Source organism: Silurus aristotelis, assembly GCF_946808225.1.
Source record: "Silurus aristotelis genome assembly, chromosome: 3".
Lineage (NCBI taxonomy): Eukaryota > Metazoa > Chordata > Actinopteri > Siluriformes > Siluridae > Silurus > Silurus aristotelis.
In genome coordinates, this window is record NC_139576.1 from 12700339 (window position 1) to 12766863 (window position 66525).

At 39.9% G+C, this 66525-nt stretch overlaps 2 protein-coding genes and 1 long non-coding RNA gene across 3 annotated transcripts; 1 reads left to right on the forward strand and 2 right to left on the reverse strand.

The window, feature by feature from the left end:
• Positions 1-786: 786 nt before the first annotated feature.
• LOC310723735 (NXPE family member 3-like) lies at positions 787-9543 on the reverse strand. Its single transcript, XM_083537156.1, has 5 exons — positions 9243-9543; positions 8356-8562; positions 4137-4303; positions 1096-1862; positions 787-902 (listed from the first exon to the last, which is right to left on the reverse strand). Exons 3-5 carry the CDS (start codon positions 4227-4229, stop codon positions 821-823), a joined length of 942 nt encoding a protein of 313 aa, XP_083393282.1. The 5' UTR covers positions 4230-4303; positions 8356-8562; positions 9243-9543; the 3' UTR covers positions 787-820.
• Positions 9544-27055: 17512 nt separating this feature from the next.
• On the forward strand, positions 27056-27309 carry LOC310723822. Its single transcript, XR_014532801.1, has 2 exons — positions 27056-27189; positions 27222-27309. It is a non-coding gene; the product is annotated as an uncharacterized lncRNA (long non-coding RNA).
• Positions 27310-33209: 5900 nt separating this feature from the next.
• On the reverse strand, positions 33210-49666 carry LOC310724150 (NXPE family member 3-like; the record flags this gene model as incomplete). Its single annotated transcript, XM_083537889.1, has 6 exons — positions 49311-49666; positions 46699-47468; positions 46435-46505; positions 35359-35556; positions 34663-35257; positions 33210-33351 (listed from the first exon to the last, which is right to left on the reverse strand). Exons 1-6 carry the CDS (start codon positions 49401-49403, stop codon positions 33210-33212), a joined length of 1869 nt encoding a protein of 622 aa, XP_083394015.1. The 5' UTR covers positions 49404-49666.
• Positions 49667-66525: the final 16859 nt, after the last annotated feature.

Here is a 66525-nt window from a genome sequence, read left to right on the forward strand (position 1 = left end):
GTCTTGATGAAGGCACGTGTTCTCCACCGAGTGCTTTTCACTTGCCCGATCACAACCTGAACTCAAACTGATCTCTCGAAGGGTCCAATTCAAGGTATTAAATAGCGCAACGCCACTGTAATACGCAAAATGCAGTATATCAGCCCCGTAACGTTACGTAGACGCCCTCCGTATCAACACAACGGGCGGTTTCTACTCAAAGGCAAAAAGTCTCACCAACAGTTGATAAGACGAAAACCAGTCCGTTAACACATATCCTGGGTTAACATTTATGCATAAACAAACAAACAAACAAAACACTTTTACAAAGAAAACCAAACCAATATAACACGCGTTTAGCGGTTATTTTACTTTTTCCCAGCACGAGCGATTCTGCTTCAGAACTCTCTCGAACGTGACTCGTCTCTCTTTCTCACATTTGATTGACTCATTAACCACCAATCACATTACACTCTTATATGCATGGGTGGGTATAAAATAATTAACCTCCAATCACAAATAAAGATAAAACTAGGTAGTAACCAGCACATTTAAACCAAACTTTAGTGAATACAAGGGGTTTCCCTTGTTAAAATGTTAATCTTTTTAAACACAAATTATCTGAATAGTGCAGTTATTTAAAATGAGCTTTTAAATAATTATGACTATAGCTTTTATATATACATATGTTTAATAAAAGAAACCTAACTAGTAAGAGGTTTACATACCTATGATAAAAATTAGATAGATAGATAGATAGATAGATAGATAGATAGATAGATAGATAGATAGATAGATAGATAGATAGATAGCATTACATTGGGCCAAAAAAATAAATAAATCACAACTTACCTTCATCTGCAGGTATTACTGTTACATTGCCCATCCCCGATGAATGTATAGGAACTTTGAGATTTATCCCACTAAAACACATTTTTAAGTGTTATTTTTATATGAGGATAGCAAAACTGTCTCATTAGTCATTAAAAGAAAATAGTTGTATTTTCTTTTATAATTGTACTCTCATTTGAACAAAACAAATTTCTCAAGTATTGACTATTCTTTTTTCTTTAAATTAACTTATTTTATTTTCCATTTACAAAAATGCCGTCTTACCTCTGAAAAAACTGTGCATCATAATTTGTTATAAGGTTTCCCTTCATGTCAGCTCTAAAATGTGTAACTCGTGCATCACAGCCTAGTGTTTTTGGCTTATAGCAGTACCAGGGTTCTCCAGTTAAAATGTCAGTGTAGCAAAGTGGATCCTGGTTGAGCGGTAAGCACAAGTTGCACACAGTGGTCTCTAAGGCAGCACCAGAGCAGAACATACTCTTAAAAACCCCCCTATCAGGTTTCTCTTCTTGCAGCCGCTTAAGCACAACCACTGCTTCACTTGAGTGCACCATGGTGATTTGTACCCACACTACACCAACCCACAGCAGTGGGAAAATCACTGTATAGTTACCATCTTTGTGGTCATGCACCTTCCCTGCAACTCCAGCACCCAGCTCTGGTGAATGGAGTCGAGCTATCAGAAAATCTCCACCATGCTTCTTAGGCAGGCCCAGAAAGTTCTGCATATGGACATTGACCACAAGCTGGCCACCTATGTGTTGCCTTGGTGGGCCATGGATCATAAAGTAGCTCTTGCAAGGGTCGCTGCTAACCTCCAAAGGCAGGCCTTGCACCACTGGACCTGGCCATGCAATGGAACTGAGCAGATCTATCTCTTCTTTGGCCTCTTCTGCTGTGGGTTCCTGGCCAAATTGTGCACAGTAGGTGTGGTTTACTTTCAGTGGCAATAGGATTTTAGGACGCTTAAAGGCTGAGTGAATGCTGCTCTGTATTTTGTAGACGGTGGATGTTATTTGATCATTAAAATCCTGCAAGCATAAAAAATAGTTTCTTAAATACACAAGAATAATCCAATACACATTTAAGCGGTTCCCTGGTGATCTAGTGGTTAGGATGCGGTGCTCTCACCGCTGCGGCCTGGGTTCGATCCCCAGTCAGGGAACCGACCCCAGCCATTAGGGTTGCACAAGCCAGTGCACTCTTAGCGCTGGTCACAAGCCCGGATAAATGAGTAGGGTTGGGTTAGGAAGGGCATGCAGCGTAAAAACATTTGCCCAATCGAACATGTGGATCACGAACACGGATGATCCGCTGTGGCGACCCCTAATGGGAGAAGCCGAAAGAAAGTTTAAACCGATACACAATTAAAGCAGTGGGCATTAATCTTGAAGACACACCAGCAGTAATAACTAGCAATGGACTTTGTCCTCAGTACATTTTAGTGATGTGACTAGTGTGGTTGCAGGCACACGAGTTGAGGTTGGAGCCAGAGAAAGCAGACCTGGGGCTGATGTGAGTAATCAGAGTGCTCGGTTTCAGTGTCTGGTGACGTGGATAAAAAGGAGAGAGACAAAAGCCTCAGGGGAGAGACACATCAAGCAGAGCTGTCTGTGTATGCATTGGTGTAGAGATGTGTATTTCAAACTAGGTACTTTACTAAAAAGTACGGCTGAACCATGGGAGTGTGTGTGCCTGGCATGAATACTGAAAAGGAAAGTGACGAGGCAAACATTTATGTGGAAAAAAAAAACTTTCTGCTTGGTGAAACATCAGCTGTCACCTCTTTCCACATTTACATGTACACTTTTTTGTCCTTCTGATTGAAAGATTTGGTGGACTGTTTCCATGAGATGTTCTCTAATCCGATATGATGTTTACATGTGCTGGCGCTTTCAATTGGAATGACTTTGTGATATGCTTACATTAGCCTATGTCCTGTCAACATAAGGTTCCATTTTTTCTTATGCACATTATTTGTATCTAAAGTGTTGCTCTTAATCAAGCAACAGCGTGAATTTGTAGACATACTACTGCTGGAAGATAGAAGGAAAAGACGGACGCAGGAAGCTGAGCTTTTTCATGGCTGTGCATCTCTAAGGTTCATTTCAACATTACCCCTCCCTCCTCCAAAAAGCATGTGGATGAAGGTCCGTAGTAAGGACTGGTGGGAGTGGTTCTTCCTTTGGCCGATACAAAACCTGACATGGATGCCAGGAGAAGAGATTTAAGAAAGTGTATTTTGTCCCTCAAGTAATGGGTCTTATTAACTGCAGTAATCACTTTAACACGTTTAAATGGCAGAATCTTTATTCTGTTCAGTTTATAGAAAGGTTTATACTACCCCTCTCAAACAGATTTTCAACAGACTTTCGGTTTTGGCATTTTTATTCCGACTAAGGTGTATATATTGAGCATTTTCATTCGAATTGGACTCTTTAACCAATTACAATGCTCCATGTACAGTTTGTGTTTGTCTATTACAAAATCCCAATTAAATACATTTAAGTTTGTGGTTATAATGTGACAAAATGCAGAAATATTAAAGGGATATGAATATTTTTGCAATGCTCTGTAAATTGAGCAGTGAATGGGTTGAAGGAAAGGTTTGTGGATGTCCATTTTCGACATTTCTGGCTCTAACCGAATAGATAAAGAAAAGAGGATGTTAAGGCTGGCTCACACACACTGGTGATCTTTTTAGTTGGGATATTAATTTTTAGCCTGCAATCAAGTTAAACCCAGAGCAATTCGATACAATTTAGTTCTGGGCAGTCCTCAAAAACAATAAATGTCTAGATACTGTAAGTTACATGAAGTTATTAGCTTCTAAAGCAAAATTCTGAAGTTAAAAAATTAATGCAATTTCTAATTGTGTATAGAACATGCAGACTGCCTTTAAGTGCATCCCATGTATGTTGTTCATACATTTATTTATTAAAATAAGCAATAGATGAGCAATGTCACAATAAAGATGTATCCTTTCTTGTACTCTTGAAAAAACTAGGGGATGAGTAATTAATAAGGTCATCGTTGTATGTATTTATAAAACCCAAAAATCATAGCATGACAAATTGTGGTTAGATCAAATGGTTGTATAACAACAGCCAGGTCTTTGCTTGGGTTGCGCTTTGCTTATGCTGATATCACTCAAAAATTTGCTCAATAGCCATATGTCTGTTTTAAATAGTCCATGTTTATTCTATGAAGATCTTACAACTGTATGCAGTTAAAGTAATTAACTTATAACAAACAAATCAGCTGCCTCTATAGACATATCGGGCTCTGAATGAAGTTGTACTCACCTCCAAAGATTCAATGTTTCCAATGAGCACTATAAATCCTGATAGTGCCAATAGAGTAAACACAAGTAGGTATCTGGGTATCTGGCCTTCCATGAATGGGTGCCCTGATCACACCGTACAATACCAGTAAGTTATCAGCAAATCTCACTGTGAACAACTTTACCAACCTGACAAAGAGAAACTTATATGAAACACACTGAAATATGCTGAATTGTAAACCTAGTCTTATTAGATATATGGTGAATAATGCATTACTCATTTTATTTATTAACTATATTTTATACAATAAAAAATAATAATGCTTCTGAATGATGTTAATGAGGGGGAGTATGAGTAAGTTATAACTTTATCATACTCATTAACTCACGGCCTTAATAAGGAGAAATTAAGTAACATTATATAGTCAAAATGTAAAAATAAATAAAGAGTGGCATGTGTATTTTTAAAAAAAAATCTTTTTATTGAAAAATCAACAATCACAGATACAGAAATGTAAACAGAAATTCTCCATTTTTTCTTTTCAAACAACAAAGAGCAAACACCCCCACCCCCCGAAATCACAAACAAACCCCCAGACAAAGACCCCCCCGAACACACACACACACACACACACACACACACACACACACACACACACACACACACACACACACACAGACACACACATCCCCCTGTTTAAACAACTGAAGAAACAAAAGAAAGGTTATGCATACAGTCCAATTTTGACCGATTTTGATCTTTATTCAGGTAACACAGGTTGCCACTTGCAAAAAAAAGTGTCAGGTGAACCCCTCAGTGTATATTTTATTTTCTCCAACTTAAGAAAAAACACAAAGAGATGGAAGGACATCCTATTGCTTTCCAGTTCAGAAAGTATGCAACATCTGGCCAACAAAGATGAGATAGCTAAAACATCTTTGTGTACAGAACTCAGTGATACTGACTCATTGGTAACCCCAAATATATCAGTGGGCATGGCGTCAATTGCACTCCAAATATGGAGGACATAATGCCGAAAAAACCTGTCCAGAATGCATGTAATTTCGGGCACAGTAAAAACATATGACCTAAATGACAGGGGGTATCATGACATCTGTCACATCTGTCCTCAAACCCAGATTAGATTTTTGCTTGTTTCAATTTGGAAAGATTAATTCTGTATAAAACCTTAAACTGAATTAGACTGAGGCAGGCACAGGAAGTGGTGGGCCGTATCCTCTCTACGGCCTTCTCCCACCGTTCGTCGCCAAACTGCAGCCCCAACTCCTCCTCTCATGCGGTCCTGGTTTTATCTGTATTACAGCTATTGAGAGATAAAATGAAACTGTATATCTGGGAAATCAAACTACGCTGGTGTGGAGTAAACATGACTAAACTCTCCCAAGGTTGCTTGGGGGGTACAGAGGGAAAATTGGGAAGGCATTTAGATACAAAGCTGCGGACTTGGAGATATCGAAAAAAATGAGCTGTAGGCAGCCCATACTTCAAGGATAGGCTGGCGAAACTTCTAAAGACGCCATCTTTGTACAAATGATACAGTTGCTTGATGCCTTTTTCGTGCCATAGCGAGAAAGCTGAATCCAAAAGTGACGGGGGAAACAAATGATTTCTATTCAAGGGACTCAGTGCTGATAAAGCCCTAAATTTAAAGTGACGCCTAAACTGAAACCAAATCTTAAGTGTGTTCAGTACGACTGGATTGTCAGTATATCGAGATGGTTTGATCGGAAAAGGTGAGCAAAGCAGAGCAGATACAGAGGATGATCTACAAGACAGTAGCTCTAGATTGCACCAAGTAGATTCTGTTGAATTGGTCCGGAAGTTCAGTTTTTGGATATGTGCAGCCCAGTAGTATATTTGAAAATTGGGCAAAGCAAGGCCACCACTGAGCCTACATCTCTGCAATAAGGTCTTACAGATTCTGGGTGGTTTTCCACCCCAAAGAAAAGAATTAATGATTCTATCTAAAGAATAAAAAAAATACTTAGGTAAAAATAGTGGAAGCGATTGAAAAAAATAAAGAAACTTGGGCAGAACGTTCATTTTAACTGCATTGATTTTTCCTGTTAAAGACAGAGGCAGATTGCTCCACCTCTGAAAATCCGACTTCATGTCTGCCATAAGCGGAGCAAGATTGGCATTAAAAAGTTTGGGTAAGGAACGGGTCACCGTGATACCAAGGTATTTAAAGCCTGAACAGTTGAATTTTAATTGGCAGATTCAGACGCTGAAGTTGTTAAGCGGTATTGTTTACCGGATAACACTCACTCTTATGGAAATTCAGTTTGTATCCCGAGATAGAGCCAAAATCATCCAAGATAGATAAAATGACAAGAACAGAGGCTGCAGGATCCGTCACATGTAACAAAAAATCATCAGCATGTAAGGACACCTTATATTCTGCCCCCTTACGAGTTATACCCTTAAAGGATAATGAGGATTTAAGTTTAATGGATAATGGCTCAATGGCAAGGGCAAATAGCAGTGGTGACAGTGGGCACCCCTGCCGGGTTCCACGCCCGAGACTGAAATAATCAGAGCTAATATTATTCATACGAACACTGGCTTGCGGAGATTTATAAAGGAGGCGGATAAAGGAGACAAATGTATCACCAAACCCAAATTTCTTTAATATTGCAAACAGGTATTCCCACTCGACTCTATCAAACGCTTTCTCAGCATCCAATGAGACTACCACCTCAGGCAAAGGAGATGACTGCTTAAAGAGTAAATTATATTGAAAAGTGTACGAGTGTTAAAAAATGAATGTCGCCCTTTTATGAATCCAGTCTGCTCCATAGATATGACGTGGTAGTACATTTTCTAACCGGGATGCAATCACTTTTGCCAGCACTTTCACGTCGCCATTCAGCAGCGACAGAGGTCTGTACGACCCGCACAGGTTGGGATGCTTGCCCTACTTTAAGAGAAGGGCTTTTGAGGCCTGACTGAAAGTGGGTGGTAGCACGCCCCGATCCAGAGATTCATTGAACACCAAGGAGCAGCGGCGCCAATTTATCGATAAACTTCTTTTAAAAACTTAACTGGAAAACCATCTGGGCCTGGGGCTTTTTTAGACTGCATTGCCTTTATTGCATTGCTGTCAAGAGATAGTAGAGAGTCCACGTCCCTTAGAGAGACCCTTTGAAGGAGATCACCCAGTCTCTTATTATCAGTAAGGCATTCAGATTTATAAAGAGCAGAGTAATATGACTTAAATACTGCATTGATCCCTATGGGATCGGTAATAGTAACATTTGAGTCATTATTAATCTGCGGTATTAGGCGTGATGCAGCCTGCCGTCTTAGCTGATGAGCTAACAATCTGCTTGGTTTGTCACCGTATTCATAATACAATCCACGAGTTTGCAGTAACATGCATTCAGTTTCCTTAGTGGAAAAGAAAACGCTTCTGCTTGCAACTCAACACGTTCTTTGTATAGCTCTGGAGAAGGGTTGGACGCGTAGCTCTGATCGAGTTGGCTGATAGCCGATTAAATTTCCCTGAGTTTAGCTCTGTGCTCCTGATATTTGAAAGCAGAGTACGAAACGATTTGCCCCCTGAGATCGGCTTTCAGAGTCTCCCATAATAATGAGCATGGAGTAGAGTCAAGACGATTAAACAACAAAAATTCATCAATAGCTTTAGAAATAGTCGCACAGAAATCCTTGTCTGCTAGGAGATGCGAATTAAACCGCCAAGGATATTGTGTAGGTCTATGGGTTAATCTATCTATCGCAAACACAATGACTCTGCAGTTTTAATTTAAAACACCGAAAGAGTGATAAAACTATGAGCGCTGTCTCACAGAGTGCAGGACAAATTTAAGATTTTGATTTAACTTTGTATAACACTGGTGTTTTATAAATATCATATTTATATCAGATCTAATTCTCACATCCAAAATTATCAGTAAGAAGTAAGCTCTTGTCTGTGTTATAATACCTTATAAAAGATGTTTTTACATTACATTTACAGGGTTAGGAATATGCTAATACAGAAAGAATTATGACAGTGAATGTATTAAAAGGAATTTGGAAAATCCTATCTTTATCGCTGTAATTTAAAGTTATTAAAAATAGTCTGGTGGCAGGTCTTGATCAACACATTGTTGCATTCAGCTAAGATTATTCTGTAAGACATATTTACTTAAACTTAACTAACAATTTTCTGATTGTATAAGTACATTTCAGTTAAAAATCAGAATCAATGACTTACGTTTTAATATAGTTTTGTTCCTAAATATGTATTCAATATTCCCAGTAGTTCATTTCACAATGTTTCTCTCAAATGTGCTGCATCATGGAGCAGTGCATTGAAGTGTAATTTTCGGTTTATTTTTCTATCCAATCAAATCACGTCTTGCCGCTGTCAAAGGGAATTGCGTTAAGGCGGAGGTCGGCAACCCGCAGCTCTTTAGCCCCTCTAAAACAGAAATACAGAAATGACACTAGTGCTGCCTAGTGGTGCATCTAGGCAACTACCTTACATTTGCAAAAAACACCAAATTGTGTTTTAATAATTTAAAGGTCAAATGTGTTTTGCAGATACAGGCAAATTTTATTTGGTGGGAGAGGGGCCAAAATGGCTCTTTTTAGTTGTAAAGGTGTCCTGCAGGCGTCCTGTTGATTCTAATCTATGTTGCTTAAAGCTGATGCTTTAAACAATCAGATTGCATGTTTTTTAAATTACGTGAAAGAAATTAGAGAGGAGGATTTCTATCTGAGTAAAGAAAAGCTGTCATGAATGTGTGTTGCCTTGAAGGTTTTAATTTCAACTCTTTATATTTATTTATTTGTATTTGTAATAAAAATGGTCAAACAGAAATTTGCACCGCATTATTAACGCAGTCATTAACGCGTTCATTTTGACAACACTAAGCTAAACAATATGAAACAGTAACATGTTTAAGGTCTAACATGGATATAAAGTCCAATTGGAGCTTAAGCTGCAGCACTAATTTGTACATGTTTCATATGTTTTATGTTCATGGTTTAAGTATTTTCAGAGCATAATCTAGACACCTTCACAATTCTCAGTACAAGCTGCAATTGATATAATTGAAGCCTGTAAGGTGGCCAGAAGAAATTTTGCAGCAGACCCACCTGTAAAAGCAGCTGCTGTTTCCAGTTCTTCTTTTTCTGTTTACTGTCTGATGATGTCTGTCTCCCCAGAAATCAATTCATTTGTTGATTTTAATTCCCCATACCTCCATGCCAAGAATGCATTGTTGGGTTAAAATCTGATGCCAAGTTTACTGATTCTGTATGGATTGATCCTGATGTTAAACCATGTTTGCAACGAGTACGCTTGCACTGTTATTCTAAATTCGTGCATGCAAGCAATCACATAGGCAAAAGGGAAATATTTGTTGCTATTAATACTCCACGAAACACATGCAGGTTTTCAATGTTTTCACAAGATATTTAGTAAGAGACATATAGTTTGTGCAGCTAACACTTTTTGAAATGTCACCTTCCGGTTATTCACCACCTGACAAACCCTATAATAATTTAATGGTGGATTTCATAGAACTAACACAAAGTGAGGGAAATTACTGTCTTGTTGACATGTTAGCCATTTCCCATTTGACACCGTAATTGGGAAAAAGTTTAAAATTTCTCCAAACAGGATGCTTGAGCTGTGGCGAAAGCACTTAAATTATTACTAGGTGGGGATTTCCAGCAGTCAGCAGTGACAATGGACCAGGATTTGTATGCTTCTAATGGAGGGCACATTACAGGTACTGTTAACCACTGCAACAGCTGTAAAGATTGAGGGAAAAGCCCCCTGGGTTCATGCCAGCCATTGCAAGAAGGTTCCAGAGATCTGCACTAAAATAACATAAGGAAAGGGGTAAAACAGCTCTGTTTTCCAACAGTAACATGCCAAGCTCCAAAAAGTAATGTGCAGAGTGAAATAAGGTGGTGCTAAATGGACACAAAAATACTATCACAATTTTTTTTACACACTTTACATTAATAAATGCTTTTGCATGTTTTTGAATTTGAATCATATTTTACAAAGAAACTAAATAGAGCTTTATCAAAAAGCTGTAACATGTTTTTAGAACAGACAAAGCAAAATAATAAGTAAACCTGACACATGAATGAGATTAATAAAACCATTAAAACAATTAAAAAAAAATACCCAGACTGAAAAGCCTTTTAAAAAACAGAATTTCCTTTTAGGAATTCGAGCTGCGTCGAAACGCTTTGGGAATGTCTCGCATTGTCCACTCTCTGAATCACGTGTGAAATCCGGTCAATAAGCAATTCATGACGTCATCGGCGGGCAACGTCACGCAAACCAGGAAGCTACAAAATGGGTGAGGGATGGTAGCGACATTAGCTTATGTTTATTCAGGTAAGCGTTTTGTGTGTGAATCTGTGCCAGGAATGGCTTAAAGCAAAAAAAATTTCTACATGTGTGTCCCTTCTTGCCCCCATTTCATTGCGGTTCATGAGTTATGCGTTGTTTGCTTGGGAGCGGAGCATGCTCAATCGGCTCTCGAGGGAGACGATTGTTCACGCTGTATGCGCACACTCTGCTACCGGAAAGTGCTCTTTGAGGAGAGTGCTCTTCATTGCGGCTCAGGCGCCAAAAGTAATGGGGCTCGCAGGCCAACCTAGCAGAAGGCATGGAGACAGATGAGTCCCCTCCAGCCTCCCTTGCTGGGCCGAGCACCTGTTCCCCTTCTTCTCCTGGCGCATGTGACACACAGCTCCATATTTCTTCCTCCTGTGCTGTACGAGGAGCTCCTGGAGTTAATGATGCAGGCTGTATCCAAGCTAGAGATAGCTTGCACGTCACAGCCTCCGTGCCGGGGCTTCCGTTTTTTTCCAACCGGCACACCGAGGTGTCCAGGTCCTGGGAGACCCCATAGAGCCTTTTTTCTGTAACCTCACTGTACGCGAAAGTAGTTGGGTTTAAGGTGTGCGGCTATAAGGAGATGCCCAGGGTCGAAGAGACGCTAGCTGGCTTCTCTCCCCAGATGTTGCATTGCTGAAGGCTCTGGTATTGCCTACTAGGCCGTTGAAAGCCACTTCAGCCTTAGTAGGCAAGGCGCCGCAGTAGGTCAGGCCGCAGGTTGCCTCCACACAATGAGTGTGTTGCAGGCATACCAGGCCAACCTGCTCCAAGGGTGGCTCCGTCAATTCTGAAGGTTGATGTGTCCGCTATTGCAGCTTATTGTACCCCGCCTGCGGGGCAGTCGCTGGGGAAACACCCCTGTGTGGGATTTGGCCATTGTGAGAGCCCCCTTCGAGCCTTTGGCCGAGGTGGCCCTTAGGTACCTCACGGTAAAGACCCTTTCTGACAGTATCCTCCCTTAAGAGGGTTGGAGACCTACAGGCTCTTTCCATGGGCCCTTCTCTACTGAGGTTTACCCTTGGCATGGCCAGTGCTTTTCTCTACTCTCTACTCTAGTTCTTACTCTCCAGTGTTTTGAATTGTTGAAAGATTTATGTTCAAACTCTTGATGTCACCGAAATGAGGATGGGTTCCCCTTTTGAGTCTCGGTTCTCTCAAGGTTTCTTCCTTATAACATCTAAGGGAGTTTTTCCTTGCCACAGTCGCCATGGCTTGCTCATCAGGGATAAATGCACACCATTCACCTTGACTGTGGATTTCTGTAAAGCTGCTTTGAGACAATGTCTGTTGTGAAAAGCGCTATAGAAATAAACTTAACATGACTTGACTAAGCCTGGATATGTGCTTAAGGTGCCTACGGCTCCCTTACAACCTGTTGTACTGCAGGCATTCTGCCCCCCTCCTTTCCTAGCCCCCGACTAAAAGTAGCAAAAAAAAAAAATGTGCGAGCACTGGACACATTTCCACAGGACGAGTTTATGGAGAAAGTCGGAGCAGCTGTTTGTCTGCTATGGCCCTCATAGTAAAGGTTTTCCTGCCAATAAGCAAACTCTCAGCAGATGGATAGTAGGGGCCATTTCCTCTGGTTATGAGTCCTCTGGTCTTCCCACTCCTTTTGAAGTCATGGCTTATACCATCCGGAGTATGGCGGCCTCTACGGCCTGGTCCGCTGGAGTTTCTCTCTAGGACATATGCAACGCTGCGGGCTGGTCCACCCCTTTCACCTTTGTCAGGTTCTATGACCTTGACATCAGAGCCACTCTCGGCTCCTCTGTTCTGCAGGTTGGTGCTCAGACACTCTAGGCAGGGACTGGTCAGTATGTCGTGATTGGACACTCGTTCCCAAAGCATTTTGATGCAGCTCGAGTTCCTAAAAAGGGAATATCTCTAGGTTACCTATGTAACCCTTATTCCCTGAGGGAACGAGACGCTGCGTCAACCCTCCATACTCACTGCATCCCTGCAGCGCTTCCCTTCCTTTTTTTTCAGAAGCTAATGTTGCTATCATCTCTCACCCATTTTGTAGCTTCCTGGTTTGTGTTATGTAACCCGCCGATGACATCATGACTTACCTATTGGCCTTAAAGGTAAGTCATGAATAAATGTGCTTTATTTCTTAAACAGGGTCAAGCACCTGCTCTTAGACCTGTGATTTCAATCCCACCCCTTTTCCCTCTTCCTCCAGTTCCCTTTCCTCTTAACCCACCCACCCCTCTCCATCTCCTGAACCTTCACCAAACCCAAGAGATCAACATAGTGCCAATATGACTGTACAACTTTGTCTGTCCACAGAATGTCATATACACAGACACAGAGTTGGAGCAATAAAAAAAGCACCTTTTTTTCCAGCATATTGAAGAAGAAGGAGACTATGTCCTTTCCAAAGATCTTCACTGTGGTAAAACAGACATACAGTAACAAGCATGATTTTGATTAAGAGAGAAGCAGGGGATGGCTTCCAGTATCCAGCAGATTTGTTTTACACATGCATGAAAACGTTAAAAAAAACTATTGCGTCATCAAGTGACTAGCTGCTACTGCTATGTTTGATGTTCAGCTTCAAGAGTTTCTTTTAAAAGGAACTATATATATATATATATATATATATATATATATATATATATATACATATATATATATATATATATATATATATATATATATATGTAACCGAGCGTTCGTGTAGGGTTCGCCTAAACACTTTATATTAAGTAAAAACAATAAACGAGATTATGCAAACTCTTTAACACTTTATTAAACAGCATAACCTTCGGCCCGAGGTAACCGACCCTTTTTAGCACCCCCAAGTGCGCATGTCCCTTACCTATCAATGCAAGCCCCGAGGGAAAAAATGGATTACACACAATGAGCACCAGTCGATCCAGAATTATTACAGCATAACAAAATTCAATAAAGTCTGTTACATACGTCCCCCCCCCCTCAAAAAATAAACGTCCCCATTTATATGCAAAAAACATCAGGGGGAATACGTAAAAAACAAAACAAAAATCACAGACCATAAACAGCAATGTATGATGAACATAAAACAAAGCACAGAACCATATGAAAACATCACACTTAAACTGAGGAAAACAGTCATATTAATACAGAACAAAATCCTGCAAATGGCCAGGAGGTCTACAAACTCTCCCAGTCCTACTAAAGTTAGGCTCTAGCCTCCCAACTCATATAAATTTATGCTAACATACAGACATAGCAAACACTATTGTTACTGAAAACTTAAAAATGGCTCATGACAAGAAAGATAACAATAAAACGTTAGATTACCTGTATGTGCTTTCTCAAATTTGATGGTGAATTCTTGAAAGCCAGCACTTCGTGTTTTTTGGGTCGACACAATTCGCAACGCATTCGCCAGGAATCCTTTTTGATGCCGATTATTTCAAACATCTCCCTCATATATGGCCATGGGTGTTCAGGAATGTCCTCGTTGTTGGTTATATTAACATTGGTTAACATTAGCCATTCCTTTTGTAGACGTGCTGCTCATTGTTAGCTCCGCTATCCGTAGTCTATGTCTAGTTATGGTTGTTTCTGCCAGGGGGCGCATCTGACAAGTGACATGACTCACTGATGAGAGCTGTTGAAGCATAATTTCTTAGGTATTATAGAGAAAAAATTGTCAGCACCCATTTTTTTTTTTTTATACACTTTGCATGTTAGGTAATTAGATTACAATAGATAGATAGATAGATAGATAGATAGATAGATAGATAGATAGATAGATAGATAGATAGATAGATGGATGGATGGATGGATGGATGGATGGATGGATGGATGGATGGATGGACGGACGGACGGACTGTCGGACGGACGGACGGACGGTCGGTCAGTCGGTGCGTCGGTCAGTCAGTTAGTTAGTTACAATGAGTTAAAAAATAAAACAGAAGAGTAAAAATAAAGATAGGCAGTTTGATGTAGAAATATCTGTCAGTCTAGTTAAGTTTGAGTAAATTGTATTGAGGTGTGTTTGTGCATCATAGACATCTGGTGTATGAGTTAATGAGACTGATGGCAACACATATAAAACACATTTAGATCCATGGATTAATCAGTCTGAAGTTAAAGGTGCTCTACATACCAATTCTATGCAGTCTTTCAGTGTATCTTTCTATAGATTTAAAGACCTGTAGTCTCATTTATAAAACTGTGTGTAGGATCCTTACTTAAAGTGTATGTGTGCCTGAAAGCCAAATATTAGATGGGCCAAAAGATATTCAGACTTTTAAAACCGTGCATACACACACCTGTAAGTAATGTTCCCTTTATAAATCACAGATCACCTGCAAGTGTGCGTACACTGTTGTCTTCAGCAAACTGTTTGCAAGCTTTCTTGTGAGCCAGCTCCAGAAGAGGCTTTCTTCTGGGATGATGGCCATGCAAACCGACTGGTTGCAGTAAGTGCATATGGTCTGCGCACTGGCAAGCAGACCTTCCACTTCTGCAACCTCTAAAGCAATGCTGGCAGCACTCGTGTGTTTTTTAAGCCAGCTTCTCCACCTGAGGCACAGCACGAGGACTCAACTTCTTTGATCAACCCTTGCCGAGTAAAGCCCGTCTTAGAAAACCTCTGTCTAAACCCTGGCCACTGTACTGTAACTCAGTTTCAGAGTGTTAATGATCTTATAGCCCTGACCATTTTCTTGGAGAGCAACAATTCTAATTTTCAAATCCTCAGAGAGTTCTTTGCCATGAGGTGCCATGTTAAAAATCCAGCAGTCAGTATGAGAGAATTGTATTCAAAGCATTACATTTTGATACACACGTTTGTATGGTCCTGTCAATCAGACCAAAACATGAACATAATTAATAGGATATTTGGTTTGGCATGGTTACACAATGTACAGCTGTTATCACTTAAGGTGTACTCACTTTTATGCAATCTACTTTGACATTAATGGCTGTATTTTGTGATTTTTAGAGGACAGTAAATCTTTAATTCTATACAAGCTGCACATTGACTACTTTAAAATATATATCTTTTTTTCTTTTATCATAAGTTTTATTTCTGTAGTATTGTTTATTTAGAAGATACACTAACATGTTTGCTGAAATGTGAGGGGTGTACTCACTTTTTTTTTAAATAAAATGCAACTTTTTGCATGGTACTTGTTCAGAGCAAATTAAATGTAGTTAGCATCTTACCAGAAGTGCAAAGTGGCCAATTTACAATAGATAACAGTAGATATCATAAAAGGTACAAGGTCCATATTAGATTAGATTAGATTAAACTTTATTGTCATTACACATGTACAAGTACAAGGCAACAAAATGCAGTTTGGGTCTAACCAGAGTGCAATAACAGCAAGTGCAGGATATATAGTTTTTACATGATTAAAATAGTTAAATAAAATGAAATATAGACTATAAACAGTAATTTAAAGATGTATATGTACTATAAATGTAGTTTACAGATGAATATATATATATATATATATATATATATATATATATATATATATATATATATATGTGTGTGTGTGTGTATATATATATATATATATATATATATATATATATATATATATATATATATATATATATATATATATATATATATATGTACTAAGAACATAATATACAGATTAATATATATATGTACTTTGAAGGGGATAAATGTCATCAGTGCCTATGCTTCACAAGTCGGCTGTGAGATGGAGGAGAATTAAAAATTCTGGAGTAAATTAGATGAAGTGGTAGATAGTGTACCTAGAAATGAACGATTGGTGATTGGGGCAGACTTTAATGGGCATGTAGGTGAAGGGAACAGAGGTGATGACGAGATTATTGGTAGGTATGGCCTAAAGGAGAGGAATGTGGAAGGGCAGATGGTGGTAGATTTTGCTAAAAGGATGGAAATAGCATTGGTGAATACTTATTTTAGGAAAAAGGAGGATCATAGGGTGACGTATAAGAGTGGAGGAAGGTGCAAAAAGGTGGATTATGTTCTATGTAGGAAATGCAACTTTGAATCAGATTGGAAACTATGAAGTGTTGGCAGGGGACAGTGTAGCTAGACAGCATAGGATGGTGGTCTGTAGGATGGTTTTGGAGGCGAAGAAGAAGAGGAGGAGAGTGACGACTGAAAGAAGAATAAGATGGTGGAAGCTGAAGGAGGAAGAGTGTAGTGTGAGATTCAGGGAAGAGGTCAGACAGAGGCTCGGTGGTGGTGTAGAATGAACTCAATTTCACTCATGGCTGCTTTCAGGTTGTTCTTTATTTCCTGTGTTGCCTTTTGAACTTTGTTTTTTACAGTACCTCGAGACATTACTGCAACACTTGGTTGTAAGAGATGCGCAAGGGATTTAAAACCCTCCTGTTCAACAACACTTAGTGGATGTAGACCCTGAATGACAAAGTTTACAATAGCTTCATCTACGCTGTGCTGTGAGACCCTCTTGGTTTCCCACAACTTCATTTGCTTTGATGAGGGTGCCCTAATCTGACGGTCTACTTTTTAGAGCAGTTGAAGTGAGCTGGGTATATCTCTCCAAGTGATTGGTGTGCTTTCTCTAGAAGTGACAAGTAGATTTAAGGAACAGACAGACACATAGGACATAGAAAAGCAATTTAACTAACAGAATTACAGTTTCTTAAAAGTAAACATTATGCACCCAGGGGTGATATAATAATGGTGAATTAAGTTCATTAATATTCCAATAAACATAACAGCTAAGTTCATTAATATTCCAATAAACATAACAGCTAGCTAGCATTACAAATGTATAGTTAGCAAAGTTAACTAACATTCACTAATCAAGCAAACACATGCCCGAAATGTGCACTCATAAATTTATGCTAACATACAGACATAGCAAACAATATTGTTACTGAAAACATTAAAATGGCTCATGACAAGAAAGATAACAATAAAACGTTAGATTACCTGTATGTGCTTTCTCAAATTTGATGGCGAATTCTTGAAAGCCAGCACTTCGTGTTTTTTGGGTCGACACAATTCGCAACGCATTCGCCAGGAATCCTTTTTGATGCCGATTATTTCAAACATCTCCCTCATATATGGCCATGGGTGTTCAGGAATGTCCTCGTTGTTGGTTATATTAACATCGGTTAACATTAGCCATTCCTTTTGTAGACGTGCTGCTCATTGTAAGCTCCGCTATCCTTAGTCTATGTCTAGTTATGGTTGTTTCCGCCAGGGGGCGCATCTGACAAGTGACATGACTTACTGATGAGAGCTGTTGAAGCATAATTTCTTAGGTATTATAGAGAAAAAATTTAGTCAGCACCCATTATTATTTTTTTTTAGACACTTTGCATGTTAGGTAATTAGATTACGATCGATAGATCGATAGATCGATAGATCGATAGATAGATAGATAGATAGACAGACGGACGGACGGACGGACGGACGGACGGACGGACGGACGGACGGTCGGTCAGTTAGTTAGTTACAATGAGTTAAAAAATAAAACCGAAGAGTAAAAATAAAGATAGGCAGTTTGATGTAGAAATATCTGTCAGTCTAGTTAAGTTTGAGTAAATTGTATTGAGGTGTGTTTGTGCATCATAGACATCTAGTGTATGAGTTAATGAGACTGATGGCAACACATATAAAACACATTTAGATCCATGGATTAATCAGTCTGAAGTTAAAGGTGCTCTACATACCAATTCTATGCAGTCTTTCAGTGTATCTTTCTATAGATTTAAAGACCTGTAGTCTCATTTATAAAACTGTGTGTAGGATCCTTACTTAAAGTGTATGTGTGCCTGAAAGCCAAAACAGAGATAGGCCAAAAAATATTCAGACTTTTAAAACCGTGCATACACACACCTGTAAGTAATGTTCCCTTTATAAATAACAGATCACCTGCAAGTGTGCGTACACTGTTGTCTTCAGCAAACTGTTTGCAAGCTTTCTTGTGAGCCAGCTCCAGATGAGACTTTCTTCTGGGATGATGGCCATGCAAACCGACTGGTTGCAGTATGTGCGTATGGTCTGCGCACTGACAAGCAGACCTTCCACTTCTGCAACCTCTAAAGCAATGCTGGCAGCACTCGTGTGTTTTTTAAGCCAGCTTCTCCACCTGAGGCACAGCACGAGGACTCAACTTCTTTGATCAACCCTTGCCGAGTAAAGCCCGTCTTAGAAAACCTCTGTCTAAACCCTGGCCACTGTACTGTAACTCAGTCTCAGAGTGTTAATGATCTTACAGCCCTGACCATCTTCTTGAAGAGCAACAAATCTTATTTTTCAAATCCTCAGAGAGTTTTTTGCCATGAGGTGCCATGTTAAAAATCCAGCAGTCAGTATGAGAAAATTGTATTCAAAGCATTACATTTTGATACACACGTTTGTATGGTCCTGTCAATCAGACATAAACATAATTAATAGGATATTTGGTTTGGCATGGTTACACAATGTACAGCTGTTATCACTTAAGGTGTACTCACTTTTATGCAATCTACTTTGACATTAATGACTGTATTTTGTGATTTTTAGAAGACAGTAAATCTTTAATTCTATACAAGCTGCACATTGACTACTCTAAAATATCTATCTTTTTTTCTTTGTGCTATATGCACTATAAATGTAGTATACAGATGAATATATATGTACTAAGAACATAATATACAGATTAATATATATATGTACTATGAATATAATTACAGATGAATATGAATATATATGTACTATGAACAATAATATACAGATGAATATATATATGTATTGTGAACATGATATACAGATGCCTATTACTATACACAGAGATTTACAGAAGGATGTGAATGGTGAACATAATAAATTGCTATAACTATAAACAGAGAACGGGTATATATACAATGGTAATAGTTTAATGATGAGCAGCAATACAAAGAAGAGCAGTGTGCAAATGAGCAAAGGTTTGTGTAAACATCCATGCAATAACAAAGTGCAGAAGAGTAAGCAGTCTATGGGCGGGATGGGAGGAGTCCTTAAGAATGCTGCGAGCTCGACGCAGACAGCGTTTCTTTTGGATGTCCTCCACGGCTGGGAGTGGAGTCCCTGTGATGCGCTGGGCAGTTTTCACCACCCACTGCAGTGCCTTACGGTTTGCAACAGAGAATTAATAGGGGTAAGAGGTATCTTTGATAATGCTCCTCGCCCTTTTGAAGACAGCGATTATTGCAAATGTTCTCCAAGGTGGGAAGCTGAGTAATGATGATTCGTTGGGCAGTTTTTTACCACCCTTTAAAGGGCTTTTAAGGTCCAAAGCAGTACAGTGGTAAAGTTCTCTAGTAGTTCTCTATCCTGTAGCACAGACGGGACTTTTTAAGTCTCCTCAGAAAAAACAGGTGCTGTTTTACCTTCGTGATCATGATAGAGAGAGTTTAGAGACCAGGTGAGATCCTCAGAGATGTGGACTCCAGGGAACTTAAAGCTGGGTATATGCTCAACAGCAGCACAGTTGATGTGAATGGGAATGCCAGTGTGATTGCCGGCTCGTCTATAATCCACAATGATCTCTTTCGTCCTCTTGTTGTTGAGTTCCAGGTTATTGTCCTTACAACATGCTAATAGGTGCTGGATCTCCTCTCTGTAAGCCATCTCATCTTTACCTCTGATCAGACCTACCACCGTGGTGTCATCTGCAAACTTAACAATGCTGTTTAAGGCATAGGCAGGTATGCAGTTGTAGCACTTGTCCTACAGTCTAAGCATAAACTACTTTCTAATATCTTGGACCAGATCAGAAGACTATGTCTGCCCTTGAAACCAGTTTAGCAGCAAGGCAGAGGAAACAATTACAAACCTATATTATAATTGAAAGATAAGTGTGGCAGCGGGGGCGTGGCCGAGCGTCAGGTTTGTGAATGGGGGGTGGGGCAGGACGCAGGTAAGCGGGGATTTGCCTCACCTGCAACTAATAAAACCTGATGTCTGTGCTTTCGTTTCAGTGATCAGGATGCGCATAAAAGCCGAGGGAGCGGAGGTGTGTGTGTGTGTGTGTGCCAGTAGTGCTGTGCGAGCACTGAGCGACCAGACACCAGTGTGATAAAACAAAAATAACATTGAATAAAGAACGGTGGTGACGCCGGTGAACCGACCTGTTGTGGCAGTCCTTTTTCCTCCCTTCCACTCGCTCTCCCACAGTGGTGCCGAAACCCGTGAAAAAGGAACGCGGGTCGGGCAGAGATGGAACCGTCACCGCTGGCGGAACTAGTAAAGGCGATTGCGGAGCTCCAGCAGACTCAGCATCAGGCGCTCCTCCAGGTGCGTGCGGAGCAGGAGCAACGGTTCGAAGCGGTGGTCCGAGCCCAGATGGAGGACCGTGCGGCGTTCCGTGAGGCTCTGGGGGCGAGAGAGGCCCCGGCAAGCACCCCCTCCCTTCCTTCAGCATGCATACTGCTAACCAAGATGGGGGCACAGGATAATGTGGAGGCCTTCCTGGAGCTTTTCGAGTGAGTGGCAGCCGGAGAGTGGACCGGAATGGAGAGGGCTCTCCGCCTGCTGCCGCTGCTTTCCGGGGAAGCCCAGCTCGAGGCCCAGCAGCTACCGGCGGACCGTATGCTGGAGCGATCTGAAGCGGGCCATCCTCCAACGTTTCCGCGCGCTGACGCTCCGCGAGGTCGGCCGGCCGGCTGTTCGCGTTCGCTCACCAGCTTCGGGACGTGTGCCGGAGGTGGCTGCTGGACAAGGAATGGAACGCGGACGAGGTCATAAGTCTCGTCGTCTTGGAGCAGTTCGTCGCACGTCTTCCGCCACGGACGGCGGAGTGGGTTCAGTGCCAGTGACCGGAAACCGTGAAAAAGGCGGTGCAGCTGGCCGAGGACCACCTAGCCGCGTATGCGGCGATGGGCACCACTTCCGGATCTGCCGCTGATCCCTTTCCATCACTACTGCCTGGCTCCTCCCCCTTTCCCCTTATTTCCCTACCCCGGAGACGGGGGCCGTTTCCCTCTAAGCCGGTGGCGCGGCCACGAGCCCCTCCCTCTTCTGTTTCCGCCTTCCACTACCTCTGCTTTCTCTCACAGATCTGTGCCTCTATCTTCACAGGTGTTTGAGGCAACTCGCGCTGGGGCGGAGCGGAAGCCGGGGCCGGTCTGTTGGCGCTGCGGGGAGCCGGGACACTTCCTGAGCAGTGTCCTGTCATGGGTGTCGGTTAGGGTCCCCGAGGCGCCACCGGCTGCCCCCGATCAAGCGGGAACGTACCGCATACTGGTGATTATCCAAGGGGGTACACACCAGGCGTTGCTGGACTCGGGCTGTGAACAGACCGCCCTCCACCAAAGCCTGGTGCTGTGCGAGGTATTGGACGCGGTACGTTGGGTGAAGGTGAGGTGTACGGGGATGTTCACGATGTTCACGAGTATCCGGTGGTGGTCATTTCGGTTCGCTTCGCGGTTCGCCTCCCCCATCCGCTGATCTTGGGCACGAACTGGTCCGCGTTTTCGCGCTTACTTCAGGAAGTATGCGCGGATGGGACATGCGCTTCGGGGAAGCCGAGCGAGACGCGCGCTGTGTTGGCTGGGGAGGCGGAATCGGAAAAAACGCCTGTCCCGCCCCCGGCGGATTCTGCCCTATGGGAGATCTCCCCCGGGGATTTCCCCCTCGAGCAGTCGCGGGATGACACGCTCCGACACGCCTTCGACTAGGTAAGAGCAATCGATGGTCAGCGTATCCAGCCTGATAGGGCGCTTTCGTATCCCTACTTCACCGTCATTCGCGATAAACTGTACCGAGTGACGCGGGACGTGCGAACCGGTGAAATTTCGACCCAGTTGCTGGTCCCAAAAAGCCGCTGGGAGCTTTTGTTTCATGCGGCTCACTACAATCCGATGGCAGGCCACCTGGGCTGCGCGAAAACGCTAGATCGCTTAACGGAGCGGTTCTACTGGCCAGGCATTTACGGCGATGTACGACGGTGGTGTGCGGCATGCCGGGAATGCCAGCTGGTAAACCCGCCGGCCATCCCTAAAGCGCCTTTACGACCCCTGCCCCTGATCGAAGTCCAATTCGAGAGAATTGGTATGGACCTTATCGGTCCGTTAGAGCGAACCGAGCGTGGGCATCGCTTCGCATTGGTCCTAGTTGACTATGCGACGCGATACCCGGAAGCCGTGCCTCTCCGTAGCATCTCCGCGCGTAGCGTTGCCGAATCGCTTTTTCGCGTCATCTCCCGTGTCGGGATCCCAAAAGAGATCCTAACCGACCAGGGCACGGCGTTTATGTCACGGACGCTCCACGAATTGTACGAGCTGTTGGGGATTAAAGCGATTCGCACCAGCGTTTATCAGCCGCAAACCGACGGCCTGGTGGAACGCTTTAATAGGACCCTAAAGAGCATGATCCGAAAGTTCGTACAGGGGGACGCACGGAATTGGGATAAGTGGCTCGAGCCCTTGTTGTTTGCAGTACGAGAAGTCCCACAAGCCTCCACGGGGGGACCTTCGAACGCAAAGAACAAGATCCAATACGTCCTGGACCTGAGAGCAAAACTCCATTTGCTACAGGCACAGGAACGGCAAGCCCGGCTGTATGACAAGTCGCCCGTACCGCGTGCCCGAACACAAAAAAAACATGGTACGGGAGGAACTTCAGGTATGGGGGTGGTCGAGGAGTCCCACAGCGACTGGAGCAGCCCGGTGGTCCTGGTTTCCAAGCCCGACGGGTCGGTCCGGTTCTGTGTGGACTATCGTAAGGTCAACGCGGTGTCTAAATTCGACCCGTATCCAATGCCTCGCATCGACGAGCTGCTTGATCGGTTAGGTGCGGCTCACTTTTCAACACTGGATTTAACCAAGGGATATTGGCAGATCCCCTTGACGCCAATATCCCGGGAAAAAAACGGCTTTCTCCACTCCGTTCGGTTTACACCAGTTCATAACACTTCCGTTTGGTTTGTTCGGAGCCCGGCGATTCAACGTCTGATGGACTGGATTCACCGCCCGCACAATGGTTACGCCGCTGCATATCTAGATGACATTGTCATTTACAGCAATGACTGGCAGCGGCATCTGCAACATCTCAGGGCGGTTCTGCGGACCTTGAGACGGGCAGGGCTCACAGCGAACCCAAAGAAGTGCGCGATTGGGCGGGTGGAGGTACGGTATCTGGGTTTCCACTTGGGTCATGGGCAGGTGCGTCCCCAGATTGACAAGACAGCAGTGATTGCGGCCTGTCCGAGACCTAAGACCAAAAAGGAGGTGAGACGGTTCCTGGGGCTGGCGAACTATTATAGGAGATTAGTCCCTATGTTTTCGGACATCAACAGCTCGCTGACCGATCTCACTAAAAAGGGAGCTCCAGTGGTCGGAGCCGTGCCAACAGGCTTTTACATGTGTTAAAGCCGCGCTCTGCGGGGGTTCGCTTTTGCATGCACCTGATTTGAGAATGCACCTTATCAGGGAGATCAGGTGCATTCTCAAATCAGGTGCATTCTTAAATTTGCACAGTGTTATAATGATCATACACGCACCTTAAAACAGACCACTCGAAAATTAGAACGTAAATGGCGTCAAACAAAATTAACAGTATTTCAAATAGCATGGAAGGAGAGCCTCCTAATTTATAGAAAATCTCTAAGTGCTGCTAGATCAGCATATTTCTCCACCCTCATAGAAAATAACAAGCATAATCCTAGATTTCTATTCAGCACGGTAGCAAAATTAACAGGGAATAAAAGCACTGCACTCACATGCACACCATCAATAGGTAGTAATGATTTCATGAACTTTTTTAATAATAAAATTGAAAACATCAGGCAAAAAATCCAGACGGTTAATATAAATTCAAATTATTTTACAAGTAACCCTGTAGACAGCAGTGTAATTATAACAGACAATCAATTACAAAGTTTTACTCCTATTCACGAGAATTTCATTAATTTCCTCATCAAAATCATCAACCTGCATTCTCGATCCCTTGCCTACAAGTTTCTTTAAACAGATAATTCCAGAGGTAATTGAACCTGTTTTAAAAATAATAAACTCTTCCATTAGCACTGGTTTTGTACCAAAATCCTTCAAACTGGCAGTTATCCACCCCCTAATTAAGAAACCTGACCTTGACCCATGTCAGCTGTCCAACTACAGACCAATATCAAATCTCCCCTTCATATCCAAAATTTTAGAAAAGGTTGTAGCACAGCAGTTATGCTCACACCTACTTATGAATAACATTTTTGAAATGTATCAATCAGGATTTCGGCCTCATCATAGCACAGAGACGGCGCTAGTTAAGGTGGTAAATGACCTGTTATTGGCCTCTGATCAAGGTTTTGTCTCCTTACTTGTTTTGCTCGACCTTAGTGCAGCTTTTGACACCATTGATCACACTATACTACTGAGAACGTTGTTGGAATAAAAGGAACAGCTCTCTCTTGGCACAGGTCTTATTTGACTGATCGCTATCAGTTTGTTGATGTAAATGGTGAGTTCTCCACACTCTCTGGGGTAAAGTTTGGTGTTCCTCAAGGATCTGTCTTAGGCCCTCTGCTTTTCTCTTTATATATGCTGCCTCTTGGAGAAATTATTCATAAACATGGTATTAGATTCCATTGCTATGCTGATGATACACAGCTGTATATTTCAGCAAAGCCAGATGAGAGAGATCAGCTTAACAATGTTGAAAAATGTGTAAAGGACATTAGACAGTGGATGCTCGATAACTTTCTTCTGCTAAACTCAGATAAGACGGAAGTACTTTTACTAGGACCACATGCAGCTAGAAGCAAACTTTCTGATTACGTAGCATCTCTGGATGGTGTTTCTGTTTCAGCGTGTACGACTGTCAAAGACCTTGGTGTGATTATTGACCCGAGTCTTTCCTTTGAGGCTCACGTGAATAATATTACCAGGATCGCCTTCTTTCACCTTAGAAATATTGCTAAAATTAGAAATATGATGTCATTACAGGATGCAGAAAAACCAGTTCATGCTTTTGTTACTTCTAGATTAGACTACTGTAACGCTTTACTGTCTGGGTGTGCGAGTAAGTGCATAAATAAGCTTCAGTTAGTTCAGAATGCAGCAGCAAGAGTCCTCACTAGATCTAGGGAATATGACCACATCACCCCTGTATTAATCAGTCTACACTGGCTCCCAATCAAATCTCGCATTGATTATAAAATACTACTACTGACGTATAAAGCACTTAACGGTCTCGCACCGCAGTATCTGAGTGAACTTCTGTACCAGTATGATCCTCCACGCCTACTTAGATCAAAAGGTGCTGGCTATCTGTTGGTTCCTCCAATAATGAAGATTACAGCAGGGGGCAGATCTTTCTCTTAAAAAGCCCTGCAGTTATGGAACAGCCTTCCTATCAGTGTTCAGGACTCAGACACAGTCTCAGTGTTTAAGTCGAGGTTGAAAACATATTTATTTAGTCAAGCCTTTAATCAGTAGATTTTTTCTCAGGTAAAGGCTCAGATCTGGAGGGAACATTTATATAGAGTGTTTGGTGAACTGGGATATTTGTATGCTGTCGTCCCCTCACATTCACACGTTCACTCAGGTTTGTTGATGGTGGTGTGGTGGGTCATCTCTTATCCCAGAGATCCCTCATGTCTGTGTTGCCTTCTGGTTCTCCCTTTTAGTTATGCTGCCATAGCGAGTCTTGCCAGAGTCCAAACTGCACAGTGACTTTAACTCTCATGCAACAATAGGTACACTTAATAATCCATATTCTTCTCTTCCTGTCACCCTCTTCTCTCTCTCTCTCTCTCTCTCTCTCTCTCTCTCTCTCTCTCTCTCTCTCTCTCTCTCGGTCGAGTTAAACATGCTCCTGAGGCTCCAGTGACCACTGTTCCTGCCCCTCTTCCCTCCATTGATCTTCCCACTTCGTCCGGGCCTGCCTCTGGATAGTGTTCTCTTTGACTGGAGGCCACTCTGTGCAGCTGGGGAAGGTTTGTCATCAACGCCTTGGGTGGTTTCATGAAATTCCGGAGTAAGAACGGGAGCTTTGAGGATGGTTTGGACTGTAGTTGATGTCAACAGTCTCCTACACTGACTCAGGAATACAGTTCGCTTTTGATCATCATCACTGTACCCCGCAACATTGTATACCTGCCACAAATGGACATTCTGTGTAACCCAGATGAGGATGGGTTCCCTCTTGAGTCTGGTTCCTCTCAAGGTTTCTTCCTTATGCCATCTCGGGGAGTTTTTCCTTGCCACAGTCGCCACCGGCTTGCTCATCAGGGACAAACTTACTCATAAATAACATAAATTTTTAATCACCGCATTATCTGTGTAAAGCTGCTTTGAGACAATGTTCTTTGTTAAAAGCGCTAAACAAATAAAAATGAATTGAATTGAATTGATTTCTTTCTCCCCTTTGTTTTGCAGACCGATGTGTCGGACGGAGGGCTGGGGGCTGTGTTGTCCCAGATGGTGGAGGGGGAGGAATGCCCAGTGCTGTTCATAAGCCGTGAGCTGTTGGTGCGGGAAAGACGGTACAGCACTATCGAAAGGGAGTGCCTGGCCATCAAATGGGCAGTCCTCACCCTCCGTTACTATCTGCTGGGACGGGCCTTCACCCTCTGTTCGGACCAGCGTCGGTTTGTGAATGGGGGGCAGAACAGGACGCAGGTAAGCGGGGATTTGCCTCACCTGCAACTAATAAAACCTGATGTCTGTGCTTTCGTTTCAGTGATCAGGAGGCGCATAAAAGCCGAGGGAGCGGAGGCGTGTGTGTGTGTGTATGTGTGTGTGTGTGTGTGTGTGTGTGTGTGTGCCAGTAGTGCCGTGCGAGCACTGAGCGACCAGACACCAGTGTGATAAAACAAAAATAACATTGAATAAAGAACGGCGGTGACGCCGGTGAACCGACCTGTTGTGGCAGTCCTTTTTCCTCCCTCCCACTCGCTCTCCCACAATAAGTATTTTCTCTATCTCTCTATCTCTATGTTAACTTGTATTTCCTGTTTATTTATTTTAGCTAGCCATTATTAATTCATTATCTTGCAATTTTATGTACATCACCCCCAGTTAACATTCAAAGGACAGGATTTTAATTATTCAACTCATTCTTTACAGAACAATTTTAACAAGGTGCAAAAAATCTAAATCAATCAGTATGGTGACAATAAACATCAGGTAAGCTACCCAAGGACACACTAAATAAAAATGTCTTCCAATTAATTGTCCTTGGATAGAAATAACTCAGGTAAATATGTGGTAAAATCCAGGAAGAGAGAGGAAAAAAAAGGAAAATGGTACACGTATGGTCCTAACACACAGATGAAGCACGAAAAATTATCCAGGTTTACGGGAAAAACAAGGGTGGCTCGCCAGTTTCCACCAATGTTGAGCATTCCTAGCTGATTGTAGAAAGTATTCTAATTCCAGAGCTCCAAGAATTCCTCATCCAGCATCAAAGAGAGATGTCAACCAAATTGGGAAGGGGGAACACGGAAAATCTTTTGATAAAAACCTTGCGAAGACAAGGCAGGAAAATAATTTATTGCAGTAAATTCTCATTTACCCACAGTAGTATTTCAAATAATAATTTTCAATGTAATAAATGTTCAAAAGGCATCAACACATTTACTGACACTCATTTCTTTTTTTCACATTTTCCTAATTGAACATAACTATAACAATAATTACTTCTCTAATTTATCTGCGGACACTCAACTTGCTGATAGCTCATAACAGAGCATGAGACTGCATGGTTAGCAGAACAGAATGTTACACACACGACACTAATACAATTGGCAATGTACATGAAGACTTAAGCAGTAAATCAACTGTTAATTTATCACTTCACTTAGATTTTTAAACATATTTTAGAGTAATCATTCACTACAGTAGTATTTTAAAATGCCTGACTTCACAAAAGACTGAAAAACCAAGAAAGAGAAATGGTATGAAATAATCCCAGATGAACTAAGGAAAATCCGTTTCACAAAGATATCAGATAAATCAGCTTGGGTTCTCATTTAGTTCTTTTTTCTTTTTAGTACTGCTAAAAGCATGCATCTGTGCATCTGTGCTCCTTTTTTCCTGTTTAAGATTGCCCATCTGATCAGCACCAGTGATGATGCAGAGCAGTGATTAAGGGCCGAGCTACTCTTAATTATTAAATTTCATAAAATTTTCTGGTTTGTAATATTTACTAATTTCTTTTTCCAATATTTGATTCCCAAAACCTTAAAACAATACATTTAAAATATTACTTTAAATTATTGTGCATTTGAATATTTTTTTCTTTTTTTAGGTTTTGGCGCAGCTCTTAGCTCACACAGTCATAGGTGAAAAGAGAATATAGAAGAGGAGACAATACACATCTATGAGGAACCCCAGTGCTGAGGGTGAGACTGGAGGAGGTGACAGAGTGCAGATAGACAGACTGTGTTCTGTTCATATGGAAGTCCAGGGTCCAGTTGCAGAGATGTGTGCTGATATCAAGCTGTTTCAGCTTCAAGATTAGCTTGAAGGGGCTAAAGGTGTAAAAAGCTGAGCTTTAATAATATAACACCCATATAATATGGGTGGTGCTGAAGACATGGATGTGTGTTTGAGTTCAGATTGTAACAGTTCAGTATCACACAGTTGAGTGAGTGTGTATGATTTTACAGTCAGTTCTTTGTGTTGAGGAGCTTGAGGGAGAAAACTGTTGCACAGTCTGGATGTGATGGCCCAAATGCTTCGAAACCTCTTACCTGATGGTAGAAGAGTGAAGAGTGTGTGTGAGGGGTGTGTGGGGTCATTCACAAAGCTGTTTGGCTTTGCGGATGCAGCGTGTGGTGTAAATGTCCATTATAGAGGGGAGAGACTCCAATGATTTTCTTGGCTGTCCCTACAATTCTCTGTAGGGTCTTGTGATCTAAAACGGTGCAGTTCCCAAACCAGGCAGTGATGCAGCTGCTCAACATGGTCTCAATGGTCCCTCTGTAGAACATGGTTAGGAAGGAAGGGAGGGAGGGCGAGGGAGATGGGCTTTCCTCAAACTTCTCAGGAAGTGCTGCTGGGCTTTCTTGGTGATGGTGCTGGTGTTGAGTGACCAGGTAAAGTTCTCTGCCAGATAAACACCAAGGAATTTGGTGCTCTTGACGATCTCCATCTTGGAGATGTAGCAGCTATCATATGGTTTAGCTTAATGACTGTATATGTCAGTGTTAAGATGGTTCTCTAAACACATTCCTATGTTATCTGTTCAGTGTCTATAGGATCTTTACAAAGTGAGTATGTAATATATACAGGAAGTCTTTGTCTAATGACATTTCCTCTTTGACTGCCCCTCCTGCTAATTAATTTAGTTACGGTAAGTCTTGCTTCCATTAACAGATATGGGGCATTAACTATTATTATTATTATTATTATTATTATTATTATTATTATTATTATTATTATATTTTAACATCTGAGGATTCAATTATTATTATAATTATTATTATTATTATTATAATTATTATTATTATTATATTTTAACATCTGATAATTTTATCATCATTATTATTATTATATTTTCACATTGACTAATAATATGTTACACATTCTGACTGTCCACTGTCCACTTGATAAAAGAAGACTATACCTTCCTTTTCCGGTTTGTCTGAATTGTTGCAGGAAAACACGAACAAATCCGCAAACACAACAACAATTTAGACAAACCAGAAAAGGAAGGTATAGTTTGAGAATGGAACACTTACCGATCAATTGACAAGACACCTGTCATTCAAGATATACAGATAGTACAACAGTCTTTTTTTTTCCTCGATATTTTTATTAAGCAATATTTAGCCATATACAATCAATGTGGCAATAACAAGTACAATTTACATTAAAATACACTGAACAGGTGCATGAAAATACAAATATTTTCAAGTCAAGTCAAGTCAAGTTCTATAGTACTTTTTACAACAGACATTGTCTCAAAGCAGATTTACAGAAATCAAGGTTAAGGTGAATGGTGTGCATTTATCCCTGATGAGCAAGCCTGTGGCAAGAAAAAACTCCCTTAGATGTTATGAGGAAGAAACCTTGAGAGGAACCAGACTCAAAAGGGGAAACCATCCTCATTTGGATGACATCAAGAGTTTGATCATCAATCTTTCAACAATACAGAACACTAGAGAGTGAGAACTAATATGAGTACTGGAGTATAGGATTATAAGTAATGTTCTTTCTACAGTCTTCTACAGTCTTTATGGTTATAAAACTAAGAGCTACTGAGCTCAACATTTGCGATCATCACAGATCCAGCACCAGCTTCTCCATGCCAGAGAGTTTTAACACTCCAGGAGGTCCAATGTCAAAACTCCACACATGTAGTGGGATCCAATTGGCACTGGTACGTCCCTAGATGGTACGCGATGTTTGGGAGTTCGGCATCTACTTCTGCAAAGGTCCATAATCTTCATGAGGTGGGACGTGACTGGAGCTGGCCAAACCTCAGGATGCCTCGGGATGGGGAGAAAAAGAGAAGATAATATTGTCATGATATTAACAGCACAAGTGGATAATGTGCATGTGAATCAGATATTCTGGAGCACAAGGTTATGATGTGAGACGTATGTTATTTGTAGGCTTTGCTAAAAAGCTAAGTTTTTAATCTACACTTAAACTGGGAGAGTTTGTCTGAGCCACGAACACTGTCAGGAAGACTATTCCAAAGTTTAGGAGCTAAATGTGAGAATGATCTACCGCCTTTAGTGGACTTTGCTATTCTAGGAACTAGTAAAAGTCCAGAGTTTGAGATCAGGGAGCGTGACGGATTGTAGCGTGTTAAAAGACTGGATAGATACATGGGGGCCAAACCATTTAGGGCTTTATAAGTAATATATTCACATATATTTAGGGTAAAGAGGGGAAAAAATATTTATAAATAAATAAAATTTATAATAATAATAATAATATTATTATTATTAATAATAATAATAATAATAATAATAATAATAAAATTAAATAAAAAAAGATACAAATAAACAGGGCTATGGTTTATTCTGTAAATCATATTTTTCTATGAAGCACAAAAGATTCAATGCATTTTTCTTTTTAATCACTTTAAGGGCTTTTGTGAAAGAAATAAACTCATTATAAAATGCAAAAAACTTTGGTTTTACTTTCAAGTATTTTGATTTGTGTATATAAAATTTTCCCATCAGAAGTAGATTATTAACAAGAAAGTTGTCTTTGTTATTGTTCATTACAAGACCAAAGATAATGTCCTTCACAGTCAAAGTTCTTAGATGGGGAACCTTTAGGTAAAGCCAGTTATGGATATCAGACCATAAAGCATCAGTCTGCGGCTGGAGAAAGTGGGAATGTATGTGTAAAAGTGTACAAACTAATCTTTATGTCATGATATACTGCAGCATCTTCAACATTACTGCATATGAATGTCCTTTCTCAAAGTAGCTTTGAATTAATTACATTTTCTTTTTGCTTGCCAATGTTTACTTCTTTTATTTTCTTATGTTTAAAAGTGCACTAATCGAAATAAAAAAAAAAAATAGTTTAAAGTAATCTGAGAACTTTACACATGTACAAGAAACAAAGTTATAAGATTTCATACTTCCTGTGTTTTCACATTTGTTGTTTTGTTTTCGGATTTGTTAGTGTTTTCTAATTGGTTAATTTGTTTTCTGATTTGTTAATATGTTTTGAACAGCTTGGCCACCGTAGCTTTTATATTTAATTATGTGATAATCATTCTCTATGACCATTATTCTGAACTTTTAAGAACTATTACTAAACCCTCCCCCACCCAGCATTTGAGAAGGCAGATTAAACCTCGGCTGTTCTCCTGCCTAAAAACAAATATAAGATATAAACAGGATAATCTGGTTTGTCAAGTCAAGTTTATTTCCATAGCACTTATCACAACAGACATTGTCTTAAAGCAGCTTTACAGAATTTAACAGTTAAGGTGAACGATGTGCATTTGTCCCTGATGAGCAAGCCATGGTGTCTATGGCAAGAAAAAACTCCCTTAGATGTTATGAGGAAGAAACCTTGAGAGGAACCCGACTCAAAAGAAATGAGGAATCCATCCTCATTCGGGTGACATCAAGAGTGTGATTATAATCTTTAAACAATACAGAACACTGTTGAGTGAGAACTAACATGAGCACTGGAATGTAAGATTATAAGTAAAGTCCTTTCTACAGTCTTATACAGTCATTTAAGAGTATGGAACCAGGAGCTAAATAGCAACTTATAAAATAGCTCAACATTTGCGATCATCATGGTTCGCTGGTGGTCTAGTGGTTAGGATGCGGCGCTCTCAACGCTGCGGCCCAGGTTCAATCCCCGGTCAGGGAACAACCCAGGCCACTCTTAGTGCCGGTCCCAAGCGCAGATAAATGGGGAGGGTTGCGTTAGGAAGGGCATGCAGCGTAAAAACGTGCCAAATCAAACATGCAGACGGTCCACTGTGGCGACCCCTGATGGGAGAAGCCAAAAGGAGTTTTTTATAGATCCAACACCAGCTTCTCTATGCCAGAGCCTTTAAACACTCAAAGAGGTCCAATCTTCAACTTCCACATGAAGTGGGATCCAAATGGCGCTGGTACATCTACAGATTTCAGGAAGTTTGCAGGGTCGGCATCTATTTCTTTAAAGGTCAACAATCTTTGATTAACTGTCGGGTATTAATATTTGATGTCAAAAGATGCTAATTTTGTGCTTATTTCTCTGTAATTATGAAGTGTGGAACTGAGAGACGTTGTAGTGGGCTTTTTTTACCAGGGCTGTTTTACCAGGTCTCTCTTACCAGGGCTGGCTTACCTGGGTGTCTTCGTACCGGGCTGCTGTCTTATCGAGCTGTCTACTTGCTGGCCTACCTTTGGGTTGCTTGGCTGCTTTGCTTGGCTGTCTAGCTTTTTGGTTGCTTTGCTGCCTGGCTGCCATGTGGTCTGCGGGTCACTAAAGCGCGGAAGGAGCGACATATTGCATGGATTACTGGATTAGCCACGGAGCTAAGTGCTAGCGCTTTTGCGAACTGTGTGCTAGTGTTAGTGTGTCTGTTTCAGTGCTCCACACTGTGACAGTCTGCTGAGAGGTGACCTGAGAAACTGCTGCTATACATATCTGTTTATCTGAGGAGTTTGAAGACCTGGATGGTACCCAAAAGTTAGTGGAATGCTAAGAGGTCATGTGCTTATTTGATGAGTTTATTGAATGGATTTGACTGTTTTTTACTTTTCCTTTTTTATGATCTCCTATCCTGTGGATAGGAGATCATTAGAGTTAGGTCCTCAGCCCTGGGGTCCAAGCATTCTTGTGTGGTATAATGTGTGGTGTTTGATGTATTTTTAAGAGTTCTTAATAAACTGTGTGTGTTATACCGCTGTAGACGAACCTGAGTGTCTTGTGCATTTCTTTATAAAGGGTTATCCCTGGTAACTGAGCCCCCGGGGTGGCGTAGTCTGTTTTTACTAGTAATTCTTAAATCTAGTTCTTACATTTTATTGTTAAAATCTTTTTTGTCCTAAATTTCTTGATTTTCGGGAACAAATTGGACGTGCCACATTATGACCGGGGAAAAGGGGACCCCTTTATAATAGTACATATTCACTCGAATATGCTCATGTATTCAGACTTAATAACCATCAGTTACATTACTTTGAGTGCGTTCAAATGCATTTCTCTACATTGATTATTTATTTTTTGCTGTGTGAAAACAATTCAAAAAAATCGCCTTGCTGTAAATGTAAAATGTTATGTAAAATATTTATTATGTATGAATCGTTGTTGATTGGTTATTGCAAGACCTGGATCCAGGATTAGAATATTGGTTTGTTTAAAGTGTAAAAACTTGAAAAGATATCAATGCCACATATTATGAATAAGACAAAATAACTTTCATCAGTAGTGAAATTTTTTATTTTTTCATGTTTATGGTTACTGTCTGGACTATATCAGAACAGTATTTTAATGTAATTACAACAGCTCCAAGAAATATTTAATTTGCCATCCAAACAATTCTACAGATACCTCCAAATTAGACATTATACACAAAACTATTAAAAGCTCTCTCTCTCTCTCTCTCTCTCTCTCTCTCTCTCTCTCTCTCTATATATATATATATATATATATATATATATATATATATATATATATATATAAAGACTTAAACTCTTGATTTCTTGTTATGAAATATGGCATTAAACTATATAACTTTAACACTTCTTGATCCCCTTAAATATATAAAATGTTTATATAAAAATTATATACAATGAAACATACAGTATGTAAAACAACTTTTTAAATGGTTTTATGTTTTTTTTAAAGTGGCAGATTTTGGAGAGGATCAGATCAATCATATTTTTAACAATGGGGCGGGGTGGATGTATGTCATGAGGTAGATTGTGAGCCAGCGTCATCTCCCAGGCATCTAGTATGTGTATGTTAAGTCCATGGAACATAGCACGAAGTACAGTATCCTGCTGCTGAGCGAACCAGTCACTGTTTGACAGGCTGATCTGTAAGTTCAGTTTCCTCATGTTGGCAGAACGGATCACCACTAAAGTAGTAGGCTCACGTTTCAGCAGCTGCAACAAGGCCCTGCGGATGTGCCGGAGGCGCCGTATATATATCTCAATAGGGTACGTGTTAAAGTGGGCCCCAATACTTACAAGAATTACAGTGTTTGGTCCACCCTCAATCCGATCAAGCTCATTTGCTACATAGCGCAGCTCAGAAGAGAACAATGTAGTAAAAAAGATGGGTGGTCCATGGCAACGGAAGCTGATCATAATGTTGTTCTTGCTGTCCACAGCCATAAACGGTCCTGCTTTTTTAGGACTGTAAAGATTCACCTGTTTCAGGTCTGTGGAAGTTGGACAGTGGAGAGAAAAAAAACCCAAATGCTTGAATGGAAAAAGAATATAAAAAAACAAATTATTGACATTTTTAATAATTTTCTCTTACTTGGAACAACTGCAGTGAGGTATTCAAACCACTGTCGTATAGTTGAGTCTCCAAACATGTATACAACCTTTCCTCTAAGACACTTTGTTATGGCTGTTGGGTTATTAAACTGGTGCATATCCTGGCCTTTTAAAGGTCTCCAAGTATTTTTATAGTAATATCCAGAGGCAGTTTGATTATTTTTTACCTGGATTTGTCCTTTCAGGGAAGAAAAATGATATAATGTAATTATATGATATAATTATAATAATGTAATAATAAAATAATATAAAATATTTTGTTCATATACAATATTATTTGAAAATGTGAATTTAAATAATAGACTCATTCTTTTGAAAAATGCATTCTCAACCGACTGCATTTTAATTTTCACCACTGTTTACCTTGGAGTCACATGTCAATTGTGGCTTTCAGTAGAGCCAATTCTTTCACTTGAGGCTAGAAATTGCCCCAAACCCACAAAACAACAGTCACTGACATTATCAACAACCTCCTCTGGGCAGGATAAAGGTGTCACAATTTGAGGTCGACCGATTTTACCAATACCTGTATCTTGGTTTGATAGTAGTTGCCGATAACCAATTAAACAACCAATAGTTTTAAAAATAGATACTGAATTAAAAAAAGAAACAACTCTCCATGTAAAATTTTACTGTATTGCGGAAAAAAAAAAAAAAACAGTACTGAATCATGAATGGGCTAAATGAAAAAAATATACAAATATCTTAATGAATAAATATAGTGATAATTATTTAATGATAAATTATAAAGAATAAATAAAATATAGCGCTCTCCGTGCAATGAGTGCTCTCTGTGCAGCATCGTGTAAAAACAAAAAACATGGGGTGTCCTTAATTGCTCTCATAATGACACCGGACTTTCTCAGCCGCTCCAGCAACGGACGCAAGCTGGAAAAACTATCGATCTCCTTTTTTTCCCGATAGCCAATAGTCCAGCAATCAACGGATGAATCGGTCAACCTCTAGTCACAATTCCCTATTAAAAAAAAACATTAGGAACAAAAATATAGAGGCCATAACACAAGATGCATACCAATCAGCAGCAGTAAGAATTGCCAGAGTGGAATACAAAGAGAAATATAGAAATGAGCCCCAAATGTTTTAAAATCAAAATTAACTTTCTTTCGGCACGTTTTTGGCACGTTTTTACGCTGGATGCCCTTCCTAACGCAACCCTCCCCATTTATCTGGGCTTGGGACCAGCACTAAGAGTGGCTGGGGTTGTTTGATGATGTCAGTGGGTTGCTGCCTTGCTGCCAAAAATAAAAGTGTTTAATTAAAAAATGGAAAATAAATTGAGATAATTTACATTTTATTAGTATTTGGTGTGGCTTTCAGTGTTTCAGTGCAAAGCTTTCAGTGTGAGGTTGTGGAAGACAATTTCTGCCATAGGCCAAAAGGTAATTATACTGCATCAGCAATGTCTCTCCCAGGAAAAGATTTCTAAAACAGACTGTGGTTTAAAATTGTGCTGTTTAAGCTAGTTTCAAAAAGTACAAATAAACTAGCAATGTTCTGGATTGTAGATGCAGTGATTGGCCAAGAAATCTTCATGTAGTGCATTGGTCCCCAAACTTTTTTGCGCCACGGACCGGTTTAATGTCAGACAATATTTTCACAATATTTGCCTTTAAGGCGTGGCAGATAAATACAACAAAAAAAATTATACAACCGGCATAAAAACTGCTATTTTCTCAATATAATAGGAGAGAATCTGGTAAAATTCCAAAATAAAACATTGTTCAGAATCAGATAAAACTAAATAAAAAATTAATAAAACGAAAATAATGTAAGTTATGTATTCTTTCTGTGCGGCACGGTACCAAATGACCCACGGACCGGTTCTGGTCCACAGCCCGAGGGTTGGGGACCACTGATGTAGTGGATAAAGAACATATTGCTATAAAGTGCTATAAACAGTGAACTGGTGGAAACCAGAGGGATCCAGGTACACTAATTTACTGTCTAGAAATGTCTGGGCAGAAGTGGTTTTCATAAAAGAATTGCATCCATAAAGCCATACCTCCAATATGGAAACAGGGCTAAGTGACTCAACTATAAACAAAAACATAGGAACAGAAAAATGGCAGCAGTTACACTGGACAGAGTCAAAATCTTCAATATTTGGCCATAACAAAAAACAAGTGTGCTAAAGGGCTAAAGAGCAGGACACTGAGTACTGCAGGCAATTTTATGATCAAACTCTTGATGTCACCCAAATGAGGATGGTTCCCCTTTTGAGTCTGGTTCCTCTCAAGGTTTCTTTCTCATTACATCTAAGGGAGTTTTTCCTTGCCACAGTCGCCACGGCTTGCTCATCAGGGATAAATGCAAAAAGCTGCTTTGAGACAATGTCTGTTGTGAAAAGCGCTATAGAAATAAACTTGACTTGACTCGACTATTGACGCATGGTGGAGGTTCCTTGCAAGTTTGAGGCTGCTTTTCTGCAAATGGAGTTGGAGATTTGGCTAGAGGCAGATACTTATCCATCATGCAACACCATCATGGAGGCATCTGACCTTCCCAAAATGTATTCTGCAGCAGGACAATGATCACAAACATACAGCTAATGGCATTAAGATCTATCTAACTCTGGCATACAGAACAACAGGTAGTCCTGGAAGTAATAGCTTTGACCTCCACAGAGTTCTGATCTCAACATTATTGAGTCTGTCTTAGATTACATGAAGGGACAGAAGAATTTCAGGAAGCCTACGTTCATAGACGGTCTGTGGTTAGTTCTGTGGCCAAGTTCCTTAAAAAAACTGTACATAAACGTGCAAGCATACCTAAAAGATATATATATATATATGTATATATATATATATATATATATATATATATATATATATATATATATATATATATACACACACACACAGTGTTGTGCTCGTTACTATTTTTCAGTAACTAGGTACAGTTACTCGTTACTTCATTCAAAAAGTAACTCTGTTACTTTGTTGATTACTTACACCAAAAAGTAATGCGTTACTGTTAAAAGTAACTTTTTAGTTTTTTTTTTTTAAAGAACCTTCTTTAATGTTCCCATTAATGCCCTTTTATGCGTTATGATCTATACAAACACAAAACTGACTTAAACACAAAGTAATTTTTAAACACTTTTATTTAAGTCAGGCCAGCACAAACTGAATATATCACAAGGATTTCTGAAATAAATAACAAAACAAGCTGAATTATATATTCACTATCAAAAACTAAAGTGGCTTCTGCTGTTCTGTTAAACTCTTAAAAATGTTCCTTTCACAGCTGAAGTATTTAAAACTATCAACAATGTAGAACAGAACACCGGGTTAGCTTTTAGCTACTAGCTCCTCAGGCATGGAGATTCTGGAGAAGCTTCAACAGATTGAAGGTGCTGTTTATCGCAGTAGATACGAGCTTCGAACCAGAAAGACACAACTTACATTTGACTTAAAAGTTTTTGTCTTTATACTCAACTAAAGTGAAATAATGGGCATATTTCCACTTTGAGAAACTCGTCTTGCTCTCGCCTTGACTCGCCATTACTGCCGCACAGACCCGAATAAACGGAGACACGCCCACAGTGCGTCTTCTTCGTGTTTACAGTGGTTTATCCACCAACCGTACAATGCGACGCTGCTGTAGGCTGTAGTCTACACTTCAGCCTAATTTAATTCATTTAAAAAAGTAACGGGTAATGCACCATACGGTAAAAAAGTAACGCGTTACAGTATTAGTTACTGTAAAAAGTAACGCGTTACTGCCCAACACTGTGTGTGTGTGTGTGTGTGTGTGTGTATATATATATATATATATATATATATATATATATATATATATATATATATATATATATATATATATATATATATATATATATATATATATATACACACACATACATATATACATACACACACATTTTGCTGGTCACAATACATATCAAAAAACGGTGGAAAAACGGGTTACTAAAAACATTTTATAAATAAATAGGTTAATTGGCAACAGGTCAGTAACCTAATTGGCTATAGATAGTGAATCTAGGTTCACCAATCTCTAAAGGACTGTGTTTACAAATTGTGGAACAATTCCAGAATCATTTAAATTGGACTGAAAAGTGAAAGTGAAAAACTCTTCTGTACTCAGACCAATCAAAATTTTAATTTTGTTTGGATGCCGTGTCCTCTTTCTAAAGAGGAGAGGGACCATGCAACTTTCTAGCTAAACAATCTGGATGCTCAACTGGCACCATTTGATAACATTTGGTGTCTCATGATATGAAAAAAATATGACGAAGACCGAGAACTGTTGAGCAGCTAGAATCCTGTATCATACACAACTTTCCTCAACCAAAAACTTGTTTTAGCAAGTGGTTTCCAAAATCTTTAGATGCTTACAAACTATTGTTTAAAAAAGGGTATGTTACGCAGTGGTAATCATGGCCCTGTCCCATCTTTTCTTCGATGTATTGTTGCCATCAAATTCAAAATTACTATATTTTAAAATAGTACATGTTTAAATTTTGTATTTGTTTTATTTGTTCTACTATAAATTAATCTGTATGGTTTATGAGATTTGGAAACACCTTCTCCTATATTTATTATTTTCAACATTGTACATTAATACTGAAGGCATCTAAACTATGAAAGAACATTTATGGAATTATGTAGTAAACAAAACATCTGAATAAGTTTTTTAGTTTAGGTTATCTAAAGTAGGTATATTTAGCTTTGATGATTGCTTGGCACACTCTCGGCATTCTCTCATTAGATTCACAAGGAAGTCAACTGAAATGTTTTTTAACATGTGCGCTGTCAGTAGTTAATTTGTGACATTTCTTGCCTTCTCAATGTGCTTTACCACATCAGCTGTCTTGTGCAGAGGAAAGGGTGAGTAGATAGTCAATAGCCCTATTAGTAATACTAATAGTGCAAAGGTAGTCCTGTGAATTAAAAAACATTCCAGGTGACTACCTCATGAATCTAATGAGAGAATGCATTTCTCACCCAAAACATGGGTTTTTTGAAGGACTGGCTGACCTTCATTTAATTTTCATTTGCAATGAAGGTCAATCAACCAGAAAAATCTCAAGAACTTTAAATGTATCCCCAAATGCAGTATCCACAACCATCAAACACTATGATTGTCTCATGAGGACCACTCCAAAAAAAGAAAGACCAAGGCTATCCATGAGGTAGCCAAAGAAAACCTGAGAAAACTCTAATTTACATAAATGGTTCTTGGAGTTCACATGGCAGACATATTTTAACATCCACTGTTCAGAGAAGACTGAGCAGGTCAGGCCTTCTTGGTCAAATTGTGGCAAAGAAACCTTTACTTCGGACAAAGTGCAGAAGTGACGTGTTTATACCAAGAAATACAAGGAATGGACATTAGATCAGTCAAAAACTGTTCTAGTGTGGACATGCTGTGCTGGTTATGCTGTTGGTGATTTAGTCTAAATTGACACTTAACCAGCTTTACTGGCACAGCATTTCCAGGCGATGTGCTTTCTTTTCTGTTTTGCCCTAGGACTATAATTTGTTTTCTAACAGGATAATGACCCCAAACATACAGGGTCATCTCAATAAATTTTAACATCATAAAAAAGTTGATTTTAATACAATACAAAAAGTCTCAGTCTGGTTCTGGCTACAAAATCATGGGGAAGACCGCTGACTTGACAGTTGTCCAGAAGACAATCATTGACACCATGCACATGGAGGGTAAGACACAAAAGGTTATTGCTAAAGACGCTGGCTGTTCATAGAGTGCTGTATCCAAGCACATTAATGGAAAGTTGAGAGAAAGGAAAACATGTGGTACAAAAAGGTGAAACGAAGCAGATTCAAGAATTTGGGGGAGATTCACAAAGAGTGGACTGCAGCAGCCAAAAGCACCAAAAGTTGGTTAAATGACCATGGTGTTGGTGTGCTTGACTGGCCAGCAAACTCACCAAACCTGAACCCCATAGAGAATCTATGGGGTACTGTCTAGAGAAAAATAAGAAACAAGAGACCAAAAAAATGCAAATGAGCTGAAGGCCACTGTCAAAGAAACATGGGCTTCCACACCACCTTAGCAGTGCCACAGACTGATCACCTCCATGCCATGCTAAATTGCGGCAGTAATTGAAGCAAAGGGTGTTTGATGAATCTATATAATATACAAGTTTCACTTTTTGTATTGAAATACTAAAATTTATCAACCTTTGAATGATATAAAAAAATTTTGAGATGCACCTGTACATACACACAGCATCTTGCAAAAGTGAGAATGGCATTCACTAAATTCCAGGGATTTTAATACTGTGACATAACATGGCCATTTCTGGAGGTCTTTTAAAACAACCCTTTACTAAAAAATAAATAAGAGAGCACCAATCATGCACAGAATACTAGGAATAGCTCCAATAGATAAAACTGAAAAAAAGCATACCTGTGATGGATAATAAAGGACAACACTTTCTATGTAATGTGACATTTCACTCCAGAAAAGTGATGGTTTGGACATGAGAAAATTCTGTAACAGTTTTTTTATAAACATCTTATATCTCTTGTTCTTTTTGAGTAAATTAAGTAATGTATGAAATTATGGATAAATGTGAGAGTTTTTACAGGCAATGGTTGTGGAAAAAACTGAGATTAATAAAAACTGATCTTTAACTGAAGATTAGATATGATAGGACTGATGTAAAGCTTATTAAAGTGAAATAGGTATTCCATACCTAAATAGGACAGGTGTCTGGACTTACAACAATACGAATGTAATTGTTACAGTGCACAGTGTTAACATGAAACACCTATAATCACAGGTATCGTCTCCGAGTGGCTTCGTAAGAAGCATTTCAAGATCCTGGAGTGGCCTAGCCAGTCTCGGGATCTCAACCCCATAGAAAATCTTTGGAGGGAGTTGAAAATCTGTGTTGCCCAGTGACAGCCCCTCATCACTGCTCTAGAGAAGATCTGCATGGAGGAATGGGCCAAACTACCAGCAACAGTGTGTAAAAACCTTGTGGAGACTTACAGAATACTTTTCTGTTCTGTAAATCTCTGTCATTCCCATCAAAGGGTATATAACAGTATTGAGATGAACTTTTGTTATTGACCAAATCTTCTTCTTCTTCTTTCGGCTGCCCCTATTAGGGGTCGCCACAGCGGATCATCCGTCTCCATACCACCCTGTCCTCTACATCTGCCTCTTTCACACCAACTACCTGCATGTCTTCCCTCACCACATCCATGAACCTCCTCCTTGGCCTTCCTCTTTTCCTCCTACCTGGTGGCTCCATCTTCAGCATTTTTCTACCAATATAATTCATGTCCCTTCTCTGCACATGTCCAAAACCATCTCAATCTCGCCTCCCTCACCTTGTCACCAAAACATCCTACATGTGCTGTCCCTCTAATAAACTCTTTTCTAATCTTGTCCATCCTCGTCACTCCCAACGAAAACCTTAACATCTTCAGCTCTGCTACCTCCAGCTTCACCTCCTGTCTTTTACTCAATGCCACTGTCTCTAATCCATACAACATCGCAGGTCTCACCACAGTCCTATAAACTTTCTCTTTCATTCTTGCAGATACCCTACTATCACAAATCACTCCTGTCACTCTTCTCCACCCACTCCACCCTGCCTGCACTCTTTTCTTTACTTCTCTTACACACTCTCCATTACTTTGCACTGTTGACCCCAGGTACCTGAACTCCTCCACCTTCTCCACCTCTTCTCCCTGCAACCGCATCACTCCACTGCCCTCCCTCTCATTCACACACATGTACTCTGTCTTACTCCTACTGACTTTTATTCCCCTTCTCTCCAGTGCATATCTCCACCTCACCAGGCTCTTCTCAACCTGCTCTCTACTCTCACCACAAATCACAATATCATCTGCAAACATCATAGTCCAGGGAGACTCCTGTCTGACCTCGTCCGTCAACTTGTCCATCACCACTGCAAACAGGAAAGGGCTCAGGGCCGATCCTTGATGCAGTCCAACCTTCACCCTGAACCAGTCTGTCGTACCTACTGCACACTTCACTGCCATCACACTGTCCTCATACATGTCCTGCACCACCCTCACATACTTCTCTGACACACCTGACTTCCTCATACAATACCACAACTCCTCTCTCGGCACCCTGTCGTACGCTTTCTCTAAATCCACAAATACACAATGCAATTCCTTCTGTCCTTCTCTATACTTCTCCATCAACATCCTCGAAGCAAATAAGGCATCTGTGGTGCTCTTCCTCGGCATGAAGCCATACTGTTGCTCACAGATGGTCACCTCTTCTCTCAGCCTGGCTTCCACTACTCTTTTCCATAACTTCATGGTGTGACTGATCAACTTAGTTCCCCTGTAGTTACTGCAGGTCTGCACATCTCCCTTATGCTTAAAGATCGGTACCAGCACACTCCTTTTCCATTCCTCAGGCATCATCTCCCCTTCCAGAATCCTGTTAAACAATCTGGTTAAAAACTCCACTGCCATCTCTCCTAAACATCTCCACGCTTCTACCGGTATGTCATCTGGTCCAACCGACTTTCCATTCTTCATCCTCTTAATCGCTGCTCTCACTTCCTCCTTACTAATCCTATCTACATCCTGCTTCACCAACTCCACATCCTCCAATCTTCTCTCTCTCTGATTTTCCTCATTCATCAGCTGTTCAAAATACTCCCTCCATCTTCTCAACACACTCTCCTCACTAGTCAACACATTTCCCTCTCCATCCTTTATTGCTCTAACTTGCAGTACATCCTTCCCAGCTCGGTCCCTCTGCCTGGCCAATCGGTATAAATCCTTTTCTCCTTCCTTAGTGTCCAACCTCTTATACAGTTCCTCATATGCCTTTTCCTTGGCTTTCGCCACATCCCTTTTTACCTGCTGCCGCATCTCCTTGTACTCCTGCCTACTTTTCTCATTACTTTGTCGATCCCACTTCTGTTTTGCCAACCTCTTTCCGCTAATGCTCTCCTGCACTTTCTCATTCCACCACCACGTCTCCTTGTCTTGCTTTCTATTTCCAGATGTCACACCAAGTACTTTTCTAGCTGCCTCCCTTATCACTCCTGCAGTAGTTGCCCAATCATCCGGCACCTCTTTACCACCACCAAGCCCCTGTCTGACCTCTTCCCTGAACCTCACACTACTCTCTTCCTCCTTCAGTTTCCACCATCTTATTCTTCTTTCAATCCTACTTCTTCGCCTCCAAAACCATCCTACAGACCACCATCCGATGCTGTCTAGCTACACTGTCCCCCGCCAACACCTTACAGTCTCCAATCTCCTTCAGGTTGCATCTCCTACACAGAACATAATCCACCTGTGTGCACCTTCCTTCACTCTTATACGTCACCCTATGATCTTCCTTCTTCTTAAAAAACGTGTTCACCACTGCCATTTCCATCCTTTTGGCAAAATCTACCACCATCTGCCCTTCCACTTTTCTCTCCTTAAAACCATACCTACCCATCACCTCCTCATCACCTCTGTTCCCTTCACCTACATGCCCATTAAAGTCTGCCCCAATCACCAATCGTTCTTTCCTAGGTACACCATCTACCACTTCATCTAATTCACTCCAGAATCTTTCCTTCTCCTCCATCTTACAGCCAACTTGTGGAGCATAGGCACTGATGACATTTATCATCATCCCTTCAACTTCCACCTTCACGATCATCACCCTATCAGAAACTCTCTTCACCTCCACTACACTCTTACTGTACTCTTCCTTCAGAATCACCCCTACACCATTTCTCTTCCCATCCACACCATGATAAAACAGTTTAAACCCACCTCCAATGTTCCTGGCCTTACTCCCTTTGTACTTGGTCTCCTGAACACAGCATATCTACCTTTCTCCTCTCCATCATATCAGTCTTACACTCTTACTATTAACTATTTCTGTAACAATGCAACTGCAATTCTAAATCAACACTTATATCACACCAAAGTATAAATCTCAACATAAAATAGTAGTGGGCCCACTCACACAAGCAAACACTCACTCACACAGCCTGTGTCGTTGCTGGTGTGCGTTGTGGCCTTTGAAAAAGTTTAAACTGGCCTCTTTACTCAAATGAGCCAAAACAAAACCAATAACATGTACCTGTGCTCCGGTGATCACTCACAGTCTAAGCAGAGACCTCACACACGATCCTCTGCGAATAGTGCTACGTTTCCCGCGAGCCAAGGCAAACCAAACAGTCTTGATGAAAGCACGTGTTCTCCACCGAGTGCTTTTCACTTGCCCGATCACAACCTGAACTCAAACTGATCTCTCTAAGGGTCCAATTCAAGGTATTAAATAGCGCAACGCCACTGTAATACGCAAAATGCAGTATATCAGCCCCGTAACGTTACGTAGACGCCTTCCATATCAACACAACGGGCGGTTTCTACTCAAAGGCAAAAAGTCTCACCAACAGTTGATAAGACGAAAACCAGTCCGTTAACACATCTCCTGGGTTAACATTTATGCATAAACAAACAAACAAAACACTTTTACAAAGAAAACCAAACCAATATAACACGCGTTTAGCGGTTATTTTACTTTTTCCCAGCACGAGCGATTCTGCTTCAGAACTCTCTCGAACGTGACTCGTCTCTCTTTCTCTCATTTGATTGACTCATTAACCACCAATCACATTACACTCTCATATGCATGGGTGGGTATAAAATAATTAACCCCCAATCACAAAAAAGATAAAACTAGGTAGTAACCAGCACATTTAAACCAAACTTTAGTGAATACAAGGGGTTTCCCTTGTTAAAATGTTAATCTCTTTAAACACAAATTATCTGAATAGTGCAGTTATTTAAAATGAGCTTTTAAATAATTATGACTATAGATTTTATATATACATATGTTTAATAAAAGAAACCTAACTAGTAAGAGGGTTACATATCTATGATGAAAATTAGATAGATAGATAGATAGATAGATAGATAGATAGATAGATAGATAGATAGATAGATAGATAGATAGATAGATAGATAGATAGATAGATAGATAGATAGATAGATAGATAGCATTACATTGGGACAAAAAAAAAATCACAACTTACCTTCTTCTGCAGGTATTACTGTTACATTGCCCATCCCTGATGAATGTATAGGAACTTTGAGATTTATCCCACTGAAACACATTTTTAAGTGTTATTTTTATATGGGGATAGCAAAACTGTCTCATTAGTCATTAAAAGAAAATAGTTGTATTTTCTTTTATAATTGTACTCTCATTTGAACAAAACAAATTTCTCAAGTATTGACTATTCTTTTTTCTTTCATTTAACTTATTTTATTTTCCATTTACAAAAATGCCGTCTTACCTCTGAAAAAACTGTGCACCATAATTTGTTATAAGGTTTCCCTTCATGTCAGCTCTAAAATGTGTAACTCGTGCATCACAGCCTAGTGTTTTGGGCTTATAGCAGTACCAGGGTTCTCCAGTTAAAATGTCAGTGTAGTTGCAAAGTGGATCCTGGTTGAGCGGTAAGCACAAGTTGCACACAGTGGTCTCTGAGGCAGCACCAGAGCGGAACATACTCTTAAAAACCCCCCTATCAGGTTTCTCTTCTTGCAGCCGCTTAAGCACAAACACTGCTTCACTTGAGTGCACCATGGTGATTTGTACCCACACTACACCAACCCACAGCAGTGGGAAAATCACTGTATAGTTACCATCTTTGTGGTCATGCACCTTCCCTGCAACTCCAGCACCCAGCTCTGGTGAATGGAGTCGAGCTATCAGAAAATCTCCACCATGCTTCTTAGGCAGGCCCAGAAAGTTCTGCATATGGACATTGACCACAAGCTGGCCACCTATGTGTTGCCTTGGTGGGCCATGGATCATAAAGTAGCTCTTGCAAGGGTCGCTGCTAACCTCCAAAGGCAGGCCTTGCACCACTGGACCTGGCCATGCAATGGAACTGAGCAGATCTCTCTCTTCTTTGGCCTCTTCTGCTGTGGGTTCCTTGCCAAATTGTGCACAGTAGGTGTGGTTTACTTTCAGTGGCAATAGGATTTTAGGACGCTTAAAGGCTGAGTGAATGCTGCTCTGTATTTTGTAGACGGTGGATGTTATTTGATCATTAAAATCCTGCAAGCATAAAAAATAGTTTCTTTAATACACAAGAATAATCCAATACACATTTAAGCGGTTCCCTGGTGGTCTAGTGGTTAGGATGCGGTGCTCTCACCGCTGCGGCCTGGGTTCGATCCCCAGTCAGGGAACCAACCCCAGCCATTAGGGTTGCACAAGCCCGGATAAATGAGTAGGGTTGGGTTAGGAAGGGCATGCAGCGTAAAAACATTTGCCCAATCGAACATGTGGATCCCGAACACGGATGATCCGCTGTGGCGACCCCTAATGGGAGAAGCCGAAAGAAAGTTTAAACCGATACACAATTAAAGCAGTGGGCATTAATCTTAAAGACACACCAGCAGTAATAACTAGCAATGGACTTTGTCCTCAGTACATTTTAGTGATGTGACTAGTGTGGTTGCAGGCACACGAGTTGAGGTTGGAGCCAGAGGAAGCAGACCTGGGGCTGATGTGAGTAATCAGAGTGCTCGGTTTCAGTGTCTGGTGACGTGGATAAAAAGGAGAGAGACAAAAGCCTCAGGGGAGAGACACATCAAGCAGAGCTGTCTGTGTATGCATTGGTGTAGAGATGTGTATTTCAAACTAGGTACTTTACTAAAAAGTAGGGCTGAACCATGGGAGTGTGTGTGCCTGGCATGAATACTGAAAAGGAAAGTGACGAGGCAAACATTTATGTGGAAAAAATAAAACTTTCTGCTTGGTGAAACATCAGCTGTCACCTCTTTCCACATTTACATGTACACTTTTTTGTCCTTCTGATTGAAATATTTGGTGGACTGTTTCCATGAGATGTTCTCTAATCCGATATGATGTTTACATGTGCTGGCGCTTTCAATTGGAATGACTTTGTGATATGTTTACGTTAGCCTATGTCCTGTCAACATAAGGTTCCATTTTTTCTTATGCACATTATTTGTATCTAAAGTGTTGCTCTTAATCAAGCAACAGCGTGAATTTGTAGACATACTACTGCTGGAAGATAGAAGGAAAAGACGGACGCAGGAAGCTGAGCTTTTTCATGGCTGTGCATCTCTAAGGTTCATTTCAAAATTACCCCTCCCTCCTTCAAAAAGCATGTGGATGAAGGTCCGTAGTAAGGCCTGGAGGGAGTGGTTTTCCCTTTGGCCGATACAAAACCTGACATGGATGCCAGGAGAAGAGATTTAAGAAAGTGTATTTTGTCCCTCAAGTAATGACTTATTAACTGCAGTAATTACTTCAACATGTTTAAATGGCTAATGGTTAAAATTTTTTTGCAATTTCTAATTGTGTATAGAACATGCAGACTGCCTTTAATTGCATCCCATGTATGTTGTTCATACTTTTATTTATTAAAATAAGCAATAGATGAGCAATGTCACAATAAAGATGTATCCTTTCTTGTACTCTTGAAAAAACTATGGGATGAGTAATTAATAAGGTCATCGTTGTATGTATTTATAAAACCCAAAAATCATAGCATGACAAATTGTGGTTAGATCAAATGGTTGTATAACAACAGCCAGGTCTTTGCTTGGGTTGCGCTTTGCTTGTGCTGATATCACTCAAAAATTGGCTCAATAGCCATATGTCTGTTTTAAATAGTCCATGTTTATTCTAAGAAGATCTTACAGCTGTATGCAGTTGCATGCATTGTAAATATTATTCTAAATACTCACTCTCTTCACTTATCTCAACTCTGAATATTAACCCCATAGTTTTCTAAGAATACAATTGTTAAGTTTAGGTTAATTCACAAATCACTCACTTGAGACATCCTATTAAAGTAAGTAACTTATAAGAAACAAATCAGCTGCCTCTATAGACATATTGGGCTCTGAATGAAGTTGTACTCACCTCCAAAGATTCAATGTTTCCAATGAGCACTATAAATCCTGATAGTGCCAATAGAGTAAACACAAGTAGGTATCTGGGTATCTGGCCTTCCATGAATGGGTGCCCTGATCACACCGTACAATACCAGTAAGTTATCAGCAAATCTCACTGTGAACAACTTTACCAACCTGACAAAGAGAAACTTATATGAAACACACTGAAATATGCTGAATTGTAAACCTAGTCTTATTAGATATATGGTGAATAATGCATTACTCATTTTATTTATTAACTATATTTTATACAATAAAAAATAATAATGCTTCTGAATGATGTTAATGAGGGGGAGTATGAGTAAGTTATAACTTTATCATACTCATTAACTCACGACCTTAATAAGGAGAAATTAAGTAACATTATATAGTCAAAATGTAAAATTAAATAAAGAGTGGCATGTGTATTTTTAAAAAAAATTCTTTTTATTGAAAAATCAACAATCACAGATACAAAAATGTAAACAGAAATTCTCCATTTTTCCTTTTCAAACAACAAAGAGCAAACACCCCCACCCCCCAAATCACAAACAAACCCCCAGACAAAGACCCCCCCGAACACACACACACACACACACACACACACACACACACACACACACACACACACACACACACACACATCCCCCTGTTTAAACAACTGAAGAAACAAAAGAAAGGTTATGCATACAGTCCAATTTTGACAGATTTTATCTTTATTCAGGTAACACAGGTTGCCACTTGCAAAAAAAAGTGTCAGTAGAACCCCTCAGTGTATATTTTATTTTCTCCAACTTAAGAAAAAACACCGAGAGATGGAAGGACATCCTATTGCTTTCCAGTGCAGAAAGTATGCAACGTCTGGCCAACAAAGATGAGATAGCTAAAACATCTTTGTGTACAGAACTCAGTGATACTGACTCATTGGTAGCCCCAAATATATCAGTGGGCATGGCGTCAATTGCACTCCAAATATGGAGGACATAATGCCGACAAAAACCTGTCCAGAATGCATGTAATTTCGGGCACAGAAAAAACATATGACCTAAATGACAGGGGGTAGCATGACATCTGTCACATCTGTCCTCAAACCCAGATTAGATTTTTGCTTGTTTCAATTTGGAAAGATGAATTCTGTATAAAACCTTAAACTGAATTAGACTGAGGCGGGCACAGGAAGTGGTGGGCCGTATCCTATCTACTGCCTTCTCCCATCGTTCGTCGCCAAACTGCAGCCCCAACTCCTCCTCCCATGCGGTCCTGGTTTTATCTGTATTACAGCTATTGAGAGATAAAATGAAACTGTATATCTGGGAAATCAGTTCAGTTTTTGGATATGTGCACCCCAGTAGTATATTTGAAAATTGGGCAAAGCAAGGCCACCACTGAGCCTACATCTCTGCAATAAAGTCTTACAGATTCTGGGCTGTTTTCCACCCCAAAGAAAATAATTAATGATTTTATCTGAAGAATCAAAAAAATACTTAGGTAAAAATAGTGGAAGCGATTGAAAAAAATTAAGAAACTTGGGCAGAACGTTCATTTTAACTGCTTTGATTTTTCCTGTTAAAGACAGAGGCAGATTGCTCCACCTCTGAAAATCCGACTTCATGTCTGCCATAAGCGGAGCAAGATTGGCATTAAAAAGTTTGGGTAAGGAACGGGTCACCGTGATACCAAGGTATTTAAAGCCTGAACAGTTGAATTTTAATTGGCAGATTCAGACGCTGAAGTTGTAAAGCGGTATTGTTTACCGGATAACACTCACTCTTATGGAAATTCAGTTTGTATCCCGAGAAAGAGCCAAAATCATCCAAGATAGATAAAATGACAGGAACAGAGGCTGCAGGATCCGTCACATGTAACAAAAAATCATCAGCATATAAGGACACCTTATATTCTGCCCCCTTACGAGTTATACCCTTAAAGGCTAATGAAGATATAAGTTTAATAGATAATGGCTCAATGGCAAGGGCAAATAGCAGTGGTGACAGTGGGCACCCCTGCCGGGTTCCACGCCAGAGACTGAAATAATCAGAGCTAATATTATTTATACAAACACTGGCTTGCGGAGATTTATAAAGGAGGCGGATAAAGGAGACAAATGTATCACCAAACCCAAATTTCTTTAATATTGCAAACAGGTATTCCCACTCGACTCTATCAAACGCTTTCTCAGCATCCAATGAGACTACCACCTCAGGCAAAGGAGATGACTGCTTAAAGAGTAAATTATATTGAAAAGTGTACGAGTGTTAAAAAATGAATGTCGCCCTTTTATGAATCCAGTCTGCTTCATAGATATGACGTGGTAGTACATTTTCTAACCGGGATGCAATCACTTTCGCCAGCACTTTCACGTCGCCATTCAGCAGCGACAGAGGTCTGTACGACCCGCACAGGTTGGGATGCTTGCCCTACTTCAAGAGAAGGGCTTTTGAGGCCTGATTAAAAGTGGGTGGTAGCACGCCCCGATCCAGAGATTCATTGAACACACCAAGGAGCAGCGGCGCCAATTTATCGATAAACTTCTTTTAAAAACTTAACTGGAAAACCATCTGGGCCTGGGGCTTTATTAGACTGCATTGCCTTTATTGAAGCTCTGACTTCGTCAAGAGATAGTGGAGAGTCCAAGTCCCTTAGAGAGACCGTATCAATAACAGGAAAATCGACACTTTGAAGGAGATCACCCAGTCTCTTATTATCACTACGGCATTCAGATTTATAAAGAGCAGAGTAATATGACTTAAATACTGCATTGATCCTATGGGATCGGTAATGGTAACATTTGAGTCATTATTAATCTGCGGTATTAGGCGTGATGCAGCCTGCCGTCTTAGCTGATGAGCTAACAATCTGCTTGGTTTGTCACCGTATTCATAATACAATCCACGAGTTTGTAGTAACATGCATTCAGTTTCCTTAGTGGAAAGGAAATCGCTTCTGCTTGCAACTCAACACGTTCTTTGTATAGCTCTGGAGAAGGGTTGGACGCGTAGCTCTGATCGAGTTGGCTGATAGCCGATGAAATTTCCCTGAGTTTAGCTCTGTGCTCCTGATATTTGAAAGCAGAGTACGAAACGATTTGCCCCCTGAGATCGGCTTTCAGAGTCTCCCATAATAATGAGCATGGAGTAGAGTCAAGACGATTAAACAACAAGAATTCATCAATAGCTTTAGAAATAGTCGCACAGAAATCCTTGTCTGCTAGGAGATGCGAATTAAACCGCCAAGGATATTGTGTAGGTCTATGGGTTAATCTATCTATCGCAAACACAATGACTCTGCAGTTTTAATTTAAAACACCGAAAGAGTGATAAAACTATGAGCGCTGTCTCACAGAGTGCAGGACAAATTTAAGATTTTGATTTAACTTTGTATAACACTGGTGTTTTATAAATATCATATTTATATCAGATCTAATTCTCACATCCAAAATTATCAGTAAGACGTAAGCTCTTGTCTGTGTTATAATACCTTATAAAAGATGTTTTTACATTACATTTACAGGGTTAGGAATATGCTTATACAGAAAGAATTATGACAGTGAATGTATTAAAAGGAATTTGGAAAATCCCATCTTTATCGCTGTAATTTAAAGTTATTAAAAATAGTCTGGTGGCAGGTCTTGATCAACACATTGTTGCATTCAGCTAAGATTATTCTCTAAAACATATTTACTTAAACTTAACTAACAATTTTCTGATTGTATAAGTACATTTCAGTTAAAAATCAGAATCAATGACTTACGTTTTAATATAGTTTTGTTCCTAAATATGTATTCAATATTCCCAGTAGTTCATTTTACAATGTTTCTCTCGAATGTGCTGCATCATGGAGCAGTGCATTGAAGTGTAATATAATTTAAAGGTCAAATGTGTTTTGCAGATACAGGCAAATTTTATTTGGTGGGAGAGGGGCCAAAATGGCTCTTTTTAGTCGTAAAGGTGTCCTGCAGGCGTCCTGTTGATTCTAATCTATGTTGCTTAAAACTGATGCTTTAAACAATCAGATTGCATGTTTTTCAAATTACGTGTAAGAAATTAGAGAGGAGGATTTATATCTAAGTAAAGAAAAGATGTCATGAATGTGTGTGTTGCCATGAAGGTTTTAATTTCAACTCACAGAAACGTGCACCGCATTATTAACGCAGTCATTAACGCGTTCATTTTGACAACACTAAGCTAAACAATATGAAACAGTAACATGTTCAAGGTCTAACATGGATATAAAGTCCAATTGGAGCTTAAGCTGCAGCACTAATTTGTACATGTTTCATATGTTTTATGTTCATGGTTTAAGTATTTTCAGAGCATAATCTAGACACCTTCACAATTCTTAGTACAAGCTGCAACTGATATAATTGAAGCCTGTACGTTGGCCAGAAGAAATTCTGCAGCAGACCCACCTGTAAAAGCAGCTGCTGTTTCCAGTTCTTTTTTTTCTGTTTGCTGTCTGATGTTGTCTGTCTCCCCAGAAATCAATTCATTTGTTGATTTTAATTCTCCATACCTCCATGCCAAGAATGCATTGTTGGGTTAAAATCTAAAGCCAACTTTACTGATTCTGTATGGATTGATCCTGAGCAATCACAAAGGCAAAAGGGAAATATTTGTTTCTATTAATATTCCACGATACACATGCAGGTTTTCAATGTTTTCACAAGATATTTAGTGACATATCATTTGTGCAGCTAACACCTTTTGAAATGTCACCTTCTGGTTATTCACCACCTGAAAAACCCTATAATAATTTATTAGTGGATTTCATAGAACTAACACCAAGTGAGGGGAAATTACTGTCTTCTTAACATGTTAGCCATTTCACATTTGACACCATAATTAGGAAAAAGTTTTGAATTTCTCTAAACAGGATGCTTGAGCTGTGTCGAAAGCACTCGAATTATTATTAGGTGGGGATTTCCAGCAGTCAGCAGTGACAATGGACCAGGATTTGTATGCTTTCATGGAAAGCATATTACAGGTATTATTAACCACTGCAACAGCTGTAAAGATGGGGGAAAAAGCCCCCTGGGTTCATGCCAGCCATTGCAAGAAGGTTCCAGAGATCTGCACTGAAATAACATAAGGAAAGAGGTAAAACAGCTCTGTTTTCCAACAGTAACATGCCAAGCTCCAACAAGTAATGTGCAGAGTGAAATAAAGCGGTGCTATCACAATTTTTTTTATCAAAAGAAATTTTGGTTTTAATCATGATTTTGACAATATTATAACACACTTTATATTAATAAATGCTTTTGCATGTTTTTAAATTTGAATCATATTTTACAAAGTAACCAAATAGAGCTTTAACATGTCTCAAAAAGCTGTAACATGTCTCTAGAACAGACAAAGTAAAATAATAAGTAAACCTGACACATGAATGAGATTAATAAAACCATTAAAACAATAAAAAAAACTACCCAGACTGAAAAGCCTCTTGAAAAACAGAAATTCCCTTTCAGGAACTCGAGCTGCGTCGAAATGCTTTGGGACTGTCTTGCATTGTCCATGCTCTAAATTTAATTTAATGTGCTTAGTAACACACAAAGTTTGTGTGTCTTTTTAGGAACCTGTAAAGAAGCAGCTTTTAAAAAGGCTTCAGAATGTGACAACCAGTGTTGTGCTCGTTACTAAAAAATAGTAACTAGTTACAGTTACTCGTTACTTCATTCAAAATGTAACTCAGTTACTTTGTTGATTACTTACACCAAAAAGTAATGTTACTGTTAAAAGTAACTTTTTAGTTACTTTTTTAAAGAACCTTCTTTAATGTTCCCATTAATGCCCTTTCATGCGTTAAGGTATTTTTAAACACTATTTTATTTAAGTCAGGCCAGCACAAACTGAATATATCACAAGGATTTCTGAAATAAATAACTAAACAAGCTGAATTATATATTCACAATCAAAAACTAAAGTGGCTTCTGCTGTTGTGTTGAGCTCTTGAAAATGTTTCTTTTCACAGCTGAAGTATGAAAACTATCAACAATTTACAACAGAACTAGCTTCGTCGAGGCGTGGAGTTTCTGAAGGAGCTTCAGCAGATTGGAGTTGCTGTTTATCGCAGTAGATATGACCTTCGAACCAGAAAGACACAACTTACATTTGACAGTTTTTGTCTTTATACTCAACTAAAGTGAAATAATGAGCATATTTCCACTTTGAGAAACTCGTCTTGCTCTCGCCTCGACTCGCCATGACTGCTGCACAGACATGAATAAAAGGAGACACACCCACAGTGCGTCTTCTTCCTGTTTACAGTGGTTCATCCACCAATCCTACAATGCGACGCTGCTGTAAACAGGTTAGGCTGTAGTCTACACTTCAGCCGAAATTAATTCATTTAAAAAAAGTAACGGGTAACGCACCATACGGTAACAGTAACGAAGTTACTTGATTTTTAAAAGTAACGCGTTACAGTATTCGTTACTGTCAAAAGAAACGTGTTACCGGTAACGCGTTACTGCCCAACACTGGTGACAACACTCAAAAAGAAACAGAGAGCGACCACTTCAAGGAAGAGGCCACAAAGCCTTAGCTTTCAGATCATCCAGGAGAAGTCTACTGATGAGACTGATGAGTCCAATTCCTCAACTTTGATCTTGGAGCGATTACCACATTCTAGATGCAGTACCTTAGAGGTTGAAGATTTGGATGGTAAGTACAGAGATTCCAATAGTAGTTAGTGTTTATGTATAAATGTAGCTTTTGCTGCAACTCTAAAGAAGAGATTACAAACAAAGTGACAGTTAGACTGTTTCCTATAAAACAACAGGTTGCTATTGGGGGAATGATGTACATATCTGTAGCTTTAAAAAGTTCACCAAAGTCATCGTGCTAATTTATTAATTATTGTTTAGGAAAATTATATAATAGGAAAATAATAAATAATAATAGGAAAATAACACTTTAGATGAGTGAGCTAGAAAAATAGTCACTGCAGGTGTGTGTAATAAAGCCAAAGTCTTTTGCTGTACCACAAAATTATTTGGAATTGTGCAAGTCCGATTTTTTTCTTTGCATTTCTGCAAGTATTTTACAATAAAAGTTTTGTTAGGAAATAAAATGCTTAAAGATGTTTGATTTAAAACATAGAAAGTTTTAAAGGATAGGTGGTGAATACCTGGCTAGTGACACCCATTTATTTCCAGTGTTTTTTGTCTTTCCCACCTAATGCTGTAACAAAACCTTACCAGGAACTACCCCAGAAACTACTGACAGACAGAATTAGAGACTTTATACAAAACTAAGGCCAAGCCCAACAAGAAGGATGTTTTTCCGGCTCCTGGAACTTGAATTCCAAGCAAGACTGGCCGTTATTGACTCTAAAACAGGGATAAGCTTAAAGTATCTTGGTAGGCTTGTCCTGCTCCTTAATCGCATCAGAGAACTAGATCATGTAAGAAAATTTTTTCATTTTAAGTAGACTAATGCCTAGTTAGTACCAGATGGAATATCCAATTGAATATGGTGTAGGAATATGGAATCAGATAGGTCTCAGTATTAATGATTTATATATAAATGACTATCTAAAATGTTTTATTTTTTCTGCATAAACATTTATTGTTGTATGTCAGTATAAAAATCCACAAATAAAGAGGTTCACAATGTAATAGAAATCCACTATACACAATCCATAACTTTATTTATTAGCAGTTTTTATTAAAAATGGACATTGTGGACCTCGCCCCTCCAGGGCGTACCACGGATATCTCTCTTGGGATTTATGCTGGACTGCTGTGTGCGTATGTTTGTGTGTTTTGCGTGCAAATCTTCACTTTCATTAAACCATAGCAAACTGTGCTCCGGCTTCCGCCTCCACTTCGTTGACCGCATGACACTTTCCTTGATAAAGGCTTTACCAGAAATGTTCCCTTCACCTGTGGCTCCACCCAAGAAGTTAGGACATGCAAGTGAAGCTATGTTTCAGCATAGCATTTGAGCATGAATGAAAAATGTAATATTACTTACTTCACAATAAGATACAACAAGTGTGAATTGTCTTTGTGGCAATATTTGTATCCTGTAATACATAGCAATGTCATTTGCTGTTTATAATAATAATCTTGCAATGTTACATTGGTGAGCCTGTAAGAGCCTATAGAACCAGAGCCTATAGAACCAGGCAAGATATAAAACCGTACAGGTGATGGAAAAAAACATGGGCAGAAATGACCTTGTGTTGTTTTGTTGCATTCTTTTGTTTTGCCCATGTGCAGCTCATAGAGTTAATAATAAAGAGGTGACAAAAATGTATTACAATGTATTTATATATTTATTAATAAGCACAATATTTTGATTTTATTCTAGGGTATAAAGATACTATTTAATAATAGGCATATTTTACTTCAAATTGAAAATAGAATTCTTAAAATACTTAGTATTTAGATAAATGTGCTTGTTTTTAGTCTAGCTTTACTGGTTTTAATTCCTACATATACAGCCTTATTTGAAGACAATAACATTAGCATTTGCTAAATTTAAGTACTTTTCCTATATATTTGAAAAATAATTCTTGAACCTTTATTTGTATTAAGAAAATGTACTTGTTTTCAGCCTGGCTGCTAGTTTTAAGACATCTGTGGGTTATTTGAGACTAGGTATATTTACTTGTTTTAAAAAATCTTGGCAAGTTAAAATTTCCTGTTCTGTTGGCAGATAATTTTGCTTATTTTAAAGTCAAATTTACCCTGTTTTATTATTTTTTTTCCTTGTTTTTAAAGCTGACTTTTTGCAGAGTATGCAGGTGGTGAGCTTGTAGCATAAATACACAGATACATGTATGTTTGTGCAAACCTTAATATTGGAAAGTTTTTCGAATGTATTTTCTATTTTCACTGTAAATAGACGGAGTAAGCAGGTAGTTATTCACCTAAGAGGCAATGGATACAGGCATGGCTGAGGCAACTTTGAAGAAGGTTGCCAAAAAATAATTTGTTCCCTTTCAGGAACTCGAGCTGTGTCGGAACGCGACTGCGTTGTCCATGCTCTGAGCAGAGAACGCCCCCACTCCTCACGGTTCTAAACCCCACTCGCGCTGAGGCGGAGCGGTGCTCCGGTTACTGGGGTTCGCTTATGGATCTCGCAGAATGTTTGGAGATGGGTTTGTCCCTTTCTCCTTCCTCCTCGGCTTGGTCCGACTCCGGTTCGGCTTCAGAGGCACGCCTCTTGCCGATGTGCCCCCCCCCCACCCCCACCTTGACCAATTTACTTACACAAGCCTGTTTACATTTCACACAACAGGGCATCTCACTTTTTATGAACATGCAAAATGTGCATTTATTATTATTGAAACCACCATAAACATAAACATGTTTCAAAGACGGTAGACATTTTTTTCAAATAACTTGTTCATATCTGTTAAACACATGGAAAACATTTTTTCTTTGCACTGAGACAGTTGCTCAAACAGACAAGCCTCTGTACATTTTAAGATGACAAGCAGCTCGTAAAAATACTCTTGTAAATGTTTTCAATTACTTATGGGGTTTTTAATTACATAAATCATCAGGACACCGAATTGGAACTTTTGCCATGTTTCCACACAGACGATATTAGTTGCCAGATGTGTGCATCATGGTGGATTTTTGTGCTTGATGGGACACTGGGCGTGTCATTAAAACAAATGTTTAATAATTAAAAAAAAAATTTTGGTTAAGTTTATTTTTATTTATTTTTATATCTGAGCAAAGAAAGGACACCGTGAATAAATGTGTGTTGCATTAAAGGTTTTAATTTTGGCTTTTTTATACTTTTTTTGTAAATGACAATTGTCAAAAAGAATTATGTGCGCTGTATAAATCGCACGTTCTTTAAAATCAGTGGCATTAAAATGAATTTGCTTTAACATTCATGCTCTATATCCATGATCCCTCTTGCTCCTGTACCTAAAAATCTACTGACACAATGAAAAGGCTTGACTAAACAAATGTGTTTTCAGCCTAGATTTGAACACAGATACTTTGTCTGAATCCCAAACATCAATTTGAAGACTTTCATAGTTGTGGAGCTTTGTATGAGAAAAATCTGCCCCCTGCTATTGTTTTTATTATTTGATGTAACAACAAATAGTCAGCACCCTCAGATACTGTGGCTTGAGACCATCCAGTGCTTTATATGTCAGTAGTGTTATTTTGTTAATTGCTAATTGGAAGAGGAGCTCAGCAATGCCACTCGCCGTGAACTAGTTCCGGTGAGGTGCCCGGAGGGCCGCACGTACATCCCTAACATCTGTCGGCATTCCCTTCTCAAGAACATTCACGAGGGACCCGGGTTGGGCCATCCGGGGAGAAAACGGACTATCCGGCTGATACAAGCACGTTACTGGTGGCCCGGAATGGCTCAGGAAATAACTGGATATGTGCAAGAATGTCCCACCTGTGCTATGACCAAGGTGCCCAGACACCTTCCTGTCGATTAGCTGGTACCCCTACCAACACCGCACCGACCCTGGTCCCACCTCGGGATCGACTACGTGACGGACTTACCTCGGTCGGAGGGTCACACATGCATCCTGGTAGCAGTGGATCGTTTCTCCAAGGTGTGTCGCTTCATCCCACTGAATGGCTTGCCCTCTGCTCTCGAAACCGCTAAAGCCCTCTTTCATCATGTGTTCAGAAATTTCAGGCTCCCGGAGGAGATCGTTTTTGACCGAGTACTCCAGTTCACGTCTCACGTCTGGAGGGCATTCTTCCGGCTATTGGGGATCTCCGTGAACCTATCCTCCGGCTACCATCCACAATCCAATGGCCAGACGGAGCGTAAGATCCAGGAGTTTGGTAGATACCTGAGGACCTATTGTCAACAGGACCAGACGGAGTGGTGTCGGTTCTTACCTTAGGCGGAGTATGCACAGAACTCATTGTGTCAGGACACGACTGCCTCACTCCCTTCCGGTGCATTCGTGGACTATAGGTTCCCGGGAGAGTAACCGGGTGTGGGAGTCCGCTCACACCCAACTGCAGAGAGCCCTTCGTGCTACCCGGAGACACGCCGATGCACGCCGGCTGGACGCACCCTCTTACTGTCAGGTCTGGCTCTCTACGAGGGACTTGAGGCTGCCATGTCGGAAGTTGAGTCCCCGGTACATTGGCCCTTTCGGTGTGGTGAGCCAGATCAGGTGGTCCTGATGGTGGTGTCCTATCGGCTAGACCTACCTGCCAGGTACCGCCTTTACCGCACCTTTCACGTGTCTTTATTAAAACCCTTTGTTTTGCCTGTCTCTCATCTCCAAGACATGCATCAACCAGAGGTGCATGGACAGCCCACAGTCGATGATGTGCGGGAGATCCTGGACTCCCGCCGTAGGGGTGGACGGCTGGAGTACTTCATGGACTGGGAAGGCTATGGTCCGGAGAAGCGTTCCTGGGTGGCCCAGGCGGACGTGCTAGATCCTGCTCTCCCAGGGGGAGCCCGGGGGAGGCCCAGGCGCAGAGTTCGGGCATCGGGTGCTGCCCCTGGGGGAGGGGGTGATGTCAGGGCGCCCCTGGCTTCGCCTCTCCTCGGCACCCCGCCCGCACGGAGTGATTCTCCATCCCATTAACCACCAACACCTGAGCCTCATCTACCTGGTCTACTTAAGGACCTCGCCTCTGCTCTCACATTGTCTGTTATTGCACGTTGTGCTAGGAGAGCTAGACATACTCTGAAACTACGTGTGAACTTTGTGGACCTCGCCCCTCCAAGGCGTACTATGGATAACTGTTCTTCAGTTCGGTATCCAGGTTGGACTTTGTGGACCTCGCCCCTCCAGGGCGTACCACGGATACACCTGCTGTGGCCTGTTTTCCCTTCCGTTCGAACCGCTATGGCTTCTGCCTTCGTTTCTCCTCGCCTGACAGATATTATATTATACACAAAACAAAGAACATACACATAACACTTAACACTCAGACAAAACACACAACACTAGGCACCAGAGGGATCGTAGTCTTCAAACAAAACTTTTAATCCTGTCTCTCCAATTTGATCACAAATTTTGCTAGTTAGGAGAAAAAATAGACTATAAAGCCAACACAAAATTGCAGTCTTTCCAATATTTTCTTTTTTTTTTTTTTTTTTTTTATCAATTAATCAGTTAATTAATTAATTCATCGATTTTTTTTCAGGCATATAAAAACTATTGTGCATTCTTTTGGATACTTCATACAATATCGCCTATATTAGACAGGCCATAAAAAAGTCTTCTAATCTTGCATCTTAACATCTAAGGCAGGGGTCGGCAACCTTCACCACACAAAGAGCCATTTGGACCTGTTTCCCACAGAAAAGAAAAAACTGGGAGCCACAAAACCCTTTTGACATTTAAATTGAAATAACACTACATGTAACTTTTTATTTTTTTTTTGCCTTTATGCTATGTATAATCAAACCATAATGTGTTGCATTTATGAATTCAATGAACTGCAGAGAGAATGAAATTACATTTCTGCATGCAACAAAAAAATTTTTTTAACTCCTTAAAAAAAAGACATTGGGTTGAAGGTTACTTTCAAGTAAAATACTCAGTCTATTTGAGTCCTTCTTGTATTTATGAAAAGTACGCCGAACATAAATTATCCACCGGCAGCAAACCAAAAATGCCATCCTCTTCTGTGTGCCGTCAACCAAAGTTTAAGAAGTCGCGTGCCGGTGGGTGTCGCATATTAGCGGTTGTGACGCATATGAAGAGCGACAAAAAACTTTAACACGTTTTATTTAGATTTTACAAGATCACCAAAATCTTCAAATTTAGAATTACATTTTAAAAACTAACGAACTAAAATAAAATACATTTTAATTAAATACTCTATTTCTTTTCCAAAGCCACAGGGAGCCGCAGAAGAGGGATGAAAGAGCCGCATGCGGCTCCGGAGCCGCGGGTTGCAGACCCCTGGTCTAAGGTGAGGAAAAAAATTGTGGCAACGTATTCATCCCACCAAAGGAAATTGTTATCATTAATTAAACAATTAATGCATAACCAAGACACATGAACACACAGGCAGCCCAATTGGCTGGCAAATGGGACAATCCCTGCAAGCAAGAAAGTATCCTAAAACTTACCCTGATGTGTGATTTCCCTTTGGATATTGCTGGAAAGTATCTCACTTCTGACACCAAAACTGTTAGATTTTTATCATGCCCAAACGAAACTTAATTCTTAAAGAGGTTTTTCATGCAATCTACGATGCTTGTGTTGCCTTTTCTGATATTAGGAAAGAATCACACAGCACACAGAAATGGAGCAAATGTGCTTCTTCGGTTTATTGCAGGTAACAGACAAGTATATGTACATATTTCAAAGAAAGCCTGACCTAAAGCTGTTTCCCGTTTGGATTAGAAGACATACTAGCCGGAGATGTATGAGCCCAGATAAAGACTTCCTGTATGCCTTACATACTCACATCGTGAATATTCTATAGACACTGAACATACAAAGGAATGTGTGTCAATCGTTGTGAGAACCATCTTAAAAATAACAATTATATATAAAATAACATGAAATCAGACCTGGAGAAATCCAGAAAAGTACTGGGTACTTTATATTTCAAATTTTATAAAGATGAGATGCCTACAAACATTGATGTAAGACTAATCCACAAAAAATGCAATAATACCCATCACCTTGCAGTAATCATCCAGCCAGTAAAATACTGCTGGATCTACCTTTAAAACTGTACCTCCCAGTTGTTGCATAGTGTCTTTCACCCTATTATACGTCTTTACCTTTTCAAAAAAAGGCTGCTTTAATGTCCATGAAATTTAGCTGCTATTTGTTTTGACATATGACTGATATGATCATTTTTAGAGACTCTGAGGCAAGTGTAGGGAGTCTTTGGCAAGGTCTTAAATGTTTATTTCTTTAAAGCCTCTCGCAACTAGTGCAGCCTTCTAAAGGGTTCTTCTAATTTGCTCTGAGCATTCTGTGAATGTTTTTCTCATTCCATGGAGTGTGGCCATTTGTTTAGTTATCCAAATACTCATACTTGTTTCCAGAGCTGGGGGCTTATCAGTGAGAACTGAGGGCAGATTTGGGTTTTGCCTAAACACAAACTACTGCCATGGCACTGCCCAAATAGAGCTGTTTTCCAGTAACAGTTGTTGCCTCTCCTCAGTTTTAGCTAAATTTCAGTTAGGATCAGATTGTGCCTTTCTACAAGGCCATTGCTCCAGTGACTGTACACTGCAGTTATTGTTCTAACTTTAATGTAAAAATTTTCAGTATTGTCCTTCATTTCGTCATTAAATTCACCTCTATTATCACTAAACACTTTGCATGGAGGACCATAAACACATATCCAGCAGTAAATAAAGTGCTTCACGATTTTATTTTTGGTTCTTTGTGGTGACGATACTCCCTGCACTGAAGCGTGTGAAGTGGTCGATAGCATGCAAATAACATTTTCCCAACTCAAGCTAATGTAAGTTCACAGCCACAGTTTTATTATAGGCCAATGCCATAGGCAAACTCACTACAGGCTTATGTTTTAGCTTGCTGTATCTGCTATGCATATGACAGTTTTTAACAACGTTCTTGAGAATTCTGTTGCTATTATCATCGTGATTACTTGAGCAAGCCAGTAATTTTTTCAGTCTATTAGCTGAAGCATGGTCTTCTTTTCTTTTGTTTTAAAGTTTTCTGTCACAACAAGAATTTCATTTTCATTTTCTGTCTTGCTTTTAATTTTCTTCTTATCATCTAGATGATTGTCATCTCTCGAATTCACACAATAATGTCCTGGAGAGGTTAGTTCAAGTTTAACAGGTTTTTTAAACATTGTTGTTTTCAGTGGTGGGCAGTCAGGGCCAGCAAAGCCTTCTCTGTTGGCCTTAACACTATCAGAAGCACTGATCTACATTTACAACCTAAATTCTAATATCTGTTCCATGAAATTGTATTAATTTATTCCCAACAGTTTATTCTTTTCATTTTGTAGCGTTTCTTTTGGCTGCACTGCTTCCAGTACATATATGTAGATGTTGGATTTTTTGTCTAATCAGATTTCAGCCTCTATGTGCTGCCATGTCAATCTAATCTGCCCAGGGCCTTTAAAAAGTCTGTACTGCTGGCCTTTTTACCTTAGTCTCAATGAGAAATGAGTCTGTTTTTAACCAATGAGATTTCAAATTCGCCTCACAGGGCCAGCTAGCTGTCCCAGAATAGCATCAGCATTTTTCTGTCCTCTAATTGGTTGGTCAGAGGGAATCTGTTACAGCCATGTTCGACTGGCAAAACACATCTGTAGCATGCTGCACACAATATTACATTTAAGTTAGACTTTTTTACACCTACAGAGAAAGAGAAATTGATTTGGTCTCAGACATACTTAAAAATCCATTTTCAAGAAAAGGTAGACATCATGAGGAGAAGTCGGCCAACCCCGAAGCTAGCTAGCTTGTCTCAGCCAGGCAAATGGTTTGTTCTTTCAGACCAGTGAATTTGAGCGGTACTACTGGCTTACAGCCTCTGAGGATCGGTGCAAATTATGAGTATGCATCTCTGTTGAGTAGGTTGTATTTTATTTACATTTTTATGTTTTTGTCATGTTATTAGACAAATGATGTATATGGCACAGTTGCGGTTGTAGTGTAGAGGTATGGAGCTTGCTTTAGTATTTACCCTCCATATGTGAAATGCCTCTCTCTATAATGCCACGTGTTATATTGCGTTTTTGTATAATATTGATGGTTTCTATAATTGCGACGTGATAGTGGTGGTATTAAGAGGTGGATTCTGTAACGCGGTCCTACTAGTGTGTAGCACTCTTATAACCAACCCTAGGTCATTGCATAAAACACTCGTGGAACCACGCCAACCACTGGGGATTCTTATGGACCAGAATCAGAAGATAAGAGTCGTCTCACAGGGGCAAAGGTAAGCAATAAGTATAACAGTATAATCAAATAATAGTCTCTAATCAATTAATCACACAGAATAAAGTAAAATAAGGAACAGTCATTCAGTAGGACAAAGACTGTAGTGTTTTTATTGGTTATTTTTACTCCTCAAAACTTCTTTTAAATTGGTAATAAAAATAGTGAATTGAATAATTAAACTCAAAATAACAAAAAGTGTATGAAAATTCAAAAACCCAAATCAAAGTTCAGATTTTGAATACAAATAAACAAAACAGTAAAATAATAAATCTCACACGCTGAATTTCAAAATCAATGTTTCAGTTTTTGCATTCAACTCAATCTTAATGTCCAGTTGAGTTTAAGTTCGATAACTCAATTTCAAGTTCAAAAATATAAAACAATGTTAATCAAAGAGTAGAAGAAAACTTTTAATCCAGTAGAGAGAGAAAAAAAAAATGTTTGATCCACTGAAGGAAAAAACTTAGGAAAAATAAAAAATCAAAGCAGACTTCACACTCTTTACTCTGTTTCCAGGTACGAAATGATGGAATGGCTCACCAGTCCCGACCAGAATACGAATATTCAGCAAGGACAGGATTCAGGAACAATTCTCACAAAAAATGTCATTGTCCAAATATTTTCACTTTAAACCAAACTCTCCGTCTCAATCATTTGCACATACATGAGAACATACATGCTAATGCACCATGTGCTGAGTCCAACACTAGGCCTATGCACAGTGTGAGCAAGCTAGCACCGCATGGGGCATATTTCACATTAAGAAATTATCTACCATAAAAACGTAAAACATCTTATAAACCTTTAAAAATTACTATATACAGACATACATCATATTCATACACTTTTAAAGCATTTTTGAAAACTTTTACATCACTTATCACCTTTTTTTACATTAATTTTTCACATTACAATTCACAGTGTTTGTAATAAATAACTAAATACACTTCCTATAAGAGGGTTTGTACTCACCAAGGAGAAGAATAAATCAAGAAAAAAAAAAAGTTGTTTCTCCCCAGAAAAGATTTATATTGTATTGTATTGCGTCAGTCTCATCAATTCCCGTTCAAATGAACACACAATACTGTTCTCAAAACAAAGAGTTTCAAAAACTTATTTATCACAGCCGTATATTCAACTTTTTAATAATCTAATCGCTGGATTACTAAACAGAGGATTCCAATTACAATTTGTGCAATCGCGTTTTCTCTCGGTCAAGTTCACTCTCGTTCTGTCTGCTAACGTTCGGCAAGGGGCGGGACTAACTTTTCACCTCGCCAATGAGCAATCGGCTCAAAAGCATTTCAAATTATAAAGAAATTTTCATGCATTTTTCTTCCTTCTTTT

Coding starts and splice junctions, on each gene's coding strand:
- LOC310723735 (XM_083537156.1), bottom strand. CDS start 4,229: ATGGAAGGCCAGATACCCAGATACCTACTTGTGTTTACTCTATTGGCA. Junction 1,863..4,136: donor GAAACATTGAATCTTTGGAG/GTGAGTACAACT, acceptor TTATGCTTGCAG/GATTTTAATGATCAAATAAC. Junction 903..1,095: donor GATGCACAGTTTTTTCAGAG/GTAAGACGGCAT, acceptor AATGTGTTTTAG/TGGGATAAATCTCAAAGTTC.